We start from the raw sequence: 71,295 nt of genomic DNA, 5'->3' as shown, positions 1-71,295 counted from the left end.
TGCTAGCTCCGTTAACAATGTAACAATTAAATCGCTCGGCAGATGATAGGGCTGGCCGACACAATCAAGCAGCCGAGGCCTATAATCTCGCTACGCGTTTATAAATCATATCAAACACATTTTTAATAAAGCAAATACAATACCAGCGGTGTGGTACTCCCGAAGAATGCAGAACATGCATGCTGCATTGTATCCTTTTTTCATTTTCACGAAGCACGGGCGGTCCTCCAGTATAATGGGGTAAAAACCAATATTTCTCCGCGGGTTTTACACCACGCTGAAAACATCGTGAATAATCCGCTGCTGGTGCGCTGGAGAAATCGGCATTTACGGTTGAAAGGGCGCTCGCTGTCTGCCAGGCCAGACACGACGTGGGTTTGCTAGCCAGCCTTCGGGGACAGAGGCAGAGAAGAACGGATACCGGAGTGAGATGTCCCCGGGAGGAGGACCCGCGTGTGCCCGTTGCCAGGAGGCGAGCTGTGGTACCGACACTTTCCACCTGGATTTGAGAAAAGGAGCACTCACCTGGAATGTCGGGTTAATTTCCGTTTTCCTCGCACGACGGATTCATATTGTACAACAATCAAATCACAACATTATCAGGGGAACATTATAAAATAGAAATATGTCTCCCCCCTTTCGCCCGAGCTTTCCAGTGGTCCTACTCCATTACATCCCAGTCAAGATTTCCTGTCGTCTCTCCCCCCTCCGCTCCGGCGCGATGGTTTCGCCCGAATTCTAAGTAGCAATTCTAGGTCAGGTCTGTGTGCCAGTGAGAATGTTACTGTCGGACAGCAGCGAGACGCCAACGTCCACTCCATGTTACACACTAAACACTAAATAAAAACACTAATATACACAGCAGGACAAACACATGAAACGATAGTTTATAAACTGTTGCTGTGTTGTGCGGAGTTGCAGCTGTGTCTTTGTGGAGGCATCGAACTTCCTCATATGAAAGAACTTGGGAGTACTAGCATCAGACTTGAGGAAGTTCTCACAGGATAATGATTTTAAGTTAAAGGAAAAAAAAGAAAGTGTGGTGTTAAGACCTAAAATCATAAGTCGATTAAATGATTAGTTGACTAACTTAAAATTAATCAGCAACTAGCCTGTTTAATAATCAATTAGCCTAATCACTGGAAACTATTTACAGACACCTGCATCTCCATAATAAGACTTTGTAGATGTTTTTGTCTTAGGCTAAGTTTTGGACTGTTTGTAAAGACACTTGAGGAATTTGTCACGGGCATTTTTCAATATGTTATAACAATATAGATTAAATTATTAATCAATTAAAAAAGAAAATAATTGTTGCACTGTCACTGCTGACATTTATCTACTGGTTATCTATACAATTCTGGTCATTTTTTGTTTACTATCCAGATGTTTTCTCCATTAATGAAGCTGTCAGTTTAGCAGCAGCTGTATCAAAGTTGTTGTCTTTATAAGATGCACTAACTTTGCTGCATCTGTATTTGTGTTAAAGGAATACAGTGATTCAATAGTGCATTTGTGTGAAGCTTTGTCAGTCACAAAAGAAAAGTAGCAAATATTTCAGTATCTAGGGTGTTTTTGGGGGGCCTTTATTATGGGTTCATCAAACCCTCCATCCTACGTTTCCCACAATGCAACCATCTTGCCTATTAAACCATGGTGGGGTTTGGGGTTTTTTTTGTTTTGTTTGTAAGTTTGTTGTTTTGTTTGCTTGTTGTAGTTTTAAGGAATCCATCACCCACAAAATGACCATTATGAATTAGTCTTGCCATGTTACCTAAAATTTGTGAAGGAAACTTTGAAAACAGTAAACATATTGATTGATTTATTGACCGGGGACCACCTTTAACAATGGCAAAACAATAACAAAACGTCTGTTTACAAATTCTCACACCACTCATGCAGTGTAATACAAGATTTATTTATCCAGCTAGTGTTTTTTTGTTTGTTTGTTTTAGTGTAAAGGAATCCTTCACCCATATAATGATCATTATCGATCAGTCATGCCATGTTACCTTAAATTCGTGAAGAAAACTTTGTTAGAAATCCATCTTCAACTGCAAAACAATAACAAAACATCTGTTTACAAACTCTTACACCATTCAGGCAGTATAATCCAAGTCTCATTTATCCAGTTGTATGCTCAGTACTTCCCAAACACATGCATTTTTACAAAAAAAAAAAAAAAATAACTTCGTATAGAGTTTGGCTTTGAAGAGAGCATAGTTAAGTAGTTAAGTTTCACTATCAGTTCAGTTTTATATACTAAGGTTTAAGCAAAAATGCATGCGTTTGTGAAGTACTGAGCATACGACTGGATATATAAGACACATTATTATACAAAGTTTTGTGATAGTTTGTAAATGGATGTTTTGATGTAGTTTTGCTGTTGTTTAAGGTGTTCCCAATCAATCAACTGATCAATATGTTCTCAGTTTCAGTGGTGGCATTTATAAAAGGTCATTTTGTGAGTGAAGTATCTCTTGAAAGGTGCTGTAAGTAATTCTGGAGTGATACAGTTGACTGTTGAGTGTCATGCCCAGCTCTTCAAATACTGACTCTTTGGGTTGTTGGTGGTTCGGGCCTATCAGTCCATAGCTTCTGTATTAGACAGCCTGTGAATGAGACTCAACAGCCAACAATCTTTGTCAAGGGTTATACTGCACCTTTAAGGTTTTAGACTGATTATTAAGACATTTGAGGGTGTCACTTTGGGCTGTAGGAATCTGAGATGGGCATTTCTCAGTATCTCCATACCGGGGATACTGAGAAATGCCCATCACAAATTCCGTGACCTTGGTTTGCAGCCAATTATAAAGCGGTCGGGATGAGAGTCAGCACCTTCAAATCTGAGGCCATGGTTCTCTGCTGGAAACAGGTGGATTGCCCCCTCCGGGTTAGGAGAGGGTTACTGCCTGAAGCAAGGGAGATCAAGTATCTCAGAGTCTTGTTCACAGGCGAAGGTAGAATGGAGCGTGAGATAGATCGTCAGTTTGGTGCGGCTTCTGCGGTGATTCAGGCACTGTGCCAGACTATTGTGGTGAAGAGGGAGCTTTTGATTTACTGGTCCATCTTCATCCCAACCCTCACCTATGGTCATGAGCTCTGGGTAATGACCGAAAGAATGAGATCACAGATGCAAGCGGCTGAAATGAGTTTCCTTTGTGGGGTGACTGGGCTCAGCCTTAGAGACAGGGTGAGGAGCTCGGACATCCAGAGGGAGCTCGGAGTAGAGCCGCTGCTCCTTCGCCTCGAAAGGGGTCAGTTGAGGTGGTGCGGGTATCTGATCAGAATGTCTCCTGGGCGCCTCCTATTAGAGGTGTTACGGGAATGCCCCACTGGTAGGAGGCCCCGGGGCAGACCCAGAACACGCCGGAGGGAGTACATATCTCATCTGGCCTGGGAGCGCCTTGGGGTCCCCCAGGAGGAGCTGGAAAGCGTTGCTGGGGAGAGAGACGTCTGGGGTGCTTTGCTTGGCCTGCTGCCCCCTTGACCCAGCCCTGGATAAGTGGATGAAAATAGATGGATGGATTTCTCAGTATCTAATGATAACAGAGATTAAATTCTTGATTAATTAATCAAGAATTTGGCAAATGAATCTTGAATCATGTGTTGCAGCCAGGTGTTACTGTCACTAGGATACTGACATTTAGCCATTTGTGGAATTAACATTCTGATTATTTTTTTGTCCAGATGTTTGTCTCCATTAATGAAGCTGTCAGTTTAGCAGCAGCTGTATTAAAGTGTCTTGGTTTGCACTTACTTAACTACATCTGTATTTGTTTTAAAAGAATACAGCGCATCTATGAAGTTTTGAGAGTCTCAATAGAAAAAGGAAAAATTAAAGCAGCAAAGGTGACAGTATTTAGGGTTTTATTGATTTTTTTTGGCCCATAGTATGAGTTCATAAAATCCTCAATCCTACATTTCCCACAATGCAACCTCGTTTACATCCAATCCTCCCTGTCTGGCAAATGGCCATGTCTTTCAAACTCCAACTCCACCTCCTGACTCATGTTTTCTGTAATAAATGTGTAGCCTTCAAGCTCACGCTGAGATAACCTTGATGTCCTTTAATGTATGTGTAACATTAGAGAAACTGTAAGACACCTAGAAACATATCAGTTTCGGGTTCTGTACTTTAAGACATCAAGTTACTTTATTAATCATATAATTCATGAGTTCATAACCCTCAAAATCATCATTGCTTTATAATGAGGGATGTATATAATAATGTATAATAATTTGTCCACCCAATTTATTTTACCCATTTAACGTTACAAGAGGAAAGAGGCTTAAAAGACTTAGTTATTATATTATATATTATATATTATTACATTAGATCGTCCTTCATTCCTTCTCTTTAAGCAGTATTACTCAGTGGCATCCAGTTTTATTAGTGTTCATGATGTGCAAAGTAGCTAATGACATTAAAATATAGACTGATACTGCTTGATAAATAAAATTATGTTCAGCTACAGCACACACACACACACACACACACACGCACACACTTATCAGACTATGGCAAGCCTCAGAGGATGAGTGAAACATTAAGAACATGCAATGTGAGAGTGGTCCTTCTCAATATTTAATCAAGATACATTTCAAATCTAACCCAAATGTATAATCACGACAACTGGGGATTGAATGAATTGGTGTTTAAGTGCACACAATATTAGCTGGCCTGAATATGTGTGTGTGTGTGTGCGTGCGTGCGTGCGTGCGTGCGTGCGTGCGTGCGTGTGTGTGTGTGTTCCCGTTCTTCACTGAGAACTGATTTAGTCTCTCAAAGTGAAGACGTCTTTTCAAACTGAGACGCTCTTCTTCAAGTGGCTGTTTGAGGGCTCGGTTTTATGTGCGCATGGCAGTTTAAATGTACAAGGACAAAATCACGAGCGTATTATATCTTTTCAGTTATTGAGAGGAGTTGCGTCACGAAATTTGAGTTAGCAACAGGGCAGTTTTTCCTTTCAATCTTCAAAATGCTTAAACAGGCCAATGGTAGAAGCAGAATTCAACTATACATACAGAATAAAGAGATGCCGTGCTGAAAAGTCGTGTGGGCTGCAGCTCACGATTTTCTCTCAATTAATCATTTGGTGAATAAAATGTCGGAAAGCAGTGTGAAATGTCCGTCACAGTTTCCCAAAGCCCAAGGTGACTTATTTGAATTGCTTGTTATGCCTCAGCAATGGTCCAAATCCGAAAGGGTTGATAGCCATAGACAACTAAGGAAACTAACAGTATTCACATTTTAGAGACTGGGCTCGCTGGATTTTTGGAACTTTTGCTTGAATATTACTTCAAACTAGTTCTTTAAAGGAATTTGTGGCATCTTTGTCTGCAGATTGCAACCAACTGAAACTTCTCCCTGGTTAAGATTCCTTCAACGTTCATTGTTCAGGAGGTTTTTACTGGGAGCTAAATTACCCACATAGGTCTCTGCCTCTCCAAAACAAACGGTAAATACCAGGTAAATAAAAGCGATAAAAACACTTCACATTTCAAATCAGTGTTTCTCTAATGCTGTTTGGCTCGACACAGACAGGTCGCTAGCCCAGCACTTGCTAATGTGTGCCGACCTCTTTTCTCTGATTACTTAAGATCAAGATGTTCAGAGGGTTTTTACCAGGAGCTGAATTATCCACTGAGTTCTGTGAATCAGCAAAACAATGAATAAAGCAGTTTCACGTTACAAAAATAAGTGTTTGTCCTACGCTGTTTGTCGTGGAGGGGCTGCTAACTACAGGGGCCGAGGCGAAAACGTGAACGTCCCTATCCAGACCCAGTGTTTGGTTTGTTGTTCTGGGCTACTGTTGAAACATGTCGGTGCAACGTGGCGGACTCCATGGACGAGGACCAGACTCTTAGGAACAGTGCGCCGCCTTGCAGACAGTTTTTTCAGTGGCCACTCAGGGTATTGCAGCAAAAAATCCCTTGCAGCCTGAAAAGCATTCTCCCCATACAATCAGAATCAGAATCAGAGATACTTTACTGATCCCCGGGGGGAAATTGTTGGCGTTACAGGTGCTCCTTACAAGAGTAGACAGATATATTGTATAGTGTGCATTCCAACTGGACCACTTTTATAAAAGACACATCTGTAAAACTGTTGACAGGACACCTTGAACTTCAAGCAAGGTCAGTTATGACTCTTTTTATTTGGAATTTTTGATCCATGGAGGTTTTATATCTGTAAAACTTTTCTTGGTTTGATAATCTGTGACGTCATCACAATGTAGAAGTCTACGTTTCAAGTGCACTCATGGGTGGGGCCAGCAGGAGAAACACTACTGCTGTTTTTCAGTGGGCCACATACTGTGGAAGTAAACCCGGAAGCTAAAAACTTTTTTGGCATATGCGCCAGGTGAGCAACTCCATTGGAATGAATGAACACCATCTTGGCATCCGTTATGTAGATATTATGATGAGAACACGCCCCCTGTGTAGATATAAATGGCTCATTCTATGGTAAAAAAAACCCCACATTGATTCTTAATTTCAGGTGATTATACACTAATGAAAACATCTTATCTTATTATATTCCATTTCTGCACTGGGCCTTTAAGAAGCTCTTTAACACTGTGTACACCCAATCAGTTTTTTGGTTTCTTTTAAACTCGTCTTTCCGTCTTTCTCTCTTTCTTTCTTGTTAACATACCTTAAGTTTCCTGCATATTTTGCACATGGCTGTAGAGCATCAGCAACCTTGAAGCCTTTTACGGCAGTGAGCACTGCGGGATGACACACGGTACGTAGGACACAAAATCACGGGATGAGAGCTGCATATTTGTGACTTTTGACAAGCAGGCCATGGCTACGTTGGACATGTTTGTGCACGCTAGCAGAGATCAGTGACACACCACAAAGCTCTGTCTCTCTTTCTGTCTTACACTCCCTCCCTCTCTCTCTGGTTTTTGTGTGTGTAAGTGTGTGGGTGTGTGCATGTGTGTATGATAAACCCCACTGGTGGAGTAACAGTAGACTGGCAGTATTCCCAGACTGGGTTGCATTAGACATGCACACTAGCAAAGCTCTTCAGGTCGATGTTCTGGCTCTCTCCAGCACTGCAACTCTCTGGCATGACTAACCCAGAATACTTTGGGAACGGGAAAACAAAATCCAGATTCTGCCTGATGTTACATTAAAACAACTGGAGAAAAACTGAATCATATTCATTGCACTTTGAGCACTGCGTGTGAGTGTGTGTTTGCCCATCTGTCTGCCTGCATGCGTGGGTGTGTGTGCATCATCTGTGTGTGTGTATGTGTTTAAGCAGGACACCAACATTGACTGTTCACTTATCATATTACCATCTGCATTATTTAAAGCTTCGATAAACAGTCTTATGCTGAGGAGACACACAGTGTAGACGCAGAGAGCAGAGATGAGGTGGTGGGCCGGAGGTGTGATACATTTTACTGATACAGACAGTAACTCTTATAAATGAACATACAGAATAATAATAAATTACAGTAATACAGACCAGTAGCTGTGTGGAAACTAGGATATAGGGTGTGTTTAGTGTATCTTTGGGGCTCCCATGTTGGCCTACAGTTTGCTCATTAACACATTTCGGTGGCGTTGCTGCGATGAACGCCAGGACTGGCTGGGTTATCAAAATACTGAGACAGTGAGCTCACTCACACAGCGGTGAGGTCACTTACCAGAGTGTGGCAGCCTGACCAATCATCAGTCAGCCTATTATCATGGTATGCAGTGTTGCTATGAGTAACAGAGACAAGCACTGCCTCGCGGAGCCCTAACGATGGTTGATGCACTGAGATGCTACCACTTGGCCTATTCTCTTCTATTGTGTTCTCCACGCTTCCCCCCACCAGTCTCATGTTTCTCTTTGTGCTGGTCTCGCTCAAGTTGATTTTCAAACATAAAGATTGAGTTCAATTCTAAGTGTCAACATCATTTCACTGCCCTGCCGTCTCTTTTCCCCCCTCCTCTCCTTGTTTACTGTCCCCTGCAGCAGTGTTTTCTGACTCTTCCCCGTGGCAGGTGAGTGTAAACAAGCCGGAGGACTGAAACAATGTTAATTAACCAATCATTAACGAGTTGAGGCAGACCCCGGAGATCTAAGCAGTTGCCCACCCACCTGCGTCTCACCATTTCACTAACTGGACTGTTAATGACTAATCAGAGGCGAGAGCGATTAGATCGCCTCCTAACGAGAAGGATTTATGATTGCAGGAGTCTATTACGCTTATACGGCTGAGCCTTTACAGCATTTACAGCTTTACAGGAGCTGAGCTCAGGTCCAGGGATGACAGAAGTATTCAGGTCCTTCTTTTAAGTAAAAGTACTCATAAAAATGCAAATATATTCCTGTAAGTAAAAGTCCTGCCTCTAAGATCTAAGTGTTTCCAGCTAAATGTACTTTAAGTGTCAAAATTCAAAGTGGACAGACTGATATATTGCATTATTAAATTGTTAAATATGGTCGAGGTGGAGCCAGTTTCAACTTCTTTATGAAGGTAGTTTAGTCCAGTGTTTCCCAGCCTAGGGGTTGGGTCCCTCCAGATGGTCACAAGATAAATCTGAGGGGTCATGTGATGATTGATGCAGAGGAGAGAAGAAGCAAAAAGTCCTGTTAAACACATTTGTATTGATTTTTGGGACTATCCTGCTGTGTCCGCAACCTCCTTGGGCCTCAAACCATTTGAGAAGTTTAGTAGGAACATGTCTTTTCAGTGGAACTGCTAGTAACTTGTAGACATCTTAATTGGAAAATCCTAAATATATTTACATACTCATAATTTGCAAATACGTGAATGAAACATAATGCTGGTTGGATTAAATTTTCTGTTAACATGATTTGTTTTCTGCCAAAATATCTGATCCAGCATTGCAATGCCTGCCTTTAGTGACTACAGCATTATTAAACTTTTTAATGGTTAAGTGCTCACAGCACTTGGTTAAGGTGAGGAAAAGGTTGTGGTCTACTTGATACAGAGAACAGTGATTAAAGTCACCAGACCCAATGTGACTGTTAACATTTAACCAAAACCACAATCTTCCCCTAACCTTAACCAGAGTGCTTTTGTTTCCCTAAACCTAACCACAGATACAAAACACAGATGCTGGTGTCCCAGTCTACACCTTAACCCCAACCTTCTCAATCACCTCCCCGTAGGGTTGCAACGGTAGGAGATTTTCATGGTATGATAACCGCCTCAGAAAATATCACAGTTCAAATCAAATCAAATCAAGTTTATTAATATAGCACATTTAAAAATGACTGTAGCTGACCAAAGTGCTGTACAAATTAAAAGAATGACACACAGATATATAGCAATATAACATGTACACCAATATAAAACAGAATAATACCGATAAGAACAATTCGTACATAAAAAAGATTATAAAATATTAAAATCACCACAAACAACCAAAAGTCATTGAAAACAAGTACGTTTTAAGATTTGCCTTAAATTGTCAATGGAGGGGGAGCATTTGATTGAGAGCAGAGGGCTATTTGAGTGCTTTGGAGCAGCTAGTGCAAAGGCACGAGTTTTACAGTGTCACAGTATACGGTCTAACAAAATTGTTATTAGTATTCATATTAGTATTAGTATTAAAATAGTTACAATGACCCTTAAAGAAATGAAATAAGAAGGGTTTTTTGGTTTAATAAACACTTTATCACTGACCTGACACTATTTTTTTTTTATAAAGTATGTGTAAAAAAGGTCTGACAGACAGTCGAGGACACACACGTGCAGGTGACAGTCCAGTTGCATATTTTTACAACACCATAGACTAGCAAATGGACACGGTATAATAACCATCAACTTTTATACCACGGTATACAATATCACGATGTACCACTGAAACCCTACCTCCCTGTGACTCCAGCGATTCATACACATAAATTCTGCTCTTGTTTTTCTGAATTAACGAGATTATTCTCTTGTTAATTGAGAAAAATAAGGGCAGATTTTTCATATGAAAACCTTTCTATAATTCTGAGGAAATAATCTCATAAATTCAGAAACATTGGCAGATTTTTTGCTGAAAAGGTGTTCTCAGAATTCTGAGATGATAATCTTGTTAATTCACAAAATAGACCCAATTGTATTTCTTTTTTTCTCAAGTTAAAACATTACACTCATGTAGAAGCTTAACAGGTAAACACAATTGTTTGTCAGAGGTCACAAGCCAGAACAATCACTGGTTTAAAATATAAAATTGCATTGTATACCGTAAAGCCTAGTCCCAATTAAACACCCAGTCTCTTTTACTAGCTCAGTGTGGCTGCACATTTTGACGAATAAACGCCTGTCGCAATTAGAGGCCTGGCCTGGTCACCAAGCAGCTCATTTTTTTTATGGAAGTTCTTCAGATGAATAAAAGCAGGTTGTTGGCTACCTCAAATTATTTGTTCAGTCCTCGATTACCCTGTAAGTTATTCATACTCCTTTAGTCCAAAAGGGTCCTCAGATCAATGCTGGGTGTCGTAATCCTCGAGTGCTGTAACACTCTCTCTCTGATGCACTGTCTGTCAGAGCTAGATCAACTGAATGATTCATAATTGATAAACTATCTGATGCCTAATTTTATACAAGTAATATTCATGCTGGTTTAAATAGACAGTTTGATTGTATTTCCTAATCTTTGCTGTGAAACAGTTCTGCATGAAAGGAATTAGAGGCCTGTCACAAATATAGGCCTGTTGAGTTCAGTGATTTAAGCTAATAATAGCCTGAGCATTTATTTGAAGTTTTACGGTATTTTCTAACCATATCATATGTGTTATATCTCTGAAAGGCATCATGTAACAAACTGTTGAACAAATGTGGTGAAGTGACACGTACGATATTTCAGTATGAAGTAGTAGAAAATAAAAATAATTGTACTTGAGCACAGTAAATCTAAATAGTTACTTTCCACCCCTACTGGGGGCCTCACAGGGGCTCTCATACATCGGGGACATAGATGACGACAGTTGCGAGTGTGTGCACCTACCCTCAAACGCCACCCAAACAGAAGGACACCCTGACTCACCGAGCGTATTCTCTCCCCCTCTCCTATCTTTGTGTATGAATGCTTACAGAGAGGAAACGATAGATGCAGACATTCCACAACCCATATTCCCCCTCACTCTATCTTGTTGCCATGGGAACCAAAGCAGACGGGAGACAGGTTCATATCGGCCTCCCTCAGGTCTCCAGTCACAGTCTCCTTCTTTCTCTCCCTCCCTCTCTCTCTCTCTCTCTCCCTCTCTCTCTCTGTGTGCTGTCAGAGCCGGCTGCTCCTGTGTGGGCCACTGATACTCGCTGATTAAAGGAAGTTATAATTTGATTTTCTCAGCAGGCGCCGTTTAATAGAGCAGTTTAACTAAAGCTGTGCCATCCCCAGGGCTTATAGAAGGAGAGGGAGAGAAAGAAAGAGGGAGATATATATATATATGTGGAGGGAGAGGGAGAGTGGGTGAGAAGGAGAGAAAGAGTCATGCTAATCCCAAACACTGAGCAATCACCCCACCACTAAACTCTCCCACTCACTCTCCCATTCTAATTCTGTTTGCCTATTTTACTGTCTCTCTCTCTCTCTCTCTCTCTCTCTCTCTCTCTCTCTCTCTCTCTCTCCCCCCTCTGTGCCTCTCTGTCTTTCTCCCTGTTTCTCTTGCTCTTCCTCCGCCTATTAATCTGTGCTTCCCTCTCCTCTCCCTCCCTCCCTCCCTCCCTCCTCCCCTATTTCTTCCTCCCTCTTTTTAGTGAGGCAAACATGGGAGGGCTGGCTTCTCTATGTACAAGCTAGCTGTATTACTGGCCCATTGTGATAATAGCGTTTAATTATCCTCTCAGCTAAAATCAGCCCCATCACTCTGCTTCTCTTTCCCTTACCCCGCTTCCCCTCCCCTTCCCCTCCCACTCCTCCCCCCCAACCACCACCACCACCACCCGTCTGTGATGTGTCTAATACTTCCCCTTACCGCCCTCTCCCCCCTCCGTGCATCTCTCTTCTTCTCTACCCTGCCGCCACCACCGCTCCCCCGCCCTGTTCTCCAGCTATTTCAGACCCATTTAGCGGGATAAGCATCTTGAGACAGACAGAGGGGTTTTTGCTCTCTTTCAGAGAGAAGCGAGGAGAGGATATGGAGACTGGCATCCTGGTGCCCGCCTCAGAATACCAAACAGGGGCCCGGGCATCTTAATATGCAGTGTGGGACAGAGGCTGAGATCAAAGAGAGGCACAGACAGACAGAGAGATGGGTTGGGGGTGGGAGGGTGGATGTGGTGGTGATGGTGTTGGTGAGGTGGGGTGGGGGGGTGGATACAGAGACAGAGGAGAGAGAGAGAGAGACAGAGATGGAGCGAGGTGAGAAAGGGAGGGAGTGAGTCCTCTCTCATTTCTCCTCATCTGAGCATCCTTTCCTTCACATCATCATTTCTGCTCTGCTCTCCTGCGTCACTCCCTTGACCCTAAGAAGAAAAAAAATCGACAGCTTAATTACCACAGCGTGCAAATCTGCATGCCTGCTCATGCATTGGTGTGTTTTTGTGTGTCCAAATGTGTGGGGAGAGTGTATCCGTTTCACCCTCGCATGTGTACGTTTCTGTACAGTGGGGGGTTGGATGGTGGCTCTACCTCTGCCACCTACCCAGCCCCTCTATCTCCTCAGTCAATTAAGATCGTGAGTAGCTGTCCCTGAAGCGGTGTAGACAGGCTAAATGAAAAGGCAGTGGATGTGAAATATGAATCATTAGAATACTGCAAGGACGGGCTGGGGAAAAGGGGGGGCAGGGAGGGAGGGAGGGTCTGGTAGAGAGATAAGGAGGAAAAGGAATGGAAGAGAAAGGGAGAGGAAGAATGAGAGAACAGATAATAAAAGATTAACGTCACGCCTCTCAGAGTGGTGGAATTTCAAAACCCTCCAGATCAAATTATTTATCCCTGTCTATAAAGGCAGAGGAAGAGAGGGAAAAGAGCGGAAGATCAGGGAAAAGAGAGCTGGTAGAGGGGAACAGAAGGGGGGGAAAAACGAGTGAGGAGAGGGAAATGGAGTAGAATGGAAGAATGGCGCGAAGATCTCTCTCACTCTCTTTGATGACGGTGCTGACAGCAAAACAAATACGCCAAGCGTGTGCGTGTGTGTGTGTGTGTTTGTGTGTTGGTTCTAAAACAGAAAAAAGAGGGAGAGACAGAAAGAGAGGGAGAGAAAGTGCAGGCAGATGTCTGCATTCACTCTGTGGGAGGCTCAAGGCTGTATGCCGAGGACGGAGAGACAAGAGAGGGAAAAAGAGAGAAAGAAAGAAAGACAGAGGGAGACAGAGAGGGTAGGATTAAATGAAAACCTGTTTCCCTTTGATTCTTCACTAATTTGCAGCGAGATGAAGAGCACAGAGAACAAACCACCTACGCAGCACAGCGACACACCAAACCACACACACGCATCACTTGCCTAAGTCTCAATAGAGTTCACTCGGGCACGCTGACACACACACACACACACACAGTTACATTCATCTGTAGTTCACTGCCTCGCCGCCCTTCTCGCCAATGACATTGACATTTCTCTACATGGGCTGTGTAACCCCTGCTTGACTTCAGCTCTCCTCTATTTTTAATTCCCCACTCATCCCTCCGCTTGCTGCTGTATTTTCCACTATCAGCTTTTATATTTTTCCTTTTATATTTCCTGAAGTGAGAACCATTATACCACCAGTGCTCAAGAATACCAGCAGACTGTGTTGCCCAGATACACATTGACTAAACACCGGCGCGCACACGTGCACGCGCAGGCGCAAAGTCCTTCCTCATTAGCCCTGATTCCCCCTGAGTGACATCTTTAACAAAAGGATGCAGCCTCTGCCGCCATGGCAACAGCCTCCTCCATCTCTATGCGGTGCTTCAGACTGTTTACATGATGGGATCTCACTCTCTTCTTCCCTCTCACTCCATCAGCTCCCTGCACTCTATCACTCCTCTTTTTTTTCCATTCTCTCTTTTTCTATTTGTCTCTCTCTTGTCACAATTTCTCTCCTCCTCTGTCTCAAGCTCCCTTTTTCTTTTCTCTGGCTTCTCTCGCCTGCTGCCTTGCTGTTGGTGTTATCTTTACTAGGCTAAGTTTTTTTCCCCCCTCTCTCCGAACCCTTAAGGACATTCGGTTGAGACCACCTGCTTGCCAATCAGAAAGTGATATGTAGGTCTAAGAGAGAGAGAGAGAGGGGAAAGAGGGGGGCAAAAAGAGAGAGAAAGAAAAAGCAAGTGACACAGATGAGTGTGTGCATGTGATTAAGTGTGTGTGTTTGCGTGTGTGGCCATGCATGCGTGTGTGTGTGTGTGTGTGTGAGTGTGAAATAGAGTGCGAGGGGCTTCCAGGAGACACTGATATCTAGGCCACGGGAGTCCAAGGCAGCCAGTGTGTCTGGTGTCACAGCAAATCAACTGTCAGCTGTACACCACCTGCCTGCCCACACATGCCCGTGCACACACACACACACACACACACACACACACACACACACGTACACCCAAAGTCTGAGGAGAAGAGACTAAGAATAGAACACCCGGAGAGTGTTGCTGTTCCTTCCCTCTCCCTCTCTCTCTCTGCTCTCCTCCTGCCACCGTCAGCGGTGTTTTGCAAGTGGCCTCCACCGCGATACGAATCTTTCCTGTCTTCCACCTTTTCCCCAGAGCTCAGCCCAGCCCTCCTCTCCCACAGTGAAATGAGTCACCTGCACTCCTTCGCTCCTCTCCCCGCTTCTGTAAGGTGTACAGTAGCTCGTCGAGGTCTTCTCATTCTCGAAAGGGGAGAAAAGCAAATCATCTAACAGCCCTCCGGTGTGTTCTGCTTTTTATTGACAGAGCAGGGAGGGAGGTAAAGGGATGCGAAGTGGTGAAAACACGGGAGAGGCGCTTCTGAAGCGGGATTCGATCCGAGGCCAGCAGGGGTGTGCGTGCGGTTTTGGAGGCCTCAACCACTGAGCCATCTCCAGGGAGAGTTTTCAGATCCTGTGTGCACATTAATGTGTGCGACCTGGAGATATTAGACACAAGATGGAGTGCAATTGTCTCTGCCTTCCGCAGGAGGAATGGTTAGGCCCTCTGTAGCATCTAAATCCACATAATACATACGCTGTGTGTGTGCGGGCACGTACGCAGAGAGGTGTGTGAGCGCTTGCTTACATGCAGTGTGGAGTGTATTTATGTGTGTGTGTGTGTGTGTGTGTGTGTGTGTTTGTGTGTGTGGTATGCTGCTCTCAGTCTGGTCCCTCTGTTTCTCTGCTGTCTGTGGCCTCCTCTTCCCCATGAATACTAATGTGCTTCAAACCCCAGAGATCAACCCTCCTCCCTTTCCCTTCACTCCCTCCCTCCCTCCACCGCCAGCCTCCCTCCCTCCTTCCCTCCATCCCTGCCTTCCTCCACCACAGTCTTCATTCATTTCTCTGCCCCCTTTACCTTTCAACTTTCCCTCTCTTTCATCTATCCTTTTTGCACTCCATCTTTTTCTCCTCCCCGAGCGCCCTCCCTCGCTTCCTCTCTCCCTGCCTTATTTCCTCGCCCTTCCCTCCCTCTTCCTTTAGCCTTTCCTCCCCTTCGTTTTCATCTCTCGCTCTTCTTCTTTTCATCCTTTCCTCTCTCGTTTCCTCACTTCAACTCTCCTCTCCTCGTGTCTCAGCCTCCCCCCTCTTCATTTCACGTTACATTGCACAACTCTTCTTTTATCATCACCTTTTCGGTAACCTTTCTCTCCTCTCCTTGCCTCTCCTTTCTCGTTTCGTTTCCTCTCCTCTCCTAAACTCTCCTCTCTTCTCCTTTCCTCCCTTCACTCGTCTCATTGAATCCCTTTTCTTCTTCTCTCCTGTTTCCTCTTCCTCTCATCTTTCCTCTCCTTGCCTCTCATCTCTCATTTCATTTCCTCTCCCCTCTCCTTTCCTTTCCTCCTCTCTCTCCTTATTTCATCAAGTCTCATTTCGTCTTTTCTGTCTTCTACTCCCCCTTTTCTTTCCTCTCGTATTTTCCTCTCCTTTTCCTCTCCTACCCTCTCTTTCCTCTCCTCACCTTCTCACATATTTTCTCCACCCTTCTCTTTTTCCTCTCATCTCCTTCTCTACTCTCTTTTCCTCTTTCCATCCTTTCCTCTCCTCTCCCCTTATCACAGTCCCCTTTCTTCTCCTCCTTTTCTTTCCTATCCTCTCTTTTTTCTCTTCTACCCTCTCTATCCTCTCCATTTGTCTCCTATCCTCTTTTTTCTTTGCTCTCGTCTTCTTTTCTTTTACTCTCCATTTATCTATACTCTTTTTCTTCTCCTTTCCTCCTCTCCTCTCTGTTCCTCTCCTTTTGCATCCTGTACTTTCTTTCCTCTCCTCCCCTTCTCTCCTCTCCTTTCCTCTCCATTTGTCTCCTGTCCTCTTTTTCCTCTCCTTTCCTTCTCTCCTTTGCCTTTCTTTCCTCTTCTCTTCTTTTGCATCCTATCCCCTCTTTCCTCTCCTCTCCTTTTCTCTCCCCTCCTCTCCTTGTCCTTTCCTCTTCTCTTCTTCCCTCCCTTCTCCTTCTCTCCCTTCTCCTTTCGTCTCCCTTTGTCCCCTATATCCTCTCTTTTCCTCTCCTTTTGCATCCTATCCTCTTTCCTCACATTTTCTCAACTCCTTTCCCCCTTCTCTCTTTCTCTTTTTCTCCTCTCTCCTCTCTTTTCCTCCTCCTTTAGTCTTCTATACTTTCTCTCCTCTCCTTTTCTCTCCCCTCCTCTCCTTCCCCTTTCCTCTCCTCTTCCTCTTCTCTCCCCTCCTCTCCTCTTCCTTCTCCCTTCCTCTTCTTCCCTCCCATCTCCACTCCTCTATTCCCTTCCCCTGTCCTTCTCACTCCTCATCTCTCCTTTCCTCTCCTCCTTTCCTTTGTCTCCTACATCCTCCTTTTTCTCTTGTCCCCTCCGTTCTTTACAGTACATCTCCTCAAGAGGACATGTAAATGAGGTCAGCACAGTCGAGCACATCCACCGCATCACTCAGGTGTGTGTGCGTAGGTGTGCACCGACGCATACATGCACATATCAAACATGTAAGTCCACAAATTTGTGTGTGCGTGTGTGTTCATTACGGGCTCCGTGTGTGTGTGCGTGATGCGTTCCAGTCCTAATAAAGAATTTCCTCTCTTAAGCTGTATACCAGTGAACCAAGTGCTCCAATTACATAAACGCCTTCACCCCAATACATTTTGACATCCTGAAAATTATTCACGGCCTAATTCATTTAAAATTGCATCCCGTTTCTTGGCCTCCTTTTTTTTTTATACCACAAGTCCTGGAAACAGATGATGAGCAGGGGTGAAGGGATGAGAGGAGCTTTCAGTTCCTTGTGTAACATAAAGGCTGCTGCTCTTTTTGGTAGCCTGCTGCTGCTGCTGCTGACTGGACGCTCTCAAACTTTACTGCTTTTCCACACACACACACACACACACACACACACACACAAAGGATGAGTGTGGAAATAAAACCCTGAGACTGCCAACAGCAGCGTGTGCATTTGTGAGAATATGAGAGAGATGTGGAGGGGAGTGAGTGAAGGGGAGGAAAATGAGAGGAGATGAGGAGGAGAGTTTGTAGTTCAGTTATTTAGAGAAGAAAGTTTTTGGAGGGGGGGAGCGTGTTCATCATTAAGACCAGTCGGTTTAGGTTGTAAGATATTCCTGTGTGTGTCAGCAAAGTGGTAGAAATGTGTGTGTGCGTGTTTGTTCAGCGGCAGCACTGGGAATAATGAAGCCAGAGAAGAGGAATCCTGCAGGAATCCATCTCAGCTCTGCATTCCTCCTGATGCAGAGCTGAGAGCAGTCAGAAGCAGAAAGCAACAGGCTACTGGAGACTGACCCCGTGCACGTATACACACACACACACGCACGTACGCATGCACACACACACATTCTTAGGACAATAACAGCCTCTACTGGGGAGAAAACACATAACATGACCACACTCAAACACACAGAGACAATTGCATGCAGAAAAAAAACCCACCCACAGACTGGGCTCGACACACACATAAATAGCACAAACAGGATACACACAGATTGTTAGTAAACAGATTAAATTGGAGAAGCTATTCACACTGGCATGCATGCAGAGACACACACACACACACACACACACACACACACACACACACACACGCATAGACACAAATATGCAGATGCACATATGAGCATCTGTGTGTGTACGGCTCGCACACACGCAATTCACACTGCAGGACCACTTCAGGTTTCATCATCTTCTTTTCCTTTTTTTTTTTTTTTGCTTTCTTTCTCTTGAGAGCCGGGGAGGAGGGGGGTGTCTCATTCCCTCTCTTTTGTTGCTGCTGGGGAGAGAGAGCACATATCCATACAGAACGCTCTCTCCAGCCCCATTCACACCCACACACACCGCTCCCTCCCTCCCCTCTCTCCTCTCCTCTCCCCACACACACTCACACACACACACATCCACAAAGATACAACATCAAAGAGCCGCCACCGCCGAAGGATTACTTCAGCCACACACTGGCTCCTCAATCCGGGTCTGTTCCTCTTGTGGAACCCCCCTCTCGCCTCGCTGCACTTGGTACAGCCCAAGCATTCCTGCCAAGTAGCTTTCACACATGGAGGGGAAGCTTGTCTCAAGCAATTGCTGACAAGCTACAAACAAGACAGCCTCCCTTTCCCTCTCTCTCCCCTCTTTTTCGCTCCTCTCACCCCTTCAACCCAGGTCTGCGCTGCCTCTTACCCTCTTCATTCCCCCTTCTTTTTCCTCCTCTCTCCTTCTCCCCCAGTCCTCCCTCCCCCCCTCTCCTCTCTCTCCCTCTCTCTGAGAATGTGGGGGCCCCACTAGCATAAATTGTCAGCTGTTCCTGGGCGTACTCTCCATGGCTCCCTAAACTCACATAAGCCTACATATGCACTCGCTGGTGGGACAAGGGTAACCCAAGTAAGCCCTGTTGGTTATGAGTCTGAAAAAGTATACCGTGGCCCCCGAATAATGCTGCAGTGTGAAGGCACTGAGAGTTTTACTCTATAATAAGCTGCAACAGATACTCGGCCTAATGGTATTTCAGGGTTAACGTCAACATACCATCTTTTTTTGCCCATTTTAATTCATTAAAGCGAACACCTACACAACATTACGAGTCTTAATCTTCATCATTAGGCACGAGCAGTGTCACGCTAGTACCATCGCTCTCCTTTCCTGCAATCAAAGACAGTTTAGTCAAAGCCATAGCTCACAAACAGGGTCACTCACACTGACCTTTTGGGAGATACAAGTGCTCATACCACAATCATTAACCTTTTTTTTTTTCACGGTTTTTATAATTATCACTTTGACGCCTGCTTTTAGGGAAGGTAATTCATATTTTTATGCTTGGCCAGAAGTCAAGAAGGGGTGTCCGCTCACAAAATAATCACATATTTCTAGAACTTTGGTCAACGTTTGTTGTTTTTAAATGCTTTATGTAAAAAACAGCGCTACTTTTTTCCTTTGCTCTCACATACTACATACTGGGGGTGTCTGGAGGTTTCCAGAGGTAGGGGTTGATCTGGCTGGAACCATTTTGCATTGTAGTCTTATTGTTACTGAGCAGCCATTGTTATTCACTAGTTTAGGCTGTCATCTAGTGTCAGGATTGGGTACTGTTGGGTTCATGAAGCAACATGTTTTTCTCCCTTTCTTTCCAGAGAGGCACCAAAGCAGAAAACTGTAGTTGGTAATTTTATTGAAATTAAAAGGGGGCACACAGTGGCTCAGTAGGTGGAGCAGGGGCCACATGCACAGGGGCAGTGCCCGGCCCACGGCCCTTCACTGCATGCATGTGGAAGTAGAAAGTAGAAAAACTAAACTAAATTCAAAATTAGATTAAGTTATTCATTCAACTGACACTAAAACCCTGTCAACAGGGTCTTAGTTTTGAAACACATATTAGAAGTATAACCAAAACTGTATTTTATCATCTTAAGAACATCACCAGAGCGCGACTGTTTCTCTCTGAAGCCAACACAGAGACACTAATGCATGCTTTTATAACCTGCAGAATTGATTACTGTAATGTTCTACTTTCTGGGCTGCCTAAGAAAAACTTTGCTCAGCTTCAGTTATTACACAACTCAGCTGCATGTGTGCTGACAAGGACCAGAAAGAGAGGACACATTACACCAATCCTGTGCTTCAGGATTGATTTTAAGATACTTTTATTGGTTTATAAAGGTCTAATGGTCTTAGTCCTACCTATTTATCAGATTTGCTTTTATTGTATGAACCCTCTAGAACTCTCAGGTCTTCTGGTGGTGGCCTTTTAACCACCCCCAGTGCTAGAGCAAAAACCCACTGTGAGGCATCATTTCATAACTATGGTGCATGTCTGTGGAACAGCCTGCCTGAAAACCTGAGGGCCGCAGAGAGTGTTGATGTCTTTAAAAGTAAACTCAAGACCTACCCTTTTAAACCATCTTTTATTTTATTTTATAAAATATTTTATTTTCATCTTTTATTTATTTTATTTTAGTTTAGTTTTATGATTATTGTGTATATATATATATATTTATTAATCTGCTTTTAAGATGGCATATTCTTCTATTTTGTTACTTATTTATTTATTCTAATGTATTTATTTACTTATTTATTGACGGATGGAAAAAAAACGTTTGATAATCTGTGATGAAAATAATATTCCTCTGCCCACTCTATTGCCTTGAAGTGCTTCTAATGATTAATTACTGCATGTCAACGAAAGCAACCACTCAGAGCCGAGGAGTCTCTAACGCAGCTGTCAATCATGTCAATCACTGCTCATTAACTGTGGTCAAACTGTCAAACTAGGCAGAGCTTATCAAATATGAATCAGGATTCTGTTACTGCATAACCTATTTCTCTACTCAGATGTTATCAGACACGTTTTTTAGTGTACTGTTTAGTTGTAAAATGAGAGAGTTGGTCCAGCTGGTGGGTGTTGCTGGTACTTAAGTCGACTGTGTTCAACATGGCGGCTGGGTTATGAACTTTCTCATTTTACAGCTAAACAGTACACTAAAATATGTTTCTGAAAACATTGCAGGCAAAATATATGCAATGCAGTAACAGAATCTTGATTCATATTTGATCAGCCATGCCTAGTTTGACAGTTTGACTGCAGTTTATGAGCAGCTGCATTAGAGTTTCCGTGTCTCTGACTGGTTGTTTCTGGTGCACAATGGTTGGAGGGAATGCCACTGGAAGCAGTAGAAAGACGAGGAGAGACGTGATTTTTTTTTTTTTTCACAAGCTTTCTGTATTGTGACTCTTTCAGAATAAAGCGACAGTTGCAGCAAATGTTTAAGATATTTTCATGAAAGTTACCAACTGTAAGTTAGAAAAGCCAGTTTAAAATGCGTGAAATATTACATATTACATCATCATTCACTTCAGTCAGAGATAGACTATGATACAGTTGTTTTAGGTGACGCTTACACTGTCACTAAAACCTGAATAATCACAGAAATGGGAAGTGATGCACTAAGAGGAGATATGAACGTGAATGTGACTGAGTTTTTCCTGAGAGTTACATACAGTGAACAAAGAAGTCTCTGCTTCCTCTGTCTGTCTGGTTTGATGAGCATTCTCATTACAGCAAATACACAAGTGAGATTTCTTTGCTGAAATATTCTCTTTTGACTCGTCCTCTTCACAGCTTGTGAGAGCTCGGTTCAGCTGAAGAGCAGTTCGGATTTCTACAACTTGCCTCAAAAACACTGAAGTTTGCAAACGCTGAAGTTTCAATGTGTCCTTAGTGCTGTGCTCAAATTAGGTTTTGGGGGGGGGGGGCATGGAAAGAAATTAGTACAAATGTGTAAGTGAACACATTTTCATATCATACTCAACCAAATACCAAATATTTCATGTACACTGTATGTCCAGCCTGAAGCAAGAATATCAAATAACATTTTCCAGTCCTTCTTGTGCATGTAAATGTCTGAAAAGCTTCTAAAGCTTTTATCAGCAATTAATTATAGAAATGCATATTCATCTTCCTTAAAAATGTATTCCTTAGTGCACCATGCTGCTCTGCCATTTGTCTCTGATTTAAGAAACTTGATTTGTCTTCTTAATACAACCGTAGAATGGAACATTGGTACATTTTTGCTTATAAGACAATGTCTCCTTATTGATGCTCTTCACTGACTCCTAAAACTATCAGTAGATGCAACCTTCGGTCACACAGACAACTTTTGCACGTCGTTCCTGAAACCCGCACTATCTTTGGTGAAAGTGCTTTTAAAGTTTTTTTCTGTCATCTTGGTGTCAGCTAGAGACTCACCTTAAAATACCATAAAGCTTCAATTAAAAGCCCAGTCCCAATTAAACACCCAATCCCTTTTACTAGCCTGATGAAGCTACACATTTTGACAAATAAAGGCCTGTCTCAATTAGAGGCTTAGTCTGGTTGCCAAGCAATTCATTTTTATACAAGTTCTTTGGATGTATAAAACCAGGTTGTTGACTACCCCCTTGAGCTAGTTGTTTAGATCGCACATTCAGATAGAAATGTTTGAACTTTTGTCAACATGGAGATGCTACACATCGTTAGCTCCGTTAAGTTCATTTTCCTGAAACCATGAGCACCAGAGAAAGTCAGAATACAGGCCTACAGCCATTTCTTGATTACTCTGTAAGTTATTGATATTCCATAAGTCTGAAAGTGTTTTTCATAAAAAAAAATTGGTGGTGTTGTGTCAGTATGCTTGGTACTGTGAAACAAGTGTCATAAGATAAAATGTATATGTTATTCAAAGCCTAATTTTTATACAAGTAATATTCATACTGGTTCAAATGAACAATTTGATCGTGTTTCCATCTTTGCTGAGCAACATTTTTCTGTAAAAGGAATCAAAGGCCTGTCTCATATAGACGGCTGTCCCTAATATAGGCCTGTTGAGTTCAGGGATATAAGCAAATTAAAACCTGGGCTATTATTTGAAGTGTTACGGTAGTTTATATCATAAGGATTAACGATAAACAAGATTAAGAACTATTTGACCACCAAATTCACATGTCTGAACATGTCCAGTTACTGAATGCTGCTAATTCTATTGCTTGCTGTAAATTGGCTGTTTGTTTTTTTGTTTGCAGTTTAACCTTTTGCTGTTGTGTTTTTAGTTTGTTTGTTCCTTTATATGAAATAGTTAATTCTGCAGTCTAAGCTAGGACTCCCTTGCAAAAGAGATTTTGAATCTCTACGGGAATATTGGCAAAATAAAGGTTACTGTAAAACTTCAATTAACAGCCCGGGCTATTATTTGCTTAAATCACTGAACTCAACAGGCCTATATTTGGGACAGGCCTTTAATTCCTATAATGTTTATAAATTAGGCTTCGGATAATATGTCAGTTATAAATCATTCATCTGATCTATAGCTCTGACCGACAGCACATCAGACAGAGAGTTACGGCATTTGAAAATTACGGCACCCGGCATACCAACACAACATCATCCTGTCTGATACTCACAACTTGGATTCATTTTTACAAAAATCCCTTTTGATTCTTTTAATCTGAGGACCCTTATGGACCAAAGGAATATCAATAACTTACAGGGTGATCAAAGAATGGACACATAATTTGAGGTAACCAAAAACCTGCTTCTATACATCCAAAGAACTTCTATTAATAAAACAGAACTGCTTGGCAACCAGACCAGGCCTCTAATTGAGACAGGCGCTTCTGTGTCAAAATGTGTAGCCACACTGGGCTAGTAAAAGGGACTGGGTGTTTTTACGGTAAATAAAATGAATAATAAACTTTTGTTTACATGTATTTAAAGAGCCACCAGCACTTATCGCAACATGTTTTTGTAGATCACAGGATGTTAAGAGTTTTAAAACGCCACATACAACTGTAACTGTGATTTGTGCAGGCAGATCTGTAAATAAGTGCAAAAATAAAAATAAATAAATCATCAACAGGCAAACATGGTGGCAAAAGTGTAATTTTTACATTTCTTTTCAATGCACTGTTACTATTGTGAATCTGAGATCTTCTTAGCAACAGTGCATTAAAATGATCATGGGAGCAAAGAGCAGTGTGCAGATTCTACTTATGCACAAGATGCATTATAAAAAGGAAATGCTGTTAGATTAATGAACTTCACATTGCAAATAGAATCCACACAGAATACTTGACATTTATTCATGTATTTATTCATGACTCATCTGTCATTATTGAAACTAATTTCACTCCGTGGAGAGGCAGATGGGATAAACAAACGAGTAAAGACTGCAGAGTGCACAGACAGTCAGTGAGGGAGGATGAGATTTAACTTGAACTCCATCTGCACCACCCACCGTCTATAAAGAGCTTTTACTCTTTGCAGCACCTCCAGCCTCCAGCTCACCCCTGCTTTAGATGCTCTTTTGTGCTGACAGCACATCAAAACGTCCCCAAACACACACCTGTGTCTACTTTTCTCATATTTGGATTTATCTGAGTATATTTTTGCACTATTTGTGATCTGTTCTAATGTGCATGGCCTTTTTATTTAAGCAGCATATGCCCTCTGTCCTTCCATGTTTTATTATTATGCTAATATTAATGAGAGCAGGAAAAAATGCAAATGTGCCTTGTCACTTTCTGTTCTGTACATATGATTTACATCTGCAATTTGAATACATTTGATTTAGATGAGTAATACTGCACACCTACGCGTTCCCCCCAAATTCATGCATATTTTTGTACATCCAGTTCACTTCATTTCATTTATTAGATAGCTTATTTTTGATGTTTTATTTCCATATTTCCTTTTCATGCTGATGTGTTGCTATTTTTCCTTCCTTGTATCTTCATACTATTAATCATTGTTGCACCATTCCTGTTCATATTCATCGCTGTAATGGTCATACCTCATTCAGAGGGATCATCAAAGTTTTATCTTTTAGATTAATTGTGCGTGAGTCTGTATTTCATCTTGTGTTGCTGCACCTGTGAGAACACAAAGACCTCCAGTTTTGCTGCAGATGAGTCAGTCAGAAAGGGTGCAAAAAAGTGATTCATGCCTAAAGCTTTTCCTCATTCATCCTGGATCACGACCTCCACAGACAGACTTCCTCATCCTCCTCCTGACTGGATAAACGCAGGACTGAACCCACATTAGTTAATACTTCTGGATGGAAATCTTGTCTCTCCAGATAAACAATATCCTCTGTATATGGCTGCATGTAACATTTTTTTGTTATGATTGCTTGATCTATAAAAGGTGAGGTAATGGGAGGAAAAAATTAAAGGGACGGTACACCCCAAATCAAAAATGCATATTTTTCCTCTTCCCTGTAGTGCTGTTTATCAGTCTAGATTGTTTTGGTGTGAGTTGTTGAGTGTTGGAGATATCAGCTGTAGAGATGTCTGCCTGCTTTTGAATATAATGGAACTAGATGGCACTTGGCTTGTGGTGCTCGAAGCACCAAAAAAATACATTTTAAAACTCAACAGCAATGTCTCTTTCCAGAAATCACGACCCGAGGCCTGTACTACAAAACAGGAACTGGAGTTAGAGGTAACTTCAGGGTTAACTTTGGGTTTTCAGTATTACAAAGCTGGTTTTCTTTTTACCGGGATAAATCACTGTGGTAACTTATGCTGATGAACTGGTTGACTAGCATTGGATCACACCCTGACATCTGACCAATGAAATCACCTAAGAAAGAAGTATCCATAGACAAAAGTCCAGAGTCTCAGGTAAAAAAAAAACAGTAGCCTATATATTGTTATAGGTCAGTAGAATCATTTCATTGTCCATCCACCCTTAGGAACAGCTTATTCCTCTTGAAAATCGCAGGATAGTGCGCAGCTGACACTGGGTGAGAGGCAGGGAACACCCTGGACTATTGCAAGACTATCACAGGGCTACCAGCAATTTAGAGTCACCAATTAACCTATCCCCAACCTGCATGTCTTTGGACTGTGGGAGGAAGCCGAAGTATCCATAGAAAACCCACACATGCAAACTCCGTAAGGGCTCCCTCCTGGGATTGAACCAGAAACCTTCTTGCTGTGAGGCCACAGTGCTAACCACTATACCATAAAGCCCCCATTTCACTGGCCCAGGGCTCTATTTCCACAGATTTGAAATGGAGCAAATGGAGAGATTGTTTACAAAACTAAACACATGATTTTAGTACTGTTTAAACTTTAGTCAGCAGTGATCGCTGACATTGCTGCTACTTTTACACTCTGATTCATCACTGCAGCTCAAAATAAAATGAGACACCTGTGTGATAAGTATATATTTCATTAGAAAAATAATCCACACACTGTTAATTGGCTGCTGTTATTATAAATGCCACATTTCCGTCGGATAGACCTCATCAGTCATTAACTAGGCTACTTTTCTACCCTTTACTTGAGCAGCAGAAACAGTCTGGTGTTACTTTAATGTGTTTCATGTGACTATTCATCATCATCATCATAGCTCAGTGATACCTTCACGTAATTTAAGTCACAGCCGATGGTGACTGTTTGGATAGTATTTTCAAGGTTTCTACATTTTCCCTTCTAAGATTACAGAGTATCGTTTACATCCCACTCCACTGACATTTCTGTCTCATAGTCTAAGACACTTTTGGTACAGTTTCATCTCATACGAAGCAGCCGACTTCATTCATGGTTCTGATGATGTTGCTCGTACTAAACACCCCCGCCTCTTTCACATGAATGCGCTCGCAGCTGGATAGGAAAACCCAGAGCTGACTGAACTAACCGATAACCAGCTTTGTAGTACCGATCATCCAGACGGCCAATGTTAGGGTTAGTCAAATGAGATAATGAAAAGACATCCTGGGTAAGTTGAACTGGCTTCATAGTACAGGCCTCTGATCCCTCAAGATAATCCACAGACCTTGTTGTGAGCAGTTTCATGTAGGAACTATTCTCAGTCTACCAAACTACACAGAAGGAAGCGTGCATCTACTCATGGATGAGAGGCTTGTGCTCAGGACAGTGCGAGATGTTGATGGCATCCTCCTCTGCTGAGCTGTAAGGTTAGCTAGCTTAATAGTGCTAGGTGAGCTAGCAGTACATGCACACTTCCTTCTGCATGGTGATACAGTTGTCAGGTGTAGTTTGGTAGAAAGAAAACAATTCCTATATGAAACTGCTCACCAAAAGGTCTGTGGATCTTGAATACAGGGTCGTGATTTCTGAAAAGATACATTGCCGTTGAGCTTTGAGCATCACAAGACGAGTGCCAACTTGTTCCATTATATTCAAGAAACAGGAGACATCTCTACAGCCAATATCTCCAACACTCTGCGACTCATACCAAAACAATACAGACTGATAAAGAGCACTACAGCTAAGAGGAATAATGTGTACTTCTGATTGTGGGGTGTACTGTCCCTTTAATGCTTGTTTTGTCCAACCTACAGTCCAAAACCCAAAGGTTTTTTTAATTAATATTACACAAGACAAAGAAAAGCAACAAACACTCATTTGAGAGGCTGTAACCAGGTAATGTTTTGCATTTTTGCTTTGAATCAACGATCAAAAAAGCTGATTAATAGTAGTAAATCATCTAAATGTTTCAGTTCTACTTGTGTATGATTTATGTAAAACAACTCAGGAGAAAATGTGACACCTACTGTTACAAATTAATCAATGGTATAAAATAAAAACAAGTTAAGGAGAAAGTTGTGGTAATTTCTGGCAGCAAAGCAATTTAATATTTAACTAAATGGAATCCTCTTCAACTTGTATGGCGAAATAACTCCCCCGAACTCTATGTAATTTATCTCTATAGTTTGAATCCTTAAAATAATTCTGATTTAATAGTCAAGAAATGTGACCCACTGCTGAACCTGCCCTTTGTTTCTTTCAGTCAGAGAGTACAGTATGTATAAAACACAAAACATGTAATTAAAACACGAATACCAAGACATAAAAGCCAAAAATTTATTCAGTCTTTTAACAGCGATAGACAGCTCAGTTATTTCTAAAATCAATTTGTGAAACAAACATCTCTTTATGTGAACACATTGCATTTATTCAGTAGGAGGGGGATTTGAAGTCGAACGAGTCGAACTCGGATCAAAGTGGAACAGGAGATCAATAAAACATCTGTAATGACACAGCTGTGTTGATTACTATTCAGAAATTCACATTAAAAACGAGACACATTTTCCCTTTTCAAAATTGGCAGTCTTAGAAAAGACACGGACCACAAACGGCCTGTAGATACACATGCAGTGGTGAACAGCCCCGAGTCGAACCCCAGACTCGCAGGCTGTGAGAGACTAGCAGATCGATACGAAAGGAGGGACAGACTGGTAGAGTCGTTTAAAAGTTAGCACACCAAAGGACAAAGACCCACTGAAACACCCAAAGGACAGTCTCTCTCCTAAGACCCCCTGCCAACTTCAAGTATTCCCTCCAGCGCTTGCATCACTTCAAGTATTCCCGCCGTGAACTCCAAACCTTCAAAATCATCACCACTTCTTAGGTTTACAACATAAGCTATGATATAAGTGCACTCAAAAGTCATCTATACATAGAAAAATAATAACAATACGTAGCAGTAATAGTTATAACAATCACTTTCATTTTATACACAACCGTGACATTAAATCACTTTATACCGTGGCATCACATTCCCCGCCCCCTGAGTGTAATGTTCAAGTTTAACCTTCTGTAGCTACGGAAACGCAAAAGGACCAGCAACCTCGGTTTGGTTATTTAAATAACATTAGCGATCATTGACGACGGCGATAATTAGAATCCGAGTAATTATGCCTTTCCACAGACCGTTGTGCTTGTGTGTGACGGATGCGTTATATACAAGCTGCTGATCGATCATGTGCCTCTGGCTTCAGTCTGTTCGCTGGTGTCAGACACTGACAGCCTTCATCCTGCAAAATAAACACCAGTGTTAAGAAACAGACATGGTAAAAAAACCAAAACAGTGCAGTGTGATGTATTGACAGCTCTGTCTGCGACAAGTTTGAGGAGTGACAACAGAACACACGCTCAACAATTAAAACTTCACTTGTAGACAGCATCACAAAAAACAATGGATGAGCAAGCCAAGCATTAAGCACATTAGCGATTCAGTTAAGTGTAGCTCAGCTCTGAAAAGGTGTCACTTTCACCCACCTCAGTATCGCTCCTTGGGCAGACCCTCTAGCTGCCTCAGGAACCGGCAGCGATGCAGCTCCGGCATTTGTACAACTTGGGGTCGTGGGTGCGGATGTGGCTCCGTACATTCCTCAGTCGAAAGAACGTCTTACTGCAGAGCTACACGGCGGACAGAGGGAAGGACAAAGGGAGGCAACGGAGAGACTTTGACTTATACTGGCAATACAAATGTGACACAATTGTGGTTTGACATTCTAAGAAATCTGCTTTTGTGGCGAGGGTTAGATGAGAAGACTGATAAAGCTCTCAGGTTTGTGGTATGACACTACTGGCAGACGTACAATACAGTTTATTGCATCGATTTCAAGACTTTGCTTCTCACCTTTAAAGCCCTTCATAATCAAGCCCCTTCCTACAAGTCTAAGCTCCTATCTACACACCCTCCTGTACTCTTAGATCATCCTCTGAAGTCCAACTCACATCACCATCTGCCCCTTTGGCTACCATGGGTTTCAGAGCCTTCAGCTGTTCTGGAAGTGTCTCTCCCATGACATTTGCAGTATTGACTCCCTTTCCACTTTCAAATCCCATCTGAAAACACACCTTTTCAAGCTGGCATATTTGGTCTGATTTAATGGCAACACACATTTTGAGACTCACACTGATGATGATTTTATACCTACTATTTATAATTACGATTTCTGTCAAGTCATTTAAATAAGTTTTATTGTATATTGCAGAATTGTTTGATTTTATGATCCATGGATACGTTGCTGCTTCTTTTTTTTTTTTTACTGTCTTGTAAGGTGTCTTTGAGTGCTTTGAAAGGTGCCTATAAATAAAATGCATTATTATTATTATTATTATTATTATTATTATTATTATTATTATTATACCTCTGGCACTGTGACCCTGGAGTAAGTATAAAGTGGAATAAAAAAAGAAATACTAAACTCAAATACAAGTACTTCATAAATGATCGACCCTAACTTCCTCCACCCCTTAGCTACTGTTGGAAAAGCTTCACAAAAACGAAACACAACGATGCCAGTTCCAGTTAGCTGGGCGCCGCTTCAAGAAGCCAACGGCAAGGACTACAGTATGAGCTGCAAGGATATACTCATGTGGATGACTTTTATGAACAAGTCAAAACAACGCAAACTGAAGCAGTCATTCAGATCTCAACGAGAAAGGAGAAGCCACATGCTCTTTGCATAACATTAGAGACTGAGGATAACAAGACTATCAGGCAACATCTCTCCTGCAATGCGTGACATGTGTCTCCTGACTGAGGCCATGGTGCTGACCTAAGCCCCATTCACACGGGACTAATATTACAAGGGGATGTCATGTGATTTAGAAATTACCTCCACATGATTGTGTTTCATGTGTCACATTTGCACAGGATAAGTGACGCTTGTGTTTTACTCAAATTTACTGACATTATCTTCATAACTATCTTGTAACTCCACTTTACACAACACAGAAACACCACACAGCACCACAAGAGGTGATGTACAGTATTAACTTCCATAAAAATCAAAAAAAGTGGGGTAAAACAAAACCAAATATGCCAAACATTATCATCACCTCATCAGCTTTCAAGATTTTGCTATTCTCATGGATTTGAGCTTGTTTTTTCTCTGAATGGGTCTCCGTGCTAATTGCCAGCACAGCCTGCATAATTTGTGACTGGAAAAGAAAAGAAAACAAAAAAACAAAAAAAAAAACCCAAATACGATTTGTGCTGGGCAAATACAGTGGGATTTTGCGGTGAATTTTACCTTGAAATTAAGGACATGGCAGACTCTCACGGAATTACGATCACAGACAACTTCTGCCATTATTACAAATCACTAGGGGTCTCCAAGTAACTGTCGAACATTATATTACTTCAGGGTGGCATAAAGCCTTACAGAAATAAAAGAAACAAAAGGATGTAATCCAGAAGGCCAACGATAAATCATGTCATCTGTCCTTTTTTTTTTAAATCCCTTTAACGTTACCACAGATATAAGAAGGAAGCAAACCTGTCTGACACTGGTGATCTGACATTAGACCAACATTAACTCCTCTTCGCTAGCTAGTAAGCTAGCATTTTGCTAACATTAGCTAACATAAGGTGTCACTATATACAATGTAATGTTTCCATGAAGACTGAGGCACATCTTTTAGCCAGTCTTCAAAATTTGTTATTTGTTTTTTAACGCAGACGAACCTAGCACATAGTATATCTAAGTATAATGGTAAAGGCGAAAGTTGACCGAGGTTCTGCAGAAACTTGCTCAACTCTTGTTGAAGCACAGAGTAAAAAGAGGACGGACTTAGGAAGAGCTAATTGTGCTCAGACTCATCACTCAAGTAAATTTACTCCAAGTTTCAAAAGTCTGCTCTTCTGAGCACCAAGTTTACGCAGAAGAGACATATTAACTGTCTTGAATCTCACAACACGATTACGTTTCACTCTAAATCACGTTAGATTGCTTAAATGGAATAAAATCTGCAGATTATTGGTGCTCCAGGTCATGATTTTCTATCCTCCAGATAGTGTGGATGCAGGTTGTTAAGGTTCAAAAAAGCCAGTGCTTACCGGACATGGCCAGTGCTTGCCCTCGATGTGCCTGAGGCGATGCATTATTAGAGCGTCGCAGTCCTTGTAGGAGGCTGAGCACTGCACACAGGCATGGGGGGCCTTTGGGGCATTGGGGACTTGACTACGAGGTCCTCGGAGCTGCTTTAGCCTTGCCCGACGTACGGCGTCCATCATGACACAGCTCCTGCTGCTCAGAGGGAGTTTACCTTGCTGCTGGAGATGCAAAAAAAAAGATGGGGGGCAGACAAATATGGAGGTTACACAAATTTTGCAGACACAAGATACATGATATACCTGCAAAATCGAATGATGGAAGTGAGCAATGATGAGCTAAGCAGTGATGAATAAATGACTCCATCTGTTTTTACAGACTTTCAGTTATACTATAGCAACAGCTAGAAAGCGACATCAGTGATTTTCTACCCTAAATAAATCGTAGCCATCATCATAAATCACTACTCTCCCTTTCATCTACCTTTGGTATGGTCCGTTTGGCCTTTGACCCAGCAGATTTGGCCAGGTGAAGGGTGCCGTTTCGGGAGTTTGGCCTGGGTCTCTTAACCTTGCTTTGGCTCACGCTCCTCTCCTTCCTCTCCTTCTTCACCACAGGCAGGGTGGGTGGCCCTCTGGCTCTCAGTGCCCTGTGGGGGGAGTCCTCTGCTCCAAATTTCTCCCCAACTTGTGACACAGAACGAGTTAAGCATATATCAACGCTCTCCTCCTCTTTCTTCAGTCCCGCCATTGGCCCTCCTGCTGGTCGACAGAAGCTGAACAGAAAGCCTGAGTCCAGTAATTTGATGGGGGGCTTGCTCTGGCGCTTGCCCAGGTCTGGGGAGGGAGGATCAGAGAAATGTGCAACTGGCACGGGATCTGCTGGCTCCTCTTTGATGACTTTGTACAGGGGGTGGTTGTAGATGGACGGCGGAGGTGCGTGCTCTGCAAACTGGAGCCCACCAGGTTCATTAACCTTCACTCTGGGTCTAGTGTCCATGACCCCTACCTTCCTCCCCTCCTCTCTGGGCTTACACTTTGTCTTCTCCACCTCCCTCGTAGAGCCCTGCCTGAGCTTGGCCTTCGCCGCTGGTCGGCTTTTGTTGTAGCGCAGTGTTTTTACAGTCTCTACGGTGACCTTATTTCTGGCCTGTGTCCTGTGCGGAGGTGGTGATTTGAGAGGTGTGTGACTGCAGCGATTGTTTGATGAAAGAGGGAAACCTGAGATAGAGTATTGACTTGGTTCTGACTTGATCCTGACTGTGTTTCTCACTAGAGTTTTGTTGGTGTTACGTCGCAAAGGCTGCTGGGCAGCAAGGTGGGCGCTGTCACCATTCCTCACTGACCGTCTGAGTTCCCTCCCCCCAAAGGAAGGCCTGGACGCAGGCTGGAACATGTCTGGTAACACGCCTTTACTCCGCATGCTCCTGTCACTTGGAGGAACAGGTCGCTGTACACTCTTTGGCCTCTTTGCTGTCATCTGCTCCGTGCTGACTGGGCCCACAGGCTTGCCCTTTACTGACTTGCTGAGGAGGTGACTGTTGACGGGGTTACAGAGGGGAAGTGCCAGTGTCACAGCCCCAAATGCTAGTCCTGGGGAGGTGGAGCGTGGTTTTCGGCGCTTTGTCAGTGAATAGTTGTTGGCCTTCAGCTTCCTCAGTCGTTTCTTTTGTCTCCAACCAATCAGATCCTCTGGTCTGGGGAGGAGGGCAGTCCTTTGTAATCCAAGAACATTCATCAGCTTGTACTTCTCCTGTGCTCTTGCATAATCCTGTTCATCCTCTCCAACCTCATCTACTTCCTGCTTTACCCTAGCAGGACTACACCCACCAATCTTTGTAACCCTTGATCTGGAGGTGCGGGAGAGCTGGGTGATAGGGTGAGGTTTTCTGTTTCGTCGAGGGCTCTCTGGCATGGGTAGCAATGTCTGAACCTTCTTGGCAGCCCCCGGAGTGGAGCGGAGAAGACGGGTGTTTGATGGTGATATACGCAAGTAGTTCTGTGATTGTGGGGTGCCCATGGCGTCTCGAGGTGTGGAAGCTTTCTTAGAAGAGGGAGATTTAAAGTCCATGAGCTTCATCCTGTGTGATGGGCTCAGAGGGAGTCCATTATGGCCTTGGGATTTCGGTGTCCTGCGCAAATTGTGCCTTGGACTTCCCTGTAAAGACTCATCAGATGCATCCAGCGTTAGGCTGAAACCGTCATTCATACTGTCCTCTAATCCCAAACCTCTTTTCCTTTTGCCTTCCCTCTGTTGGTGGTGCCGCTCGTGACATGCTAAGGAAAAGCCCTTGCCAGGATGGAGCTGCTGTTCCTGCTCTTTAATGAGAGCGGAGCAGGCTTCCACTGCAGGCCACATGCCCAGGTGGCGGGCCATGGCGATGACTTCAGGTAGGTCCTCTTGCCGGACGCACAGAGTGGAGGAGTAGGAGAAATCCAGCAGGGACAGTAGGCTGTCCTCACTAAAACCTGAGAGGAAAGAAAAGGAACGTTAATTAGATATGCTGAACTCCGGTCAATCAGTGAGTGAGATGAAAGTGACTGTGTAAACAGAGGATCAGAGAGACAGCAGGCAGAGTGGGAGCAAAGTGTAAACACAATGGTGGAGACAATATAACAACTGCTTTAATCAGGGCCACTGCTACTCCTGTCTGACGACACACATCAAAGGCATACGTTAATGAAAAGGGGGACTATAGCTGCGTCCCAATTCAGGATCTGGATCCTCCAACGCAGAATTTCTAGACTAAAAACGTCATACCAAACTAACGAGCCAGACCCGTTTCAAAGGCCTCCTTTTGTATCTACAGCTCTCAGTTTCCTACAAACCATTGTTTAAATGCAAATGATAGATGAACCTTGTCATCTCAAGTCACCAACTGTCACGTGACTGCATTTATACAATGTCTTTGCATGCAGGTGGTAATCAGTCACTGATAAATGTATCACATGACCTACTAGGTTGATTGGAAAGCCTCTAGATAACTCCTCTGTTTGTTCTGATATGGGCATGATAATCACAGGAAATTACAGACACAATCTTGACTACAATTAAATGTATCATTAACTAGAGCTGCAAAGATCAATCAAGTACTGAATAAATCAATTTTCTGTCAATCAACAGAAAATTAATCAGCAACTATGTTAATGATCAGATAATTGACTCAATCAATTTTTGGCTGTTCAATACTATGTGTTCCCTTTTCATATAGACAGTAATCAACGCTTTATTGAACTGCCAGATTCTGCACGGGTTTTGGCGGGACGTTCAGGGCGACAGCAACGTTAACCCTTTGAGCTAATGTGTGCTAACTATGCTAACAACGGATCAGAAATGAATGATGACATTTTTTGCCAACACTAAATATCAAAGGCAACAGACTATAAGTTCTAAGCGGAGGGAGGAAGATAACATTATCTCGCAGCCTGACCAGGCAAAGCCTCTCACTCCGGGCAGCTGCCTCCGTCTAACTCAGACTCATTCTGGGTTCAGAGCCGCAGCTGCCTTTACCCCGAGCAGACATCTTCACCGGACGGCCAAGAGGACTTGACGTAGTGTGGTGTGATTTTCCCCAGCATGAGAGCAAGGAGTGCTGACTCTGCAGCTACTTCTAGGGACCTAAATATCCCCAGAAGTTCAGTGCACACTGACTGATAACCCTTCCTACAAAGAAATGACCGCTCGATGTGAAGAATCTCAGTCGACGCAGGGGTCTCCGACTGATGATTCCAATCTTTGACTTTCAGGGGTCGCCCTATATGTATCTGATTCAGACTGCTAGTGGGACAAAAATAAGCACATTGAATATGTCACATTGTCACCATTATAATGTGCAATTTTTATTTTTTCATGACATTTTGCAGAGAAATTGATGATAAAATATTCTGGAGATGAATTAATAACAATTTAGTATTGTGAGGCACTTCGAGTAACAATTTTCCTGGTGACAAGCTGGCAAATATTGACTTAGAAGTTAAAGAGGAACAGTTTAATGACCAATGCATCATTTTGGGGCATTTAAGGACATGGTTCAGACTGAGTCAGGTCTTAACATCCACATTCAGACCCAACACTAAGACACCGCTCAAGCAGCGATGTATTCTCTATCAGTTTGGCCTGTAATCTTACCAGTGAGATCTATGTCTGCCTTCATGCTCGAGTCCATTTCTGTGAAGATTTCTTGGAAATGATCGCTGACGGCCGCCAGGACAGCTCTGTGGGCCGAGTACGATCGCCCGTTAGTCCGCAGTGTAATGTCACAGAAGAGCCCCGCCTCACGCTGACTCCTCAGCTTGCTCAGCATGTCAGCGCTGTGTGACACTATCGTCTTTGTGACACATCCTCTGCCACCCAGCTCCTGAGAGGCACACGACAGGAAGACAGAAGCAGACAGAGAGGCATCATTATAGGAATACAACGTGTGAGAAAGCACTCGCAGGAGAGATCCAAGTGCGAGAGAAGGATTAAGTGAGAATGAGAGCGAGAAAGTGTGGATTAAAATGTGTGAGATACAGAAATATGAGACACTGATAAAAATGAAGAGAAGCTTCAAGTTTGATAGAAGCAAAAATTAAAACGACATCTACACAGTATTATATACCTCTTTTTTCTTGGTGCGCTGGCTTTGACACTCTGGACAGCTCAGGACGAAGTCTCTGATCTGGAAGTACATCCCTGTGAAGAAAATACAGAAAATAATATTACTTGATCAGATGAAATGTCTGTTGAGGGTAGAGAGATAATACAAGAGAAAGGGCTTTCATGTTTTGTTAAATCTTTTAAACGGATCCTCTAAATGTGTGCTTGGACTCTTGGTCAGTTTGATATTTGGTAAACCTTGCCTTCAGGAAGATATCAATTAAAAGGGATAGTTGGGACACCCCTAGTTTGGAGACACAGGCTGGAGTCCGACAGAGGCTATGTAATGTACTGCTGTGTATGGGGTTAGCAACAAAACATATTTTAGCCACCTGAAAAAAAAAACAACCCAATATCAGTTTAAGTGTACGCGATATTGAGGGTATTTTCACCGCTTTACCTTTCCATCAGAGAGCCGTTCCAACGGGGAAGCTGTTAACAGCTTCAGTTCCCCATCTATGCTCTCGTTAAAGCCACCAGACTCCATAGAAAAAAAAACAGGAATTATAGCTTGCTGAACATGGGAGCTACTGGTTTACCACTGCCATCAGTTACTTAGTTTGTGTTATTGTGTAACTTTGGTGAACCCGAACTAAGGGAACTAACCAAGCCAAACACCGAAGTCACACAATATCACACACACACACACACACACACAAAAGTAATCAAGGCAGCAGTAGACCAGCAGAATCGCTGCTTTTCTCAGTAAAGTCTGGCTTTTAAGAGAGTGATATATACCCTTCATTTTGTTGTTTTGTTAGATATCACTGACCACAAGGTAAAGTGAAAATATTCTTAATACAGTGCACACTTCAACTGTTTTTTATGACTTCTTTCAGGTGGCTATAACACATTTTTTTGCAGACCCCTCCACAGCAGTACATTGCTTAACTTCCTTCTCAGACTCCAGGTTGCCTCTCCAAAGTGGGGGGCGTGCCGACTGACATCTACTCTAATAAATATCCTGTCTTTAGATAAGTACCCGATAAAACTACCCTTCAGAAAATCTGAACTATCCCTTTAAGGGGTATAGGGTTCAAGAAGTGTCAAAACATAAGGGAGGGTGTCAAAAACATCCAAGAAGATTAAAGCTTTGGGTAAAAGAGAAATGTGTGTGCGGTCTGTTGGGAAGGGGGAGCACCTGATACAAGAATCGTCCGTACCAGGAAGCAATTTTTTCAGCCTGGCCCTAAAATACTGGATGTAAACCACTTTAAACTGAATAAGGCTTGATAATAATATTAATGGGTCAAACTCCAGCAAGCACTGGCTTTAGAGTGTGATGAAAGCCACAAGCTTGATAAGAAAAGTCTGGACCATAATTAACAGCTGTCAATCATGTGTAAGTTACTTGATCATTGATTGATTCAATCACCACTGTATAGCTGTTCCATTTCCTTACAATAAGACATGGATAGACTCAAGATAACCAGTAAGAAGTTGGTTTACAGAGTCGTGAGCCACATGCTGATCTGTGAAGTCACTTGAAAGGCAGCCAGTGATGTTAATACCTTCCCACCAGTAGTTTTCAGCCACGCATTTGTAGGTCTCCTCCATGGAGAGGTGGCGCTGGCCAAGCCGCCGCCGGTGAAAGGTGGAGACGGCCTCATGCCTCCGGTCCTCATCCAACACCTCCCTGTAGTTGATGAAGCCCCTTTCCAGCTTCTTGCGGTACAGAAGCCCGTCTATCATCTCAAAGTTGGGTGAACACCGTGCGGGAAGTCCACGCCCTTTTGAGTTCCCGGCTGGCTCCATCTCTCCAGCTGTCTCTCTGTCTCCATCCGACCAGGGTTTGGACGGACAAAACGACTTTGTGTTCGTGTAATGAGAATTGGTGTGTGTGCAGTCGCTTGCCATTTTTAGACGCTTTTTTTATAGTCTGGTGTGAAACTTTGTCCAGGCTGAGAGGTGCAGCAGCCGCTTCCTCTCGGGAGCAATCAGTCCGGTGCTGTGTGCCAAACTTTACGCACCGACCTGAAACAAAGTCCACGTGGATACGGTGACAGCAGACAACAGACCCCCTAAAAGTCCCAACAAAACACTCTGACACCCTGCTAACAGTCTAACATATCCGATTTAACGGCTACAAATCAGCTTATTAGCTAAAAATGAACCGTTACGTCGCTCATAATGGTTTACAAAAGCTTGTTTATGTCTTTTATAGCTACAAAAGAAAGTCGCCAGCAGATGGGAGTCAGCAGCATTTCACAGGAGGGTCCTGCTTTGTAACCTAGCTGTCAGTGAGGGCATCACTTCTCAACGGGCAAACAGTTGTGGCTAACATCCCTAAAATATCAATACACTTCCACTTTTTGTTTGGGGGAGCATTTGGTCGTATCTCTGCACACGTTTGCGGTTTCTATCGCTACGCAACATCAACAGAAATGTTTCCCTGTCCATCCGAGTGCGGGTACTAAATGCAGCCAGGAGACTCTCGCGCCAACAACGCCGAGCCAAGTGATGTAAAGTCACCAGTTACACCGCGACCACGTAAACAGGCTTTCACCGCCAACCGCTCACCAGCAGCCCGTCTTCCATCTATTTCAGGCGTCGGGAGTGGCCTCGGGAGCTGGATGACGGCGGGCAGCCTCACCTCTGGCGTTAACTTGAGATTTCTTTTCGCCAACTCGAGTCGGAAGCAACATGATGACGCAGCTATCAGCGCAGCATCGCCACTTGAACGACCTAAAAGCGAGGTTGTCTCCGCGAGCTGCCAGAAATGTTGCAAATCACCACGAGGTCCTCTCAAAAGCGGCCCAACAAGCTCCGGTTACACACCCGACATAGTTCATACCGCTCTCGTTGCCTCAAAGCCAGTCCGGCGGCCGAATTATCCAATTTTTTAAACTCGTAACCTTCTGTTTGTTGCTAATCAGCAGCCTAACCGAGCCAAGTGTTCCCCGCCTTCACACAAAGGCCATTAGCAGAAGCTTTAAAGAACTTCTGCCAGACGGCCTGTGATTGGCTGAGCGAGCTGTCACTCAAGGTAGTTTTCGTCCCCTCGCAGCAAGGTAGGTTGTTAGCGCACGCTATACTAGTATTTGCTTCACTTGCTGCACAGTCAAGTTAAACATGATACAACCAGTGTATTTTATTCACTTCTGGCACACAGATACTATTAAATAAACGTTACCCAGTGTTTTATCTCATGAAAAATGACCTGACGTTATTTAATCAAACAAATACCATCAGTTGATTTCACATTTTAAAATGTTAGCCCTCACTATCATCTCAATGTCACATATTGAAATACAGTATTCATTTTACAATCGCTTTGGCTCAGTTTTCACAAAATAATTTACATTTAAATCATTTTTACATTCATTGAAAAAAGATTAATAGCTAATGCTGCTATCAAATATTAACTAATAGTCATCAAAACAAAGCAATGGCATTACCCACAATTATACAGATATGAATGAGGAAATCAAGTAATTTATGTTTGAAATTATTTACAGTAACAATGACTTAATAAATCATTCATTTTATTAACCCTACTGCTTTGTATCTTGTTATTTAATGTTGTGTTCCTGGTCCAAAATGACTGCCCCATAATAGCTGGTTATAAATACATAGAAATACATATATTTTCACCTTTTTATTAGATCTTATATCACTTTCATCACTACGCTCATTTTCAAAACTCATACATGTTAGTCCTGTGGTCTAAGACAGTGCGAAAATGTTACTAACCATGCACAATTCTTCCCGAAATCCAAAATCTAGAGCGCTAAAACTCTAATTTGTGATGTCATGGAGTATCAAGTCTGGAGTCGCTCCATAGACAGTGCATTGGGAAGGATGTTATAGATGACGCTGTGAGCACCCAGGGGGATGTTCTGGGTACATGGATACATTTACTGATCATAACTAAGAAGACTACAACGTAGTAAAGCTCATTTGGTTATAAAAAGAAAAACATTTTGTTCGTTCACAATATCAGGCTCCCATTTATTGTCTATAGAGCAGCTCCACACTTTAGACTTGATGATATCACAAGTTTGAACGTTCTTTCCTGGTTCCTGCCTTTGAGAGTTATGTTCACAAGTATTGATTGAATGTTCCTAGGCCGTGTCCCCCTTTAAGTTCTTGTAAACATTACAAGTTCTGAATTATTTATGGCATGTAGTCCATATTGACCTGATTTCAAAGTTACAAAGCAAAACTTACTTTATGAATTGACTATAACAAAGCCTACTTTGTGTCAGAGTTTAACATGGACATTTGTTTTTAAACTGTTTCATATTTTGAATAGTGGCACCAAATCTTTTGTCCCAGTCAAAACTGGTATGATATCTGGATTTCTCCACAGCTGTTGTCTCTTGGTCTTGATCATATTCTGCTGTCTTCAGCTTCTCACACTTCCTCCTTCAATTAATCTTCACTGTCAGCATCCTGGCCTCTCTCCTCCTCTCCATTGTCATGATCAAAGATATATTCAAAACCCTCACATTGTATGTTTGATTATTGTGCTGCCTGCCACAGAATCAATCATAAGCAAAGGCCTCAAATAGCTTTACATGCTAGAGCTGCTACTCGAGAAAAGTTCTGCATACAATGCTGTGATTGTTTGTGAGAATTGCCAACAGGTGTGGTTCCCGTAGGGGATGGATCATTCTGGGCAAATGTTCTCATGGGGGAAGGGGATGGCTCAACTCAGTTTGATACACTAACTGTAGTCAATTCATTTCTAATGACCTGCTATTTTTGATCAGAAACACCACAGGGGAACAAAAGTTAAATGTATTTTTTAGGTGTTCAGATGCCCCGTATGGACACAATCACAGAACCTTGTGACAGCTGGATTAAATGAACATTTCTTTCAGACAAACTTGTAAATTTGGTCCAATTTGATGTAAAAAAAAACAAAACAACAACAGTTAATTGAATAGGCTGTGTACTTTTGTCAATACAGATGAAGTCTACACTCTGCCTTTACATCACAGTAAATCCTATGTTCATGCAAGACAAAATGTCTGTTCACTGCATCAGTTTGGTGTTTTTGTCCTGTATTGATCACCATTTTCTTTTTTTTAATTTAAGACACCAAACCTTGCCTACACTGCAGTCACTTGTAGCTCATACATAATAATCTAAAAATATAAAAGCTAAACCTATTCTGGGAGGCATACAACATTGAAACAATTCACATAATATATGCTACTGAATGGACATGCAGTATTTCCTTTTCTCATCTTCTTAAAAGTAAGAATTTAGCACACAAAAGCAATCATAAAACACTGTGATACACTGAGGACAAGGCTGTCTTCTGTATTTTGGGGGTGAATATGGGAGTTTTATCAACTTCAGAGTGGTTTAAATTCTACAAAACAAATGTGCTTGGTAATAAACTCGACAATCCCTGTATTTTTTAAGGCTCACTGTGTTAAAATTTGCTGTCTTTGGGACAATAAAGACAATCCGATTCCTTATTTCTCCACCAGTGTTTTAAAGCCAGTGTGGAGAACATTCAGACCAGGGGGGTCAAGCATACAGCCCTCAAGCCAGAACCGGCCTGCCAAAGGGTCAAATCCAGCCCACTAGATGACTTTGCACACATAATATTAATGCACCAGGGTGTCTACAAGTATCAGACAGTTGAATTTAATGCTTTTTAAGATCCTTGCAAGATACCTTTTAACCAAATTTAGGACAGATTTTTGGACAAATCATGTTTGAGTTTGCTTTGCAGGTAAGTAGTATGTATGTGGTATTGTGCAGAGGTAAGTGTTATGTAGGAATATGATTATTAAAGTTAAGTCAATCTACATTTTGCAAACAGGTACGTGCAAGTATGAAATAAAATGACAATATTGTAGTTTTTAAAGATTGCAACATTATAAATGTGGACTTTTACATAGGCTTCACTCATTTTCACAAAAAGAAATTAAAAATGAACAAACTGACACCCAGCTGTGCTGCTGGAGGGAACATGGGGAAGTCATGGTTTACTGTGCCCATATTTTTTGGACTTGCCCTTCTATTCAGACTCTCTGGAAGGAAGTAGCAACAATCATTTCAAAAACTTCAGGTTTTAGTATTAGTATAACCTTCACATCTCTCTTCCTTGGACATATCCCTGATGGACTAAGTAAAGATGTCATCTACCTACTGAAGATCCTGCTGGCAGCAACTAAAAAACACCATTACAAAACACTGGCTCCAGAGAAATGGTCCTACTACTTACCTCTTTATTAATATTGTTAAACACGGCGGCAGTAGCTCAGTCCATAGGGACTTGGGTTGGGAACCGGAGGGTCACCTGTTTGAGTCCCCATCCGGACCAAATTATGGAGCGTGGCTGGAGAGGTGCCAGTTCACCTCCTGGGCACTGCCGAGTGCCCTTGAGCAAGGCACCGAACCCCCAATCGCTCGGGGTGCCTGACCAAGGCAGCCCCCTCACTCTGACATCTCTCCACTTTGTGCATGTATAGGTCCTGTTTGTGACCTGTGTGTTAATGACAAAAAGAGTGAAAAAATTGAATTTCCCCTCAGGGGATTAATAAAGTATATACAAATTAAAAATTACACCTTCTGGAACAAATGTCACACTTTATATGACTTCAGAAAGAACTTGGTGGAGAAAACGGTGTACCTACTTAGCCAATGAGACAGATGCTACATAATTATTGTATGCGTCATGTATGAAACTCTATTTTAAATTAGCATAATTAGTCTTCTCTTTGTAAACATCCCATGACCTCATATCTGCTATTTTTCTGTACATTTTTCCTTTTCCCATTTGTTCCTAAACATAAAATGTTCATAAATAGAAAGTACAAAAAAGAATGGAAAATGAAATTAGTTAAAATGTCTACTAGCAGGTTCTAAGAAAGGAATAACCAGGAAATGGTTGAGTGAAGAGTCTCCAACAGCCTCTGGATGGACCGAAATAATTAAGGAAATTTACATTATGGAACAAATTTTCCCGAGACATGCCACTAAAAATATGAACAAAAAATGGAAATCTTATTTGACTTTGAGGTGATCTTGTATTTGTGCATTTGTTTTGTTGGGTGGACTTTGTTTTGTCCCCTTTGGTGTTGGCACGTGCAGGATGGATAGTGGCTCATGGATGACTGGAAGACGGTGAGATGACTGGAGGGGAGAAGATGGAGATCATGGAGACCTTTGTGGTCTTGAGAGACGATCATGGACATGGAGGACCCGTTGTCAGTGACACTACAGTGGAGCCTTGCTGCCGCCTTCTTTTTATTGCTGCTCAGTGCTGGGCATTTCACTTTTGCCTATGATGTCTCTGCCCGTTGTTGTTGGTTTTTGTCTTTTTTCTTTTTGTAAAACTAATACAAATTAAATAATAAAAAAAGAAATTAGTTTAAATGTCTGTTAAGACCTCACAAATTCAAATTTAAGGCTATTTTATGACTTTTAAGGCCTTATTGTGACATTAAATTTATGACATGTGGCCCATGAACTAAACTGAGTTGGACCCCCCCGATTTAAACCTTCATGTAGCAGATTAAAATCTACAGCAGAATATTATATAAAATGGTTACAGTTGAACTAAAAAAGGCCAAAAAAAGAGATCAGTCACGCTCATCTGACTACATATTGTTTTAAATCCTGGCTAGAGTCCTGACAATCATCACAGATAAACTTTGCAGCATGAATTTAACACTAGACCTCGCTTCGACTGTAAAGATGTCTTTCAGTACAGTCAAGGTTTAATACAAAGGCAGCCCATGAATGACAATTTTTGTAATAGAAAATAACGCTTTACATAACTGTCAGCATCAGCATAACAGTCTTAAAGTAAAAGCATGAATCATCCCACATCCATTCACTGAAAACTACTTAAACATACAGTGTATACGAAACGTCCTTTATTAGACAATGAGAAAAAGACTTTACAATTTGGAGCTTTTCGCTCACCTTGCTGGCCTGCAGTCTGAAGCAAATAAAGACCCAGGCTGTATATTCAAAGCTTTCACAAGGCACTAAACCTTGAGGTGCTTCTGTTTCTTTCTTTTCAGGTTTTGAATTCAGTTTTAGAGTCACAATCACGACACAACTTTCCTTTTTACAATAGCACTCAGCCACCTAAATGTTACACAATTCAATCATAACACCATTATCTGATTGCCATTTGATACAGAAAAACACACGACTAAAATAGGTATTAAATCAAAGGCCATCTACTGCAATGCAGTTTGTTTACAACCGAGTACATTCTGTGAGGTTAAAGATTCAGCTAGTTAAATCAAGTACAGACAATATCAGACCACACACATGCTGTTGCACTGTGGTGTTGCATCCGTGGGGAGTCCTAGTCGTTTTGTACCGAAGCTTCTTTAACTGTTGTCCTCTGCAGTTTGTACTCTTTTCTGATATCACAGCACCACACTGTTCCCAGTGGACACTAAGACTGTTTGGCACCGGTCTTCGACTTGGGCTCACTGGTCTTGGGCCTTTTGGACTCTGGAGGCTGGCACACTGGATCAGTGGGAGGAGACGGACGCTCTGGGGAAATACAAGAGAAGGGATCAGTGACACAAGGGTTACATATTTTTCTGTCTGCTGGTGAGATGTCACAAACACTTGGCTAGACAGAAGCAGTAGCAGACCAACAGGCTGATATGTATGGTGAAATACACTGACTATTTAAAGGGTAAGTTTGGTATTTTTCAACCTGAACCCTTTTCTGCATGTTTTTGTGTCTAAGGGTGCTTTCACACCTGCCGTTTGGTTCAGTTCAATCGAGCTCAAGTTCATTTGCCCCCTAAGTGTTGTTTGTTTGGGCAGGTGTGAACACAGCAATCGAACCGAGACCTTCTTGAAGAGGTGGTCACGGTCTGGTTACAAACGAACTCTGGTGCGGTTTGTTTGTGGTGAGAACGTGTTCCGACCTCGATCTGAACCAACTGCAGTCACATGACACATTGTTTGGGTTAAACATGAGCATGTTACAGTCCTGGAGGATTATTAATGTGCACCTCCTCCTGTACTGCCTTAATATGCACATTCAGCACATCAATGCATCAAAACATTGTTTTCTAGTTGGAGCCGCGCCTCGTTTTCAAACTGTATGGTTTGACTAAAATGAACAATGACAGCAATATAGTCCACGATGAGCAGCGCTAAAATCAACCTGCGTAGTTGTCCCTCCATTGTGACATTAGAAAGTGTCACATTTATCTTGCAAGTGTACTCTTCTTCAACATTTTGTTTACTTCCTGGATTTTTCCCACATGGAAATTCTGACCAATCAAAAGCAGCTTTCTCACGCAAGGTATTTGATCTGGTCTGCTTGTAAATGCTGCCGTGAGAACACGAACCAACTCTAGGCAATTATGCATCTTTGGACCAAAATTAGTCCCTGATTCAGACCAAATGAGACAACTACAGACACTACAACAGGTTGAAAGCACCCTAAATGACTGATGGGAACAACTATTTTTAAAACTGGTCCAGTACTGAGACTGCAGTAGCCAGCAGTGGTCAAACAGGCTGCAATGTAAACACTTGGGTCATGTTTCCACCAACATTTTCTGTCCACTAAAATTGCTTGTTTTTACCACTGATATGTTCAGTCAGATTATTGTTTTAAGTGTCTGACAACTTATGAAAAGGAGCCCTACACAGATAGACCTCTTTTGTTAAAGAGTAAAATCTTTTTTTTGTTTAACCAGAGACAGCCTTGAAATTGCTATCCATTTAAATGAAGTAATTTTACCATTGAAAAATACTTCATTCAAAGCTGACGGACACAAAATAAAACTCACAAAACTGTCTTGGTTCAGCTGAAGTGAAAATATGCTGGCTTGATACACACTAATATTTCTGTTTATTTAAATAGAGTCTGATGTTGATTTTGGGGCTGTACAGAGGAAGGTTTAATGTGGGAATATAATGACAGAGTGAGTTACGTTCATCTACATTTCAAGAAAAACCAAAGTAGCTGCCATCACTAACCATGTTTGGCCTTCTCAGTGGATGAGGGAGTGCGGAAGAGTGAACCGACAGCTGGAGATCGGGGTGCAACGGGAGTCAGAGATACTCTCCTGTAAACAAATAGAAAAAGCATGAATGACAGACGCTTTAAGCATGACAACAGAAAACACTCGAGCACAAAATATGACAATAAACTGTACCCGTCTACATTCACCAAAGTTAATCACTGTTCTTCTTCATGTATCGTCTCTTTTGTTCTTCTGATTCGGACGTTGCCAACTAGTAAAACTAGTCAAGGAAAACGCTCCACGTTACAGATACAAGGCAAATACAAAAGCATGTGCAGACCTGCCATTGTCTACACGCAGTCTGTCAGAGTGATTATTATTTTATCATCAGTGGGGGGTCCAACGGATCCCTCATACCAGACAGGGCTTTGTTCTCACTGCCAGCACTGAGAAGATGTAAACAGACGAAAACATCACAAGCCCATTACAGCTATTTATATATTGTTTCTCCATCTTTAAAACATATGTTTAAAACGACATTTTAAAGAGCAAGGTGCTTTCTTACTGCTGGTACTCATCTGTAAACTGCATCTTTAGAGGTAATCAGCTTAGTTACTTTAACCATGAGGGGGAGGGAGGTGGATGCAGTTTGCTCCGTGTCGTCTCTTCCTCAGTCCGACTCCAGTCACAACACATTTGAATGGTTAAAGTATTTCCCTAAATTACTACACCCACTCTTGTATGAGGCATCACCTGCATTCACTCCATCTATAGTACATCTTAAGAGTTTAAATACCCTCAGTGGGTAAAAAACAAGCCTTGGAAGATGTTACGAGAACATAAGCTCAAAATACATTAATTCTGCTGCATGATTACTGACTAAAACTTTACAGCCTTCCCATATCACCCCGGTGAGAGCTTCTCTGACTGGATTCCTGTCAAAGTTAAATTCAAAATCCTCCTCATTAATTTCAGATCTTTAATATATCAGTGACTGTGCGCTAACAGTCTCCCTCTGGGGGTCAGATCAGAAAACTGCTGCATCTAAAAACCTACTTATTTGCAAAGGAATTTCATTTAGCTACTTGTTCTTCATCTTTTACAATTTTTTTGCTCATCTTTGATTAAAACATGGATTCTTTTTCTATTTATTTATTTAATTTTGGGGCTGTGAAGCACTTTGTAACCCTGCTATATGAATAAATGTTAAGTGTTATATGAATAAAGTTTTACTTGCTTGCTAATAATTATGTAAAGTATATATGTGATGCTCCAAACACAGGAAACATGTCTAAATTAAATAAAATACAAATAACAAGAGTGATTTTGGCAGTGTGGACTTATTCAAAGGTGTGAGTAACATCCACATAATTTGGCCGAATACTGACAAACACATCCACAAACAGTGCACACAAATAGAGTATGATATACACATGTGCTTAACGATTATTTGATTGGCAGTAAATTAGTCGCAACTAGTTTAATAACCGATAAATTGTTTTTAGTCAGTTATAGACAAAAATGTCGAGTATTCTGTTTCCAGGTTCTCAAATGTGATGATGTGCAGCTTTTCTCACTTTAACATCAGCGTAAAGATTTTGATTGTTACAAGCAGTTTGAAGACGCCACCTGTGTAAGGAACTGTGATGTGTGTTTCTTATTTTCACTTAGAGCTTCTGGCTCTGTAACACTGGAGCAGCCATTGGGAATTGTGAAGTTCCCCTGTGTGAATCCTCATTTGGACAAACAGCTTTTTCTGTCTGTGGAATTCTTTACCTACCAAACTCAAGCTGGATCCTGATTTTGATCAGTAATCAGTTATGTGGTCATGAATAATTTGGTGCTTCCTATTCTATGGTGCTAATTACGTATCGCAGTTTGTGTCTTGTTTAGTTACTGTTTGTACTCTGCACTGTTACTGGTGTTCTTGTTGCTGAGTCTTTTGTAACTTAAGGCCCAGCAAGGGATGGCCATTGCAAATTAGCTTAGGCTATAAGTGCTGTGGTGTGTGGGGTTTGTGTATGCTACATAGTTTCCCCTTTACAAATAAACATTAAATAAATATCATAGATTAATCAATAATGTATTAATCATGAGTTGCAGCCCTAACTTACTAACTGTAAACTCGTGAGCTCATCACCTGTCACGCTAACATTAAAACTGTCACTTTAGCTTAATATATTTACTGCATTAGTCTTTACAAATTTATATAACTCCATTACCAGCCGCAACAGAGAGTGCTTTTTTGTCACAGCGACAGTGCCACAACTGTTCAAAATGCAGTCAGGAAGCTTCATAGGTGCGGTAGTTGAGGTCAGAATAAACGCAGAGTTTAAAGATGGGTGTGATCTGAACGCTGCTGGCCCACATTCTTTTTAAGTTGCAGATCGCTGTATTGCAGCTGGAGTGAACCAATTGCATGATAGTCTCTAGCTTACATTTACATTAACCGGCACTATTTTCTGTATTAGATTCAAGTTTTACATTTACTTGCGCAACTTTATCTATTTTTTGATATTTAATGAGTGTTGTTAGAGGGAGCCTGAGGCACACATTTTCACTGCCAACAACTGCTCCTCTGTAATTGTTGCACATATGAATAAAGACCAAAATACACTCACACGCCTGCCCTCATGTGCATTAAAAGCCTAAAGCATGTACAAAGGTTCACACTTTCAGAGGTATAATAATAATAATAATAAACTAATTGCCTGTCGCTCTGACAGAACCAAACTTAATAACCACTTTAACATTTACCTTGGGGTGGGCCCCTTTGGGGTGGCTGCGCCCTTAGGAGTAGTGGAAGATGCCTTATTAGGACTGTCCAGGTTTTTAGGGGTGGAGGGCGTGAGGGGGGCGACACGTGGCTGGGTTTTGGAGGAGTTGGTTGGGGTGAGAGGGGTGATGCGAGGTTGTGGAGTAGAAGGTGCGCTTGTGCTTGCAGATGTTGGGGTCTGAGGTGCTGTGGTTTTAGGGGAAGAGGGCTTCCCCCATCCCTCCAGGGTGTTGAGGGTGATCCTGCGGGGCTGAGGTTTAGGCTTGGCATTTGGCGTGCTCTTCTTCTCCTCTGGGGGAGTGACAGAGGGGGTGTCTTTCGTCTGGCTGGTTTGGGATGTGGGACTCGGGGCTGAGCTTGGTGGCTGGGTCACAGGGGAGGTTTTGGCCGCTGATGACTTCTTGCCCTTTTTCTCAACACCACTGCTTGGAGCAAAGATCTCCAGGGTGGGGGGCTCCTTCAGCGGAGTGCCCAGCTCCCCGGGAGAGAAGGACAGGAAGGAGCAGTAGCCGTCTGTGGAGGATACAGCCAGGAAGGAACCGTCACGAGACCTGAAGAGGATGTAACACAAAAACATGTCAGTGGGAGGAAGACTGAAACATGAGTGAAACACAGAGACAGATTTTAAATAATTATTCTTTAAGAATCCTGTGGTTATTGATACGTTTAAACGCCCATATGTACGCTGAAACATTTATTGGTCACTGTGATAATTCCTCTGGTTCATAAAAGCTACAAATAAATTATTTTCTGACATGATTCCAACCCAAGATATGGGGGACAAGACAAGAGCCACAGCTCTCATTTTGTGGTAAAAATACATTCCAACATCAAACCAAAGTTATTATGAGATCTCAAATTACTCAAATTAAGTCATATCTTCCGGAGAAATTGCCTCTGCTGAAGTCTTGTGAACAAAACCTCATACAGAGCACAAACAAATTTGAAGATATGGTCAGCTTTAAAAACAGCTCAAACTAAGTTCAGAGCAAAAAATACACTTATTATCCTCAAGTATCCAAATGTTGTTTCAGAAGAGAGAGAGTCAACATGTTTTGAGAGGTGAGGACCAAAGCCAAACTACCTTGTATTTCAGTTAAAGGAGTGAGTTTAGGGAACAATTGTAGAGATGGACTGAAAACATGTAGAACATTAAGTGGGTTTAAACAAAAGTTAAAAAAAAAAAAAAATAATGTATTGATGAACATGAAAATGGATGAGACTGTAATACTGACTTAGAGGAACAGGGTACAGGAACGTAAAAATGTGCATGTTGCCTTTTGTTAGTTGTTTTTTGTCTTTGGTGCCATTTCGCCTCGTTTGCCTGTTTCGTTTTGTTGTGTTGTTGATTTCTAAATATGATGTGCTGTTAAACGGGGTAGGTAAAGTAGGTGTTATAAGCTGTAGCTTCAACCTACACCTTCTTCAGACAGTAGTGTCTAAGTTATGTTAAATTACTTCATTGTAATGTTATGCACTGTACTATTTAAGTATCTGCCATTTTCTGTGAGAGGCTGTGACTTAGTTTACATGAAATTGTAGATTAATACATGAAAAAAAAAAAAAAAATCAAAATTCTAACTCTAATGACCAGAGAAAGGCTGAAATATGTGGATGACAAGACAAATCACCATGACAGAGGCTGTTACATCAACATCTATTGCACATGCTTAAAGAATCAAGGTGAGTTAGATCAAAATGCATTGTTAGTGGTAACATCAGCGTTGAATAAATCACACAAACGGTGAGCTGTTACTTTCACTGGAATAAGTTGCATTCAATTTTAAATGAATAATGCAAAAACAAAAATTGTGACCACTTTTCCAATTTTCACTTCATTCCCACAAAGGTGTTGCACTACACAAGAAAGCTCTCTGAAAGAAGACTAGAAAAGAGCTGTAGTTCACCATGTAAGATCGCTGAGTGTGTGGTAGTGGATGTTGGACACCAGGCCGAAAGGAAGGGTCTGCTGTGTGTCGTACAAGAAGATGGAGTCCTCAGATGCTACAGCAAACACCATGCGGTACGGCAACTGGAATACGTTGGGAAGAACCTGAGTAGAACCATCTGTAGAGGAGAAACAGAGACAGAATGAGGAACATATTAAAAGGTGAAGACAATGTTATCAGTCTAGTTTGTTAACAAATAGAGCGTAAGTCCTTACCTTCTTCCTTCTTAGTCCTCAGTTCAAAGTAGACGGGGCAGCAGCGCACAGCCAGTGTCGCTTTAGTCGGACACGGCAGGTGGGCGATGGGCCTGAAACACACAGACGGAGATTCATACATCAGCTACCAGCTTTAAACAGCTGACACTGAGTCTGAAACACCACACAGCCACAGCAGATCACAAAGGTTACCTCTTGAGGCCCTTTCTGGAGAAAATGTAGGTGGTGTTTATGATGTTCTCTCCGATCTCCACACATCCAGCTGAGGGTTAAAAGGGTCACAGAAGAAGACAGAAATTAGTTCATATAAAAGGTAAAGAGAAAGGTTTTAGCAAAATTCGTGTGTTTGAATAATACTGAGCATAAAAGTGGATAAATGAGACTTACATTATACTATTTTCCCAGATAAATGCAAGGTAAAAAACTAATTTTGAGAATTCTGTGTAGGTACCTGGGGCGAGCAGGAAAGACCCATCTGGTGTGAAGGAAAGACGTCGGAAAAACGACCTCATGCTGTCATCGTGGAACATTCTGTACTGCTTGACCTGCAAAGATAAAGAGATATGCAGCACTGAGTGTTTGCGTGTGACATGCTCCACTCACCTGGCAGCAGGGCAGAAAATCTCTTAAGATTTTATAGAGTAAATTTAATAATTCTAATCCCAAATATAGAGAAGACAAATATTCAGAGGGGTCATAAAGATGTTGTCGTCAACAGGTGGCCAAAACTGGAGCATGAGTGTTTTTTAATCTTTAAAAAAAATCTACATAGAAAAGCTGATAACTAGATCAGGTTCAGTGGACATTTCTAATTCTGACAAAGCTTGTGATTGAAAAGAAAAAAAAAAAGTTAAATGTCAGACTTTGGTCACATCTTGCTCAAAGGAGTGACCCAACTGAGCATCATCAAAAGCAACACTGACCTCTCCCTCTGCAAGTGGCCCAGAGCTCATTTTACTGATACAGGAGGCTTTCTTCTTGGTGTGAGTGCTGTACACACGCATCACTCTGAAGGGAAGGAAAAGCAAAAACATCTTAAGCATGATGCTGCTCAAATAGCAGCAAATACATTCATCTAATAAAGATCAGACCCAGTTCAGACCAAAGATTTGCGACGAGACGAAACTGTGTTAGAATGTTGCAGAGAAAAGTTGCAGCGGTGTGAAAAGGCCGGTCTCAACTCGACTCAAGCTGCCTGATGGTGTCACCTGTGACTCAGCTGGCTAAATAGCCGGCGGCTAGTTTTGGAACATAAAGCACATCCCCTGTTTCAACAGCCTATCATCCCCACTGAGCCCTCTGTTTCCGTCCTCATGGTGTGCCCATGTCGTACAGTGGGTGGTGGCTGCTGCTCGCTGAATGTGCTTTGCCATTTCATCACCACTACAAATGCAGCTGTAGCCTGTATCGCACTATCACTATCCTCATTCATATTTTAAGAAGCTACAAATTATATTCAGCCACAAAATAAGCCTGAATAGCTGGAAATCGTAACAGAAATACAGAGAGTTGTTGCATAGAGATGATACACCGTCTCATCTAGTTGCATTACTGTGAACTGGCACGTTTTTAAAAGGTTGCGGAGCGGCGCATTGCAAGCCTGTTTCAACTCATCTTGTCGTGAATCTTTGGTCTGAACCAGGATGTCTGAATCTGTTCTTCTACCTGTCACAGCTGAGAGTGGCCACGTATTGCCCCAGAGGATCCCAGGTCACGCCCTGCACGTAGCTCTTGTGGTCATTCAAGATACACAGCTTCTGTCCTAAACACAAGAACAGTTGCAAACAACAAAATAAATACAGTGTACAAATATAACAGCTGAACCTTTATGAACACACACACACACACACACACACACACACACACACACACAGGTATCTATGAGTCAAAGCAAACCTTTGTTGATGTCCCACATAATAGCTGTGTTGTCGACAGACCCAGACACCATGAAGTTTCCATCCCGTGTCCAGCAGATGTCATACACATCCTCTATGTGTCCTCTGAAGACAAAGGAAAATAAATCTCTTTTATAACCACAACACTGCCACACATTTGCATCAGATAGCAAATTACAAAATGGACAAACAAGCAGATCTCCATACTCAGACTAATATTAATTCATTTTAATCAGCTCATAGCAAAGGAACGGTTCTGCTGACATCCTGAAATGTTGGCTGTGTCATGTGTCTGACCTCAGTGATTTTGGGTGCTGCACAAGACACTGATATGACTGTCAGTTTTGTAAAGTAAGCAAAATTGAGTGAGGCAGACGCCAGTGAAAAGATAAGATATGATCCTTACAAAGCTCACTGCTCACAGTGCTTCATAACACCGCACGAAAGGATTTTACAACTCTGAAAAATCATCAAGGTGGGAATCATTTTATCCTGTTGTGACAATTATAAGATGAACAGCAGAATCAATTCATTCTGACTGTTTTTGACAGCTCCACACTTGCCAGCCAGCGGTGTTATCCACATGAATAAGGGACCTGCGTCCACACATTTTTCATTTCAAAACTCCAGACAGCTTGGTAGATTTTATTTAACATTTGACCACAAAATAATGTAAACAAATGATTTTAAAATCCAACTATATTATGGCTATGTATGTTATGTTGCCAAATAATTGCCAGAAGATTGTAGCTAGCTTACCATATTAAATAAATAATATTATATTAGTGTTCCCCCCAATTCTTTTTAGTCTATTTTACAAATGAGAACCAAAAATGAGTTGGGAAATTTATTTTCACTGCACCTGTACAGCCTTGTTTATTTACTGTATCCATGGAAACTACATAACTCAAATGTTGAGACAATCTTAATATTTGTGATACTGTGCATATATGCAATTTAAAGATATTGCCGCATTTTCTTTCAAACTAATTTGATCATGGACGCCTGGATTTGGCACACTTACAAGGCACTTTGTGGAGAGCTGACTTGCTGGCTGTGGTGCATGGGCATAGAGGGAGCTCTACATAGGGCTTGGTGTTATGGACAAAAATTCATATCTCTGTATTTTCAGGCTGAACGGCAATACACTATATATATCTAGGTATTTTTTACGAAATGGGCTACGTGTTCAGTTGCAGGTCAAAGCAACATTTGAGATGTCAGAAGCAATTTTATGAAAACAGACCAATCAAAATAAAATGCAAAGACAGGTATTGAAAATATGTAGCTGCACAACATGTAAATGAAATATCATATAAAATAAAAAGCAGAGGTGTACGTTAACTTTGTGCACATAGCACTGGAGCTATAGAGGTTTAAAGGTACTGTCTTATATCGTACAGAGTTGTGATATTCCCCAGCCCTAGCACTGCATAGAAGCTTATGTTCAGTCGCACACCATATTTCTTGCCTCACTTTCAACGACATCAAGCTCACTCTGGCCTGCAAAGGATAGAATAGGGGCAATAGTCTGGAAACACATATTTATCTATACTCACTCTTTTTTCCACACTTATCCAGACATGGAAATTACCTAACTCAAATTCCATACTTTTCCAAATAGTAGAGGAACCCTGTGCGTTTTCTGAAGCAGTGCTATTGTCAGCCTTGATACAGTCTGTGTTTATAGAATCGACTAGCATTAAATCACTGTAACTCGATGGGATCCAAACTGCCAGAGGTATGAACCAGACTTGTGTACCTTAATGTCTTGACCACAGACCAGCTCTCTTTGTTCAGCTGTGCATCTTCATCCTCCTGGAACACAGGCGCCTGCTCCGGCTCCTTAGAGTCGTTGAGCTTCCACAGCAGAATCGCTGCATCTGTAACAAATAAAAACCCAACAATTACCAGAGGCCACTGTATTTTAAAATACTTGTTTTGTTTGAGAACGACAGCACCAATGCCTTTTAAATACTGCCTGTTAAAACTTTAGATTGAACATATTTCATCTAACGTGAATTTTATGTGACATACCATCTCCTCCTGAAGCAAGCAGCTCTCCACTGGGGCTGAAGCGCACTACGTTCACAGCCTTGGTATGTCTGGCCAGATTAGACAGAAACTCCACCACCGCCTTCCCATCTGGGCCCGTGTCTACCCGCCACAGCTGCATCAACATCAGGGCAAAAAGTCATTAAACACACACTCTGACCTTTTTCATCATAGCTGCAGGTAAATATGAACTCTTTAAAAAGAAAAACTATCTAATAGGGGTGTAACAACACATCAATATGGATCGATATATCAATTTTGTGATCAGCAATCCAATACCATCGACAAAAATCAAAAACATAAATACATATCAGCATCGAGATACCCATTTAGCTTGAAATTACCACTTAATTTAGAAACAAAACACATTTTCAAATAAATCAATTTCTTATTAATGTACATTTGGTGGAACAACGGCCTATATATAGTGTGCGTTACCCTGACGTGACTTCAGCTAAATAATCTGCCGTTGATTCAGGCCAAATTTGGTTATGTGAGGAGAATAACACATGTCTGAATAACATGAAAACAGTAGTTTAAGTGACAGGAAGCACCTTTTAATTTGTATAGGAAAGCTGTAGGTGCGTCAACTGATACTGCTTGTTTGTTAGACACTTTAAATTGTCACAATTTACTATTTTTTTTTGGCTTTCTCACGAGTAAATGTGTCTGAGCCTCTCTTATTTTAAGTCTTGTTCATGCGAATTCTGTACGTGATATTCACCCAGTTAAGATCAAGGAAAAAACCCAAATAACGTCCAACTAAGTGTGTCAATATGAAAATATAAGGTTATTTCATTCTGTAAAAAACTACAACTGTGCTGATATTAAATGACATTTAACAGAAAGTGTGAACCCCACTTCTTTAGTGCTGCACATTTGCATTAGTGCAGCAACCATTATGTTTACTTCATGCTCACAGGTAAAGTAACATTTTCTTTGGCTTGTGTTACACTGTTCATTTCCTAGACACATGCATGGGCACAGTTTTACATCACATGGCCATTAAAGTAATCCCTTGTCAGACAAGTATTGTCTTGGTTCACCACTGCATTAACCAGATATATTCATCCCTCTCTTCCTCTCCACTCACTCTGACTGTGGTGTCCACTCCAGCTGTTGCCAGCCGATGAATGCGTCCATCTGAGCTGTGCTGAAAGTCCAGACTGTAGATGGGCTCCTTGTTGTGCCACGCAATCTCACACGTTACCACCTTCATCTTAATTTATATCCAACACCGACCTCAGGAGGGAAAACATTTAAATGTGATACTTCTGACAGTTTCAAACGGGCTGATATTTGCTAAGCAGTTAGCACAGACTGTTATCTCCACACTTTGGACAATATGAAGCCTGTGTGACGGGTTGCAGAGGAAACTAAACTGATTAAACAGCTACTTTGGTCATACAATCGCTGAAAGCGAGTGCTATAACTAGCTAACACCGTTAGCTTAGCAACACATTTAGCGGGTTTGTTGGGATGATTGTAGCTAACGTTACGGACAAACGATAAAACTGAGAGCATGTTTACGTCAGTTATTGTCTTTAACGAGCATGTTTGTTACAAATAAAGCTGAGTTATAAGTTTATTCTTCGAAGTGAAATCATTTTGAAGTAAGTTACAGTGTTTTACCTCCTCTGTTGTCCAGCTGAAGCGATTAATAGTTTCCCGCGTACGATTCGTTCAAAACTTCCGGTCGAGTGGGCTGCGGTGATTGGACGAAAAGGCGGAATGGGCGGTGACTGGTGGGGACAGTCATGCCGTATTCACGTACTCTCGGAAAAATCGAAAATTTGAGAGTTAGGTTAGTATAGACTGTGCCAACATGTAAGTGCGAGTATATAAGGAAGTGCAAGGTTCAGCGGTCGGTTTAAAAAATTGTGAATTCGACTCTCACACAGAACAGCTTGACTCATTTTGACAAAAATAGTTAAAACATGGATAAATGAAATTAAATCAAATGTTTGTGCCAATTATTGTTATCAGACACGTGTGGTTATTGTTGTCAACTACATATAATGTCATTTATTAATATATACTATAACTAAAATCAGTGTTATTGTAGCTATTGACATTACTGCCTCTCCCTCTGTTTATGTATCATTTTGTCATGTGGATTACTGTAGATTTATTATGTTGACCTGTTCTATACGGCATGTATTGCACATCTGTCCATCCTGGAAGAGGGATCCCTCCTCAGTTGCTCTTCCTGAGGTTTTTTTTTCAGTTTTGTCCCCTTTAAGTTTTTTGGGGGAGAGTTTTTCCTTATCTGCCACGAAGGTCCAAGGACAGAGGCAAACTGTGATCTGAAATAGTGGGCTTTATAAATAAAACTGAACTGAAAAAAACTGCATTCACTTGAGACAGTCATTAGACTTTTTTTTATTGACTTTTAAAGCCTAGTATTTATAAAATTGAATTTAAGACATTTTGAAACATTCAAGGGACCTGCAGACACCCTGTTCAAATGAGTTACATGAAAATGTAGAATAGTCATCACTGACATCTAAAATCTGCAATCGGCAAGAAACCTTAAGGAACTTTGAAATTAAATGTTTAAATCACTGCAAGCTGTGACTGACAAGCCTGCCTGATGTACTTTGATCTAGATACTGTATTGAAGGCGTAGCCTTCCAGTCCAAAGAGGAAGAAGCCTGCACGTACAACATGCAGGTTTTGACCCCTATCATGGTTGCGTATATAAAAAATTACTCAAGCAAGCAAAACCTGTTTTAGGACTTCAGCTCAGGAAGGTTCTTGATAACTCTTTCACTTAACTTTCACTTTGTGTCCCCCAGAAACATACTGTAACATACCACTGACAGCCTTATCTTCTATAATGTTTGTTATATCAAAAGAGTTCACAAGGATGCCAATGATAATGTGCCATCGAGCATTTCATCACAGAGCAAAGGCAGGAAATATAAAAATATATTTGACAGAATACATACAAAATTGGCTTCAATTCAAACCAAAGGGGAAACAGTCAGTGGTCATCGTGAAACAGGAACAAAATCAGATACAGAGCCTTTCAGTGTTCGTTTGGAAAAACCTTTACATTACAGTTTACAGCAAAGCAAAGTGAACGCTAATAACGTTCATTTATGTACACAATAACTGCATTGGTTATATTGCTTTCATAATTCATAAGATAAAGACATGAAGAAAAGCAGCTTACACTGTGTTGAATTGATTGAATATCAATAAAAAAAGCTGCAAACATTAAACAAACCTTCAAATAAATAACATTTAATCTCCCTACACTCACTGGAATCTGTTTTGAGTCATTACAGGTGGAGTGTGGCACTTCATTCCAGGATTTTTTTTTTTTTCCATTTATTGCTCCGTCCCTCTGTCTAACAGCTCCAAGGCTGCACCGGACTCCATTCTCCTGGAGAGATATTGTTCAAGGATTTCATCAATTACATTACACTCATAATTCACTTGGTCCAGGTCTAGAGCGGGGACGTCGCGGACGAGAAGGCGTCCGATGTTGTGCCTCAGCTTGATCAAACTGAGGGGAGGAGAGAAACAGAGCAATCAGGTTGATGAGTTCATTAATCAGATAAATCAGTTACTGATCATTTATGCAACATGAAAGGAAAGCGATTTTCCAACAATCCAACCTTCTGGATGTATCCGAGGTCAAATCTGTGCCACCGTTTGCCATCGCTCCCCTCTCCTCTGGATCTGTTTGTGCTGTAGAATCAGTCACTCTGCGTGGAGTTGTGCTTCCATTTTGTGCGTTTTCCCTTTGCTGCTGCAGACTCAACCTGAGCTCTTCACACTGGGCTGCCAGGTTTGCCCTCTCCTCCTCAAGACTCTCCATCTGGTGGCAGAGCACGCAGTGAAGCCCAGGAGGAAAGAACACGAATAACAGAGGTACATTAGTACATTAGGCAGAAGACATAACCATACAACCTTACAGCTCATGTGGTGATAATACTGTGTAGCAACATAATCTCAGCTCAAAAGGCCACTTTATAGCTTTTCAGTGCTTCAACCTCTATCAAAGCTATAGCACTTACTGCTTTGTGCCACAGAGATTCACTGTTGCCCCAAAACTATTATAATCAGTGTGTCACACTGTTGGCTGACACGTAACTTCATTGCAGTCGAAATGGGCACTGTAGTGTATTATGTACCAATCCCACATGCGCTGGTCTGCAACTGTAAACACTCACTTGAGCACTGAATCTGCAGCTGAAAATAGTTCCTAGCAAACTCACTGTTTATCATTATTATTATTTATAAGGAAATTAAAGACCAGTCTTTTACTTCAAGCTCAAAATACAGCTGGAACACTGACCTGTGAGAGCAGTTCATCCCTCTCCTGGTTTCTTTGATCCAGCTCCCGCATCAGACAGTCGACTTGCACTGCAATGTCATCAATGTCCTTTTCCTCACCTTGGGCAGTACCGGGCTTGGTCTCAGTGGCTGCCAGTGAAAGCTCTTTCTCCTTAATCAGCTCATCGACTTTCTGTTTGGCCTTCTCAAACAGGCTTTTATAGTCCTCCCCAACCTCGCTTCCCTCCGTCTGACAGGCCTGGTGAGAACACTCCTTCTTTACATTGGTCAGAGACAGCTCCCGCAGCCTGCTCTCCATGTCCGACAGTTGGCAGGTGAGTTTATGGACCTGCTCTTTAAAGGAGTCTCTCTCCTCAGCTGTAGCCTGCATAAGCTCTAGGAGGTGGTCTTGCTGTTCCTGTACTTCAGTCACACTGGGGAGGTTAACTGGAGAGTTGCAGGCATTTTCACAGGAAGGTCCAGCATCTCCGTCATTATCCAGGTGATCTGTCACTCTGTTCTGCAAGGTCTGCTTTCCGTGATTCTCACTGTGAGCGTCTCCGCTCTCTTCCTTAATTACACTTTGCTCATCGTTGCAGACACCGACACCAACATCTGACGTCCGTTCTCTGCCGTTCTTACTAGATGCACTCTGCTCTGCTCTCTCCTCCCTTTCAGTTAGACTTCGGTCCTCCTCTTCCTTCTTCACTTTGGTTACTTCTGTCTGCGTGGTGATGCTGGCCACGACTGGAGGGGGTGCTGGGGAGGGACTAGTTCCCACAGCTGCCGACCCTGCAGAGCCCGTTCCTGCAACGTCTGTCGTCGAGGCGTCGTCCACAGCAGCATCATCGGTGCACTCCAACAGCATGCCGACGTTAGCATCACTCTGCTCTTGCTCTGTCTTTACCTTACTCAAATCAAAGCTTGTCTTCTTTGGCTTGGGAGTACTGACAGTCTCCAAGATGAAAATGTCATCATCAGTGTCATCGTCATCATCATCAATGAGCAGTGATGGGGAGCTCGGTGGGTTCACATCCACCGACGTATTTGTGTTGCCCCGATGGAAGCCATTAATTTTAGGTCTTTTGGGTGTCGTTTGTGGAGAAATAGGCTGTGCTCTTTTTCCCCTGCAGTGCACAAAAAGCTCATTTATTATGCATCTTAAACAAAGTGAAACGGATATTTATTAGCTTGCAAACAACACTGAAACATACCTCAGGGGGCCTGTCGACAGCGAGCATACACTAGAAATAATTGGAAGACCACTGCTACTGGAAGGACTGCAAGCTGGAGAGAAAGAAAACAGATTCAATTCAATTGTATTTCTAAAGCCCAATTTCACAAATCACAATTTGCCTCAGAGAGCTTTACAGCATACAACATCCCTCTGTCTTTGGACCCTTAAAGAAGATAAGAAAAAACTCTCAATCTCTCAAACACACACTGTCTCTCTCACACATACGGACACACACACAAGGAGCTTTTCTTTTTTACCAGCTTGTGAAAGTGTTGATATCAGAGGGGAGGATTCAGCCCTCACAGCACCCCCATGTGGAGTATTAAAACTACTCTTTGGGGTAGTGGGAGTGGATGGGGAATGGACAATCTGTCAACAAGAACAACAAAAAGAAAACACAAAAATGTGTTTTGTTAATTTGTCATTAGTAATATTTCTACACCATATCCACCTTCTGAAACTTAATTATTTAAACTCCTGTTTACACAATCTTTATGTTTAGTAAAATGGAATCAACTCAAATCATCACTCCCGACCTGCTGCTTTCTCTGGGCTGGTGACTGCCGAGCGAGATTAGCCAAGCGCTGCATTTCCTGCCGCTTTCTTTCCTCCTCAGCCTGGGAAAAAAGTGCAATTAATCAGAGGTGGGAGCAACTCATTGTTATGCAAGGCACAAGTAAGTCTCAAGTCCTAAACTTTGAGTTTTGAGTCCTAAACAAGTCATAATGCGCTCTTCACCCAATGTAATGCCATTTTAAGAACAGAGTATTCATATTAAAGTTACATTTACATGACATTTGGCATTTAACTTTTTTTGGGACAAGGACCCCTAAACTGATACACCTCAGGTCACAGACCCAATTTAACCAATTTAAAAAAGATTTTGCTTCAGTGACTTCCTGCCGAAAACGTTTCAGGCCACAAATCTATTGGTGCCAACTACAATCGTGGAGATAACTGTGGAGGAAGTGAAACCTGTGGTCGGAATAGTCACTCTTATGACTCTTACTCACATCATTCTCACTTCTGTGGTAAATTATTTGGTATAAAATGACTGTTCCTCATTTTCTGGGGAACCCCATGAACTCCCTCAAGGACCCTTGAGACCAGATGCAAAAACTGTGCGTATATTCAAAGACAGAAAGGTCCATACAAATTCTTTTCCTCAATCATTGTAGAGCTGGGCGCACATGCACAAGTCATTTCCACACAGCCATAAATGAATGTAGAAATGTTCTTAAACATCCGTTTGTATGTCAATAGCTGTGCTCTTCCACCATTTATTAGACATGACAATGAAAAGAACAGCAAATAAAGTGCAGTTTCACTGATCATGTCGCTTTGGCAGGTCCTTCAACGGTGTCAGAACAGCACCACTGTGGACATTTGTAGTGTCCACACCACTTATTCATCACGTGCTTCTGTAAACTATCATCATGCTTCACAGTTCATAACATTAAACAATCATTAACAGGGCGATAAGAGCTTGAATGTCAATGAAAAGAATGATAAACCATAAATCTTTTTTTATACATGTGCCTTTAATTGACATTGTACAGAACGTTGTGCACCTTGGAAAAATAACAACATGATCACTGACACTGGCAAACAACCTGAAAACTATGATGTATCATAAGGTTACATATCTAACTTTTTATTTAATATTTGACCCCATATTATCTGCAGCTGTCTCAGCTAAAACTATGTGTACACATGGTCGAAACTAGGCGTAGGGTGCACATTCTTCCTTGATCAATACTAGTTAATGTGTGGGAGAAGGCGTATGCAGTATTCAGTCAGTGATCTTCGAACATACTTTTATCAGAGAGCATTGATTTCATTTTTAATTTATTTAGACTGTCTTTTATTTCCTGTGTTTTTAGATACCAAAATGTTTTTATCAGTTCATATAAAAGTTGTTTTCATGTCTTGCCTGTTAAATTATTGACATGTAAAGCACTTTGTAACTCAGTTTTGAAAAGCGCTTTATAAATAAATATTATTATTATTATTATTATAATAAATCAGAACCACAGCAAATTGAATTTTGGGTGTTCCTGTCCTGTCTTGTTGTATTTAACTCATCTCATGATGAAAACATATCTATAACATTCACTTGCCAAATTGGCTTGGTCAAGTCAAGTTGCAAGTCTTTTTAAATTTTGTCAGGTTGAGTCTAAAGTCATCAAATGTGTGACTCAAGTCCAAGTCATGTGACTTAATCAAGTGTTAATTTTTACCGAATCAAAAACCAATACTATCAGAAAAAGAACTATTTACTCCAAATCGTGCAGAGGTGTTAAAAGCAGAAAAATGGCAGCATACATATGATGTGTCCTTACCTTTTGTCTTTCCCTCTCTAGTTTCATTTTGTCTTTCTTCTCTCTGTAAAAAAAAAAAAAATCACAGTTTAATTGATCTTATTTTAACAGCTAGTACAACAATGTGCAACTCTTATATATTTTTGGGCAAAAGTTGTGGCAATGTTTGTAATTGCAACGGGACTCACTGCTGTTTATAGGTCTTGCGGTACGAAGGTTGATCATCATCAGAGTCCACAGGCTCCTGTTCTACCTGGCAGCTCCTGGAAGGGCAAATTAGAGAGAGATTAAAAATGTCCACTGAGTCTGAGCAAAGTTTGGGGTGAGACTTTGAGACTTTTTTTTTTTTTTTTATTAAACGCCTTGATATAAATAATGTGTCTGTGTTTTGGGTGTTTCCAGTTATCAATACACATTACAATGTGGCAAAAGTTGGGTGAGCATTTCTGTTGAAGCCCAGCGTTTATGTTAAATGATGTTTTGCAGAGGGTATCAGTCTGGGCTGGGAAGCTGTTGTCTAATTCTGACCTAACATTCATTTAAGCTGATCAAATATGTGGTTAAGAAAATTAGTATTTTTTTGTCTTTATTTAATCACATCTGATTATGATTACTGTAGTGACATGTTTTTCAATAATGCTCTAGTTACCTGAACTGAGGATCGGGGTTCATACGGCAGAACCATTTATCTGGCAGCTTGGCGACGTCGATCCCATCGGGGAGTTTGCGCCAGCGCAAACAGTCATCGCACTGCACCCAGTTTTGATCTGGTCGCTTCCTGAAGACAGAGACAAGTATCAGAGCATGTTAGGAGCCAACATCGTCAAACAATTAAACATACAGAATACATGACATCAGTACTGCTAAATGTACTAACATGGTATCTTCCACTGGTGTGTCGCTGTTTGGATTCTCTTTGTTTCTGCTGAAGCGGATTTCATTCCAGTACTCTTCCAGTTTGGTCCCCAGACTGGTTATAGTTTTCCTGTGCCAAGAAATTAAGAACTTCAGACTTGTGCGTTTCTTGCCCAACACTGACAAATAAATACAGTAATAAAATTGAGGCTATAAAAATATTTTTTGTGTGTAAGATTCAAACTGACAGACACACATTTAGACCTTAAAGGGAAACTTAAGTATTTTTAAACCTGGACCCTATTTTCCCATGTTTTTGTGTGTAAAGCCTAATTTCCACCAAACACTTTTCGGTATGGTACCTTTGGAACCAAAGTAACCCTTCAGACATGGCACCTGGACCCTAGCGTTTCCACCGCAAAAAGTACTCTTTCATGTGGGCGGGGTTGTTGTCACACTGCTCTGTCCAGCACTCACTGTATTTCCTCCTTTATCAGTCTGCCACTTGTTTATCGTCCTGCATCGTTCTCTCTTAATACTGATCCAATTTTAATAACTGTGGACTCCATTAGTAAGTTAGACACACAAAAAAGGAAACGGTCCAAACTGAGAAATACTCAATTTATCCTTTATCCTCGGTGCATTACCTGTACTTATCTGTCTCATTAAAGCTCTGTTTGTTGTGAGTTGGATCCAGAAAGTCACACTCAATCACCCCGATGACCCCGACACCTTTGTTGTTGGCCTGCAAAAAGCAAAGGTTCAGATACATGAACGCTGGATGATAACATTTAGAAACCCTTGAAAACATATGTCACCACAACAACACACACTCACCTTGAGCTGGCAGCCCACACGTTCGTAGGGTTTGATGAGCCGATTCTTGTGATACATCATAATGCCATACTGGTCTTTACTTTTGGTGTTATAACCAAAAGTGATAGGAATGCGTTTGGTCTGATACAACATTTAAGGAAAACTCAAAAGCAGAGATATGAACACTTTCTGTGCAAAAACAAAATGTGACAAATTCAAATCATTTATCGTTCCTTAACACATGTTCTAAACTAGAAAAAAAGCCCCAAATTAAGAACCTGTGATGAAAGGATACCAAGAAAGTGGGCCTGTAGTGGTCCTTTCTGACGCAGGCCAAGCTCTTAGCAATGAGCTGAGATTTTACTTTTTGACCACGTATGATGATCTGCATCCGAGGCTTCAGGTAGAGAATACTGCAATACGCCTAGGCCCATTAAAAACACAAGTTTTGGTCTTGACTTTTGGTGCTTGTGTCCATAACATTACAGAATTTGTAACTGTTTGTGGATAAGGCATTTAAAATGATGCCAGTAAGGTGTAATACAGTCATTAAGTACCATTAGAAGACATATATATTAACACTTATTACCCGCAGTGAGTAAAAACTCTCAGGAATGTATGAAGTAACCCTGTCTGGTTGTTGAGATGTGTCATTCATTGTCTCGTAGACATCAGATGGAATCCGGATATCGTAACGGTCCCTTTCAAAATCAAACTCTGTTGTTCCAGAGGAAGAGCTGTTGACAACAGAAATAGGTCTTTAAGTTATGTGGTCTCCTTCAGGCTGACATTGGGGATTCTTGAATCACAGAGAAAGACATGAACAAAACTATTTGTTCATGTCAAATTGCAAAAGGAAAGATGACTAGATTCGTCCTGAAAGTTAGTACAGTGTTGACACATTTTCTTTTTCCTGATCATTGTAAAAATCTAGGGCACATACACCAGCACTTGGTCTCTGAAATAAAACATACACATGTACATATGAACAGCAGACAGACCTGCGGAGATTCCAGATGATGATCCGTGTGCCAGTTTTCCCTGTAGAGTTGGAAGTGAGGGCATCGATCTCACGGAGCAGTTCCTCCTGTGTCTTGAAAGGGGAATAGAGCAGGATGTCCTGCAGACTGGCTTTGTGCTCCTCTCTGACACTGAGTAAAGCTGAAGTTAAGGAAAACTTGCACAGGACACATGGAAACATGACTGTCTGGTAGTGATGCACAGGTCAGGGTTTACATTTCATTCATTTACATGATGCTACATGCCTTAACGCAGTAGATAAAGGATATACTTGTTATTTTCTCTCTGTTCAAAGCAGACAATAGGTACACTTATTTGGTTAGCACCGATCTTTTCCAGGTAGGTCTGAGAGAGCATCCCAACGCATGACACATTCTTTGACTTGGAAAACACGATGGCGTCTCTGCCAAGACGCATGGATCCAGACTTGAAACCATTGCCGTACATGCCAATCGGCTTGACACCCTTTACAGGGATCTTGTCACTGTACCCAAAGCTTGAGGAGGAAAAATGCATATAGTTCATGGTGAGTATGTGAATCACATTATGGTTCATACATAACTCTAGCAGCATGTACAACATTTGTTTTTAAAGCTTTTATAGGGGGTTCACACCCAGCGTGAAGCGAGTGTTTCATGCAGCGTGATTACAAACAAAGTCAATCTAAAGGCAAAAAGATGCAAAAGGGAAGTGTTGAGCTATTTGCACAAGTTGGAAATTTTCAATTTGCATGACAAATTCACGTGCTGCTGTGTCGCCATGCCTATCGTTGAGATCTTTTTCTGATGTTACAGAGAATCAGAGATGGAGCACAAACTTGTTGTTGCTGTCTTTGGGCACCTGGAGCTCTACAACTCAACATCAGTACTGTACAGAGACGGAGCAAAGAAGGAGAGGGTGCTCGGAAATTAGTGAGCGAAGCCATTGCACTACATGATAAGTTCAGAAAACATGTATTTGTGAATTGTGTAAGCTGCTTTGCTGAGTTGCTTCTGCTGAGCAAAATGGTCTCTGAGTAATAAAAGTGGATCTTTTATTGTGGAAAGTAAATGAGGGAAGGAGTGAAGTGATAATGCACGGCAGGGGACATGCTGGTTCACAGCATGGAGCCTCTGTGTTTACCATGTTGACATCTCTTGATTCCAACTATTGGCTGTACTTAACTCTGAACCAAGTTAGCCGTTATCTGCCTTCCCCAGTTATTTAGCACAACCATTAGCACAGCTGTGGCATAAATTTGCTTCACGTTCAGTGTGATCTCACCATTAGGCAATGGTCATTACGATGTATGCCAGTATTGGCAGTACAACATCAACATCAAGTAAGGCACTACTCAGTTTGCCATAATTTCCAAAGAAATACCAAGCACCAGTGTCGTACCTGAGCATCTTGTGCATCGTTTCATTGTCTAGCCCATTTCCATTATCCATAAAGCTGAGACAGTCTTGTCCTTGGACCACAGTCTTATCAATCCAGAACTGTTTGGCGTTGACATCTGGATCATATGCATTATCTGTCAAAAGAAACAACTTTTTAGGGTTCATAAAATCTCAACCTCCAGCATTTAAAGTACTCAAATTCAAGTGATGTATAAATGTAAGGACAAGATCTACTCAAGATCTTTTGGCTCCATTATGAATGTGGCATCGACACGTAAAAAACAGGCTTATCAGGGTGAAGACGTATTCTGCATGACATTTTGGTGACTGCTTAATAAACTGCACCTCCCTTTTTATTGCACTGCAAAGGAGGACTGAACAAATAATAAGCCTCTTGAGACAGCTTTTAATGCTACAGGAATCTCAGTGATACCAGGGAAAGAGTGTATGTGCCACAAAATGATCCACAGAGCTCCTAAATAACAAAACAAACATATATAGCAAACTGAAACATTTAATCAGAGAACAATTACAATAAATTTAAATTTTAAAGGCCAGTCCCAGCACTCTTTTGAAACAATATTTATGGCTGCATTTACCTCAACATCTTAGTGAAGCATCAGCTCTATGAACGCCATCCTCACTCTCCACTTGAGCTCATCATTATTTAAAAGCTTTCACATATCAGTGAGAGAGGTGACTTCGGCATACATTAATAACAGATAAGGCTACAGCAAAAACTCAAATGAACACTGTTTAGGGCAGCATTTTCACTTTGGACTGAGTTTTGATCAGATTTAAATTATAATCTGAAATATGATGGTTTTTAAATGTACAATTTAAGGGGCATTTTATTTAATTAAAGTTGTCCATAAATACATTAACAAATTAATCCTTTTGCATTTTTTGAAATATTCATTCAGCCTTGACACCAGTGCAGTTACAATACCATTTCATCAAAGGTCATATAGATGTTGGTATTTGAGTCAGACTCTTTTGATGTTATCTTTCGGTGTTACATCAGAGCAGGTAACAACATTGGGTGTGGTTAAATACATTGACTAGAACTATCACTATGCAAAACAAAATCCCAAGGAATGAAGTCTATAGAAGAGCAGTGTTAAATTTAAATGAATTTAAATGTTTGCTGCAAGTTTGTTTGGTGACAAGAATCTTGTCATGAATTACTAAAAAAAAAAAAAAAAAGATTCATCTCCATTTAATGGAAATCTGTCCTGGTGACAGAATAAAATAATCCAAGCTGCTTTTTAATGCAGTTAAACATTGCTAGATTGATTCAAAGTAGAACATACAGTACACATAGGGATCATCATTATATCATGCAGGTCATCTGGGGACATCAGTAGTACGCAGTGAAATAGAAACTTAAGGAAGACAGCTTGTTTTACATGCAAGTACAACAGTGTGGGGATGACTCACCTATGAGCTCAGCTATAGCGCTGAAAGGCCAGGTGTGGCTGGTGGAATTGGTATGGAGAAACTTGGGACAAAGCTGCAAGTAAAGGAAATTATTAATAATACAATAAATGCATCAAAGTGGCCTTTTTTTCACATAATGTGTCCTTAAGCTTAGTCAATGCAGTTAAATGAGGAAAGTCTGAGAAACTGTTTTACCGAAACTACAGAGTGTGTTGCACTTGTCAGTATCTTACTAATGAGGCTTGTTTTTATTTTGAATAGTGACAAACAATGAATGTTGCTCGACTGGCAGAACCTGCCTTACGGGGAGTTTAAATTGTTTATTAAAACAGGATAACCTGATCAGGGCTAATTTGTACAAAATGACTCAAATTTTGGTCTTAAATGTGTCACATTTTTATGACAAAATAATGTTACATTGTTGCTGGTTTTGTACCTAGAAACCTCTTGCTGTGAGGTGATGGTGCTACTGCACAACCATGCCACCCAGCCTTCTGGGTGGGGCCTTTCTGCATGGAGGTGGTATGTTTCTCTGGGTTCTCTAGCTTCCTCTTGCAGCCCAAAGACATGCAGGTTAGGTTAACTAGTGACTCTAAATTGCCCACAGTTGTGAATATGTCTGTCTCTATGTGTCAGCCCTGTGATAGCCCGTCAACCTGTCCAGGGTGTACCCCACCTCTCACTCAGTTTCAGCTGGGACAGGCTCCAGCCCCCTATGACACTGTACCAGGATATGCAGTTAAGGATAATGACTGAATGAATGTTTCTGGTTTTCTTGTGGGATTCAACCTAAACATGAAACATTTTCTAAAAGGTTTATGCAAGTCTATTTAGAATAATCTGCCATTGCTGTGTTTCTTATTTACTGTTGTGCTTTCATACTAAAAAGTATTTCTTAGCCATACCAATATTCACTTGGGTTCAAACCTTTGAATCCAATTAGTCTGCTGAGTTCTAGCTGACTGAAACTTGATAATGGAACTGGAGACGCAGTGTAAGGAGTTGATAATAATGCCTCATATCAGGCAACATCAATGTAATAGTTCACTTTTGACAATTTAGATAGCTGTGGATTATAGTGACAAACTCTGGAGGTACTGATCTGACACCTGAGTCTTACCACGTGTGTTTATAAATGGAAAATTATTCGGGCTTCTTATTTATTTTTATTTATTTTTTTACTTTCACTTGACACAGTGTTGACAGAGATGGTAAAAGAAAGAGGGCCGGATGTCGTGCAATAAAACCCCCAGTCACAGGATGCCCAACCAACATCTTCAATAGACGCCTTTATGCAAACATACCAGCCCATGTGATATAGTATTTTGTTTTCACAAATGTAATGAAAGCAGCGTGTACAGTTATACAGTGTCATGTGACGGGTGACAACAGTCATATCGTGAATACAAAGTTAATGCCTGTTTGATTGTTTTAAGTGGACTAACAAAAGAGACGAGACATTAATAGTGAACTGGCGAACCGGAGGTCACCATTAGCCTTAAAAAACCTCCTGCCCTGACGTGAAATTCACAGACAACGCTGCTACGGGAGCAATAATAAAGCGTTAGACGCTGATTAACGTCACTAACGTTCACTTCTTAGCCAACACCGATAAATGCGACCACATGGCTCTGTGGAGTCTGTTTAAACACAACATGTCTTATGAAACAGTTTATTACGCGTACAATATATTCAACCGCTAAAAATCAAAAAAGCAAATGAAAAAAAATTCTACGAACCGTACTCAGTGGAACCCCACGGTCTGTTTGCGCCGCCATTTTTCTGTCAATAGGTAGAGTAGGAGGACCCGGAAGTGAAGTCGACCCCGGCTTGGTCAATGTAGTTCAAGACAGCATGAAAGTATAATAACAACAACAACAACAATAATATTAATAATAATAATGAGCAGTATGCACGAGTGCACCTAGAAAGGTAAACAGCTGTCTGTCAAAACACAACTTCCTGTTTTCATTACCTAATTAGCTAATTTAGCTTAATTTACACAGCTTGTGCTCAGTTTTCCTCTCATTATGTATTCCAATTGATATGTAAATAATAAAATGGTAAAACGATATATTGATGTTCATATTAATGTTTATTATTTGTTTTTCATATTATTATTAAACATATTAAATTCTAATATTGACCATCATGGATTATCTACCACTTCCGGTTGGACATTTTCCAAAATAAAAGCTTTACATCAAATTACAACCCTTGCAATACTGACTAAAGAGTCATTAGCAGTACAAGTAATATATTCTTTACATTGTTTTCTGTGGTGATAGATGTTTTCAATGTTTTCAGCTGATCTTAGTCCAGTAAAAAAAACAATTTGTAATTATCTGGAATATGTGTAAAGGATAAAAAAAAAAAACATTAGCCAAGCCAACATTATCAATTACATTTTGTTTGCACAGAACCTCACCAGTGAGTAGCCCACTGGTAGAGGGGTGTGATGGTGGCACTCAGAGGTGTGGATTTTGGCAGGACATGTACGCCTCAGTATTTACAACATGTGCAGAAGACATTTACACCTTAAATTAATGCATAAGAGGCACAAATTTATGCATAAAAATGTACAGAAATGCAGGATATTGTTTGATGCCAAATTTTCTGGCGGAGGACCCCCAGTCCCCCCGTTTCATATGTGTCCACTTCCAATTTTGAGAGAGCTTGCATTGCATAATATAACTACCAGGGGTTCCTGCTGGCAGAGTGTAGTTGAAGCTAAATAATGTTTCAGCAGTATTGTAAAACTGGATTGTACCCTCACTCTCTACCTCATTTGTACAGTTATTTCCCCATTTTCCAAGGTCGTCATGGGTCTGAGTTGTGG

General features: G+C 41.5%; 4 protein-coding genes across 6 annotated transcripts in view; all 4 read right to left on the bottom strand.

Moving 5' to 3' along the window:
• bcl9 (BCL9 transcription coactivator) overlaps positions 1–698 on the bottom strand; it is a 35,968-nt gene extending 35,270 nt beyond the window's left edge. Inside the window, exon 1 of one of the 2 annotated variants that reach the window (XM_049593844.1) lies at positions 526–698. The gene's annotated coding sequence lies outside the window, so the exon portion shown is untranslated. Of the gene's footprint in view, positions 1–143; positions 479–525 lie in introns of those variants that run through there. The other variant, XM_049593845.1, reaches the window with a different exon arrangement.
• Positions 699–27,887: 27,189 nt separating this feature from the next.
• si:dkey-229b18.3 (uncharacterized) lies at positions 27,888–39,187 on the bottom strand. 2 transcript variants are annotated; one of them, XM_049594404.1, is made up of 7 exons: positions 37,803–39,187; positions 36,254–36,327; positions 35,782–36,010; positions 32,137–34,121; positions 31,659–31,874; positions 29,087–29,227; positions 27,888–28,842 (listed from the first exon to the last, which is right to left on the bottom strand). In XM_049594404.1, the coding sequence occupies exons 1-6, from the start codon at positions 38,146–38,148 to the stop codon at positions 29,123–29,125; spliced, it is 2,955 nt and encodes a 984-aa protein (XP_049450361.1). In that variant the 5' UTR covers positions 38,149–39,187; the 3' UTR covers positions 27,888–28,842; positions 29,087–29,122. The 2 variants fall into 2 exon arrangements, with proteins under 2 accessions (XP_049450361.1, XP_049450362.1); XM_049594405.1 differs by having other exon boundaries at positions 31,659–31,871.
• A 4,942-nt stretch (positions 39,188–44,129) lies between these two features.
• chaf1b (chromatin assembly factor 1, subunit B) lies at positions 44,130–56,791 on the bottom strand. Its single transcript, XM_049594140.1, has 14 exons — positions 56,734–56,791; positions 56,195–56,343; positions 55,084–55,216; positions 54,809–54,929; positions 53,048–53,151; positions 52,817–52,913; positions 52,075–52,159; positions 51,603–51,696; positions 51,344–51,413; positions 51,152–51,243; positions 50,895–51,054; positions 48,969–49,538; positions 46,225–46,313; positions 44,130–44,772 (listed from the first exon to the last, which is right to left on the bottom strand). The coding sequence occupies exons 2-14, from the start codon at positions 56,318–56,320 to the stop codon at positions 44,672–44,674; spliced, it is 1,842 nt and encodes a 613-aa protein (XP_049450097.1). The 5' UTR covers positions 56,321–56,343; positions 56,734–56,791; the 3' UTR covers positions 44,130–44,671.
• A 668-nt stretch (positions 56,792–57,459) lies between these two features.
• morc3a (MORC family CW-type zinc finger 3a) lies at positions 57,460–70,313 on the bottom strand. The gene is made up of 19 exons (XM_049594426.1): positions 70,196–70,313; positions 68,457–68,529; positions 67,018–67,150; positions 65,907–66,133; positions 65,619–65,772; positions 65,207–65,354; positions 64,913–65,041; positions 64,639–64,758; positions 64,449–64,546; positions 63,824–63,931; positions 63,596–63,724; positions 63,135–63,209; positions 62,968–63,010; positions 61,162–61,242; positions 60,883–60,994; positions 60,603–60,675; positions 59,411–60,515; positions 58,728–58,930; positions 57,460–58,615 (listed from the first exon to the last, which is right to left on the bottom strand). The coding sequence occupies exons 1-19, from the start codon at positions 70,232–70,234 to the stop codon at positions 58,438–58,440; spliced, it is 3,228 nt and encodes a 1,075-aa protein (XP_049450383.1). The 5' UTR covers positions 70,235–70,313; the 3' UTR covers positions 57,460–58,437.
• Between the last annotated feature and the right edge of the window lie 982 nt (positions 70,314–71,295).

This window comes from Epinephelus fuscoguttatus, linkage group LG13, assembly GCF_011397635.1.
Source record: "Epinephelus fuscoguttatus linkage group LG13, E.fuscoguttatus.final_Chr_v1".
Lineage (NCBI taxonomy): Eukaryota > Metazoa > Chordata > Actinopteri > Perciformes > Serranidae > Epinephelus > Epinephelus fuscoguttatus.
Note: the sequence above shows the minus strand (reverse complement) of the source record. Positions and strands in the feature narration are given on the sequence as shown.

Excerpts from the sequence above, each read along its gene's own strand:
- si:dkey-229b18.3 (XM_049594404.1), bottom strand. The coding sequence starts at position 38,148 with ATGGCAAGCGACTGCACACACACCAATTCTCATTACACGAACACAAAG. Across the intron at positions 36,011-36,253 it reads AGCGCACCAAGAAAAAAGAG|GAGCTGGGTGGCAGAGGATG; the intron begins GTATATAATACT and ends TGTGCCTCTCAG. Across the intron at positions 34,122-35,781 it reads GGCAGACATAGATCTCACTG|GTTTTAGTGAGGACAGCCTA; the intron begins GTAAGATTACAG and ends CTTTCCTCTCAG.
- chaf1b (XM_049594140.1), bottom strand. The coding sequence starts at position 56,320 with ATGAAGGTGGTAACGTGTGAGATTGCGTGGCACAACAAGGAGCCCATC. Across the intron at positions 51,055-51,151 it reads GAGGACTAAGAAGGAAGAAG|ATGGTTCTACTCAGGTTCTT; the intron begins GTAAGGACTTAC and ends TCTCCTCTACAG. Across the intron at positions 46,314-48,968 it reads CCAAAGGGGCCCACCCCAAG|GAGAGTATCTCTGACTCCCG; the intron begins GTAAATGTTAAA and ends ATTTGTTTACAG.
- morc3a (XM_049594426.1), bottom strand. The coding sequence starts at position 70,234 with ATGGCGGCGCAAACAGACCGTGGGGTTCCACTGAGTACG. Across the intron at positions 65,773-65,906 it reads ACAGAGAGAAAATAACAAGT|TCAGTGTCAGAGAGGAGCAC; the intron begins ATATCCTTTATC and ends CTTCAGCTTTAC. Across the intron at positions 63,725-63,823 it reads ACACCAGTGGAAGATACCAT|GAAGCGACCAGATCAAAACT; the intron begins GTTAGTACATTT and ends CTCTGTCTTCAG.